At 40.2% G+C, this 62933-nt stretch overlaps 2 protein-coding genes across 2 annotated transcripts; one reads left to right on the forward strand and one right to left on the reverse strand.

Moving 5' to 3' along the window:
* The first annotated feature begins 7892 nt into the window (after positions 1 to 7892).
* LOC102697707 (ectonucleotide pyrophosphatase/phosphodiesterase family member 7) lies at positions 7893 to 17905 on the forward strand. Its single transcript, XM_015360521.2, has 6 exons — positions 7893 to 8165; positions 14744 to 14889; positions 15455 to 16081; positions 16384 to 16636; positions 17381 to 17498; positions 17736 to 17905. Exons 1-6 carry the CDS (start codon positions 7907 to 7909, stop codon positions 17794 to 17796), a joined length of 1464 nt encoding a protein of 487 aa, XP_015216007.1. The 5' UTR covers positions 7893 to 7906; the 3' UTR covers positions 17797 to 17905.
* Positions 17906 to 18854: 949 nt separating this feature from the next.
* LOC102697905 (cytoplasmic phosphatidylinositol transfer protein 1-like) lies at positions 18855 to 53937 on the reverse strand. Its single transcript, XM_006637301.3, has 10 exons — positions 53452 to 53937; positions 50949 to 51133; positions 41220 to 41368; positions 35015 to 35103; positions 34531 to 34538; positions 33298 to 33369; positions 33065 to 33160; positions 30652 to 30807; positions 27679 to 27742; positions 18855 to 21797 (listed from the first exon to the last, which is right to left on the reverse strand). Exons 2-10 carry the CDS (start codon positions 50994 to 50996, stop codon positions 21532 to 21534), a joined length of 948 nt encoding a protein of 315 aa, XP_006637364.1. The 5' UTR covers positions 50997 to 51133; positions 53452 to 53937; the 3' UTR covers positions 18855 to 21531.
* Between the last annotated feature and the right edge of the window lie 8996 nt (positions 53938 to 62933).

The following is a 62933-nucleotide window of genomic DNA, read 5'->3' on the forward strand; positions in this document are numbered from 1 at the left end:
CAACTGGGAGTAAACACGTTTCTTGTCTCTCAGCACCCTCTCCTCACCTACACCCACTATAAACTCTCCTCTTGAAAAACACTCCCCAGAAACTTCCATGCCTGACTCCATGGCAATTATTTGGAGTGTTTGAGAATAATGGATAATAATTGCAGTCAGCACATTTGCTCCATGGGAAGGCTGCTGCATTTATGATTGCTGGGAGGTCAAGTTGAAAATTGTTTTCAGTTGGGGGGGCAGGAGCTTTAACCAATTATTCTGTGAACTGGGACACTATAGTTGATGTGCAAAACGTCATGTTTAAAGAAACAGCATCACATAATATCCCCTTGGTCACCATCTTAATCAATTAGTTCATTTACTTTGGAAGAAGGCAGCTAGGAATCTTGGATCCGCTATGTAGTGTACACTGCTAGGCATAAGGCAACGAATGATTTTTGGTTCCTTGGAAAAACTAAAAATTAAAATTCCCAACTGATTATAAAATTCCCAATTTGGAGATAGTTATATACACAAAATATAATAGCATATACACAAAATGGGAAAATAATTATAGTCTAACTTTTCTTTCTTAAATGCAAGATATAAGTTATAGGCTTCTAATAAATTTCTTCATCAATCCCCACAGTGGGTGCAAACTTTAACTTTCTTTGCCTCTGTGATTCAGACAGCTGTTCCTAATCTATACCAAAACATTAATTTGCTTTTCTAACACACTTACTGTAAGAGGCTCATTCTGTTCTGAATTTCTTATTCAGATCAATCTTGCACATCTGTCATCTCATTGAAGACAATAAAGCCACTAATGTTGCATTAAATACTCCCTATTCAACTTCTTGAAACTATCACTTCAAATATTTTTTACAGTATACCTTTGCTTGCTTATAACATTTAACATTTGAATTTTCCTTTTCAATAAGTTTCATAGTGTTCCTGAATTTCTGCTTTTTCTATATAAACTGTAAGAATTGCAACTGTCTGGAGTTAAACCAATTATAATTCTTCTTCACAAACTATATACGCTTGCACTATTGATAAGATCTTCTTAACACAAATCTTTAACTTTGAGGTAGATCTACTAAACGTATGCTAATATTTTATTCTGGGCAATTATAGACTTCCTTTAAAAGGTAAATAGCCAGAGGATGCAGCTTCTCAAAGTTTCACAAATTAATTTGAGGTTATTTTAATTTTAATGAAATTCAGAATTCTTCTAACCCTGGCAGCCATGTTTAAAGATCCAATTTACAGTCCTAAATTAAATTAATGACATTACAGATTTAAATTTAGGCAGCTTTAATTATTGAAATGATCCTCGTGTTTTCTGATTAAAGACCCAGAGAAGTTCTAAAATGTAAGTGACTTCTTCACCTCTTGAGGTTATGTTCCGCATGCTCTCACTGTATTATTCTGGGAGGAGAAACTGATCCCCTGCTGTGAGGAATCTGCCAATCTTGTGTGCTGCACATACAGTACCTGTAAATGACACAGCAAGTGCTCATACTGCCATGGGGGTGTGAGATTGCTGGATACAGGGATGTATTACAGAAGACATCCATTTCAAAAGCTGTTTGTAAGGTGTTTTTTTTTTTCATGTGTATAGGCACAACAGCTCTGTTTGAACCAGAACCTAAGAAAAAAGATGCATTAAATGAAAAGCAGCCATTGAGAAACCTGAGTGACACACACTTTCTACATGCTGTTTCAGAAGGTGTTGCCTTTGTGTAAACTTGTCTCTCTGGTGCCAGGCTGGGGTAGAGGTGTCGATCAGTATCACACTGATGAACACCGAGCAGGGAGACAGAATGCAGGAAGGATTAGGGATGTGAGGAGGTCACCCAGTCATTTCGTTACTAGAAGCTAATAGATTTGAGGCTCTTATTCAGTGCCAAAACCAGCCCATGGCCACCCCCAAAGAATTCGGAAAAAGCAAGCATAACATTTTCACACAAGCTCACAGAAAACTAAAGAAAAGAATCCCAAAGTGTTTAGTCAAGATCAGTTGATCAGGGACTATGTTCAGGGAAATTACACCCGATAAGCTCGGCCTTATCGCTGCTCAGATGACATATAAAAAATATGAAGAGTAAGCAGTACATTATCTGATGTGTACTGGACTTGTGAACAATAAACTGCGGTAATTGCTTTCTTTCGGAGATAATCACCGTAAGGACAACCCAGTTTGTTTACCACAAGCAACGAGGGGGAATGGCTCTGTGCCCGGAAGAAAAAGAAAAGACAGTCTCCGAAAGAAAAATTGTGTTTTTGAAAACCTATGCATTATAACAATAATAAAAAGAAAATAAATTTAAAAGGCTTCAGTAAGGCTTGCAGAATCCTAGGGACTCTGCGCATTGTGAAATTACAGCCAGGTGCAGAACTGGCATGGTGAAATCCTGGATAGCAGTTATGACATGATAGAAAACATTACAGAGGACAGAGAGAAAAGATTACCCTGTACATCATGTCATTTTAATATTATTAAGTAGTTCAGGTGGGGAGCTGTGTCAGAATGCGGAGGCTGCAAAGGAACAAGTAATAGGTTTATTACATGCTGAAAAGAGAAGAAATTAAATGTGTATTTTACTATTATAATCTTAGAGGACTTTTGATCATTTTTCTCATAAACGACTGTCCAATTACACCTGTTAGGTAATCACATTCAAATTGAGAAATGTTCAATGTATAGAAAAAACTAAAACAGAACCTATGTAAATAATGCTTTGAATTAATAATGGGTGAGTACCACAAGGAGCAGCGTTAAAATCAATACTCCTCCAAACTTACTGTACAGTAATGCATGATTTTGTTGCTATAGCTGCTACATTAAATAATATTTGCAGGTAATACAAAAATGAGAAAGTTAGCCATCACTGTAGACATTGCAAAGTACAGTAAATTAAAAATAAGTAGAATTAAAGACTAAGTAACAATCGGGTAGATGACATTCAATGTAGGGAAGTGCAGAGAAGTAAATCTAAGAAGTAGTAACAAACTAAAGATATCAGATAGGAAACACTTGCTTTAAGGAGCTAATTATAAAATAGGTTTATTCCATGCTGAAAAAAAGAAGAAAGAGAACACAACGTTTCGGCCGGGGAGCCTTCTTCAGGTGTCACACCTGAAGAAGGCTCCACGGCCGAAACGTTGTGTTCTCTTTCTTCTTTTTTTCAGCATGGAATAAACCTATTACTTGTTGCTTTGCAGCCTACGCATGCTGACGCAGCTACCTACCTTAATTATAAAATAGTATTAAATGTCCAATTATTTGCATGTAAACAACACGGGAAGCTGTAAAAACAGGCATACAGTTATGAGATATTAAAATCATACATCATAAATCAAATTATGTTCAAATTAAATGATGCCTTAGACTGCATTTAGCATAGTGTGTTCAATTTTGGACATCGTGTTACAAAAAGACGTCAGCGCTCTGAAATCAGTCCAGAAAAGAGAAACCAGCCATATTCCCAGGCTTATGTGGAATTTTCTACACTGACGGGCTACCAAAAAACTGAATCATTTTTGTTTTGAACAGAAAAGACTCAGAGGGGTCTTCAAAAAACAATCTAATGGGTGCCTTTAGGGTCAACAGTGTAATATGAGGACGATAGGGAATGTTCATTTAAAGTTAAAAACAGGAGGTACTTTTTATTCAAAGGTTTGTCGGAGTTAGGAACAAAGCTAATTTCATTGAAGCCAATACCCTGTCTTCTTTCAGAAAACAGCAGGATGGGATCCTCAGGTCAAACAGATACTAGATACCACAGGGCTAGGTGGGATGAATGGCACTGGTTTGTAAATTGTTTCAGAAGACAAGATCGTGTATTTATACCATCTGCCTTATGCAGTCTGCTGTACAACTGAAAGCACTTTTAGAAGCAAGTTAAATACCACACAGGTTTCTGGAGTAAAAATCATTCAGCATGGTTACTTCACCACCCTTCAATTGTTATTCATGCCTCAGCACGTTGATTAACCCCCACACACACATGCACACCAATTCCTATTTCTCTCACCAGCCCCAATAAAAAAGACATTCTGTCTTCATTATAATGCTGTCCTTGTGTATCAGATAATTGAGCAGCGATAATGAAAGGCGTGTTATATTAAAGTTAATAACAATATAGTTAAGAAGAGAGCACATTAGCCTTGCAAAGGAGTCTTTGCAGAGCAGATTTCCAATGCAGGGCAGAGGAAAGACTGACTAAAAGGAAAGCAAATAAGACGAGGTCTATAAATATTCCACTTTGAAATGCATTAACCACTTTATAGCTTATCACACGCTCGATACCCGTGATAAGGAGTTGGAATATTGCTCTTGAGCCTTTGATTGAGGGTAGCTCAGACATCTGGGCCTAAACCAGATACTTTTTTAAAGGAGGAATGTTTTGTTTTTTATTTTCAAAAGCTGTCTCTCTCAGCCCAATTGTCTGTTAATTAAGTTTTCCACACACAAACATAAAAAACACAGCAGGGGCAGTGTCCATGTGCTCTGTAAACAGGCCTATGACTGAATGGCCATGTCAAGAGGAAAAGAGAAGCCTCGTGTATAGAATTTACATGTGGTTATTACTGCAGGAAGCTTCAGCAAACTGGTCTTCAAAGAAGCTGTGATTAGATCACAGCTTGGATTACTCATATCCTTTATCTTATCGGTAAAACATTAATCTGAGGAGAAACAGGTTGCAAAGTGCCATCCAATGTCATCTGTTCTGGTTTCACACTACAGACTGAGTGGACAAGTTTGGTCCAACACTTGGAAACAGAGACTGAGTCATCAGTCAGTTTTCTTTTTTCTTTCGTATGAATATTCCCTAGTTGGGTCTGGAGGAAAACAACATATAACAGATAACTTGCTACAGACAGGGCCTATGCATTTCTTTAAAAAAAGTAATATGTTGGGGGTATTTCCGTTAGGTCCATTGAAAATAGAACATTTACTCAAAACTGCTTATTTGCACAAGAAAATTCAAGGACAGAACTTCTGGAACTGAATGTATAGTTAGTGATGAGTGAACAGAAGCAAATAAAGAAGTAAATGAACAAGTAATAGGTTTATTCCATGCTGAAAAAAAGAAGAAGAAAGAGAACACAACGTTTCGCCCGTGGAGCCTTCTTCAGGTGATAATCAGTAATAAGCCTTCTTCAGTAAATAATCAGCACAATTTGTGCATGTCTTTTATTTTACAAAGATTATCTGGCATGTTTTAAAAGGAATATTGCGTACCCCTGGACTGAATGATATGTAAGCAGATGTTTTATCTGCTAATGTGAATTGCTCCTTGGTGTCACAGTGTGCTGTGAAACATGTAAATGAATTTGGAGGGAATGTTAACAGTGTGACTGGATTGTTTACATGGTCAAGGCATACAAATGACATCCTTCAAGGCCTGCTGGCAAACTTTCTACATTTGACTTGTAAGGCCCAAGTCAACAGCCCCTGGGCAATTAACTTCCAGATTCACTGACTGCAAAACAAAACGTTTTTAAACCCTTCCCAAGAAGAATACTGCTTTTCTGTGTAAGGTCATGTGAGAAGCACAACTGAACAGGCATGCTGTACTCTACGGTAGATGTAAGATAGAATCCTTGGTACTGTATGTCAATGCCAAACACCCTTCCAGACACATCACCTTCTACCCAGGCCTTGTGAAAAAGGAAAAAGATGGTTGAAGTACAGTAATGCAACGAAATTGCTTAATGATTGCTCAGTTGGTGGCTTAAAAAGGAGGCTTCATCAGCAGTTTGGAGCCTAAGGACTAAAATACAGGTTGCTCTCAATAAAGTCCTCTCAAATACTGGTTCCTAGCTAGAGGACGTGCTATAGGCGGACTCCTTTTCCAAGCTGAAAGCATGAAATGATTTCAAGAGACCTAGGGATCCACTTGGACGGGGTGCTGAAGGTAGTGAGGTGAAGAGTACTGTAGTTTAGTAACCCAGATACCCTGACTCTCAGGACAGTAAATGCAGATGTTCTCAACAGGACCTATACACTATTGCTAACTTTTGCTGCCTCTCTGCTTAGTTATGACCCACGTTTCCAAATCTTGACAATGAATCTCTGAAAAACATCTAAAAAAAACACAACTTGGTTCTCTCCTTCTCTCAGCATATATCCCAGATATACAGTATATGGGGCTGTGACCTTCTGATTCATAATTTATTCCTAAAGAATGAATGCAGCGTGGTGTAAAACAGTCCTGCTGTCACAAAACATCTTATTTGTTCTGCAGCTGCTGTCATGACTGATAGGAAGGTTTTGTTCATTAGATTTGTCATCTCATTTATTTTTTATACTGCAGTGTGGCAGCATTCCTAATTCACTGTCTTTCTTCTTGGCGATAAGAAATCTTCCAAAACGATCATTTGGAAAATGAACGTGAAGGGAATAGCCAATGATCTAAACATAACATCCCTTCCCATCAATACCCCTTTCTTTTCCTCCACCCCATCATGGATAACGTGCGTATTACCTTAAACACATGCGGTAAATTGACACAATACAGTGCAAAGTCCATCTTATTGACAAAATTTCCACCTGTGGTTATATTTTGGTGAACTAGGACAGAAGTAAATATTGTAATCCTGAACTTTCTGCTGTAACTGCTCAGCATGTATATTTCATGAAATATTTAGGCCAATATAACTTACAGACAAACGTTTTCATACAAGCCAATAAGTTATCTCTGTAATGGAGCCATATAAAATGTCTTATGTCCATAACAGTCTGAGTATCATAGTGGCTCAAGATGTTAAGGACACAAATGCTGCTAGAACTTCTGGCTGGTCCAAATTTCTTTATTTAACTTGAATTGCTCTGGATATGAGCTTTGAAGAAAGTTTGTTTTGAAACCATCCTAGTCATGCTGAGATATACTACAAATGAATCAAAATAAAAATGAATTAAAAACCAAGTCAGAATTCATGTCCATGTTCAGCCTGTTTTTACAAATGTACTGTACAGTTACTTTTGCCATTCCAAGTGTCAATAAAAGAAGATATTCATTTGTCATCCTTAGGTAATGAGTGTGCTGTCCAGGTCCCTCAGCTCCTGCCTGTTGGATCAAATCCATCTTGAATCTATCCAACCATGAATTCTTCAATGTTTCAATTACAGAGGGCCCATTCTCTGGGCATCAGTTTCATAAGTCATATAGATAGGGTTCTTATAAAGCCTTTTGCAAGGATTTTATTTTCTGCTTTTGTAGATGTAGTTTTGAAAGTTTCTGTGGTAGATTTTGAACAACCCTGTGGTTTGTGTCATGACAAATTCGCTTTCAAGTCTGCAGTTTCAGAATACTGCATCACTAGCGGCCCTGGAATTACACTCTTCACAGCTTTGCAAGGTCATTTGATCAGGTGTTTCATAAAAGGAGTTCTTGTAAATGGAACACTCTCAGTGCGGATGAAGATGAAAAAATTACACCGGTCATTCAGTCAGTACTGGATATCACCATAAATAACCTGATCTGATTGTTTTATACCAAAATTTAAGGAAAAGCCAAAATGGACTTTAAATTTTAAGCATATTTATATGTTCCATTATGGTATTCTGAGAGCCCATGACTTTCAGTCATTTTTAAATAAAGCAGATAGGATATGTTTACTGGGTACTAATACACCCAGTTCTAATAAACGTATACTAAAACTTACAATAAGATTCATTAAAGAAGAAAAGCGCTGCATATTTATCCTTGTAAGAAAACCTTCTCATCTGAAGAATATTATTCATGCAGAAATGAGCTCAAAGGTCATCCCCAGACCTCACAGCGGTCTGTTTTAGCACTTCGGGGAGTTAAGACTCTGACACATAACCTTATCTTCCTGCCCTCTCCCTGCTATAAAAAGGCATGAGGCAGACAGACAAGGTCTCTCTGAGCCTTCGCATCTCACACTCACACCCATGGCTACGATTTCAAGGTGGTTTTTCCTCTCACTTGTCCTTCTTGGACAGGAAGCGAAAGGCAGGCCAGTACCAGGCACAAGACGGAAGACCTTCAACAAGCTGCTGGTGATTTCCTTCGATGGCTTTAGATGGGACTACGACCAGGATGTTGAAACGCCAAACCTGGACTACTTGGTGCACGAGGGAGTAAAGGCAAAATATATCACCCCTCCAATGATCACCATGACATCACCATCTCACTTCACCACCATCACAGGTAAGGCTTTCTGGGCACACTGATTTGTCAGAACAGAGCAACTCACCTTGGAGGCCTTCCAGCCCACACACTGCAATATCTTTATAGAACCACCTGCTTAACTGTTTTATTGACTTGCTGATTCTCACTTGCATGCATGTAATGAGTTTGCCAAAGCTAATGTAATGTACTGCTGTCAAGTAAGGAACATTGACTCAGCGTGCCTGATCTCAGAACACATATATTCAAACACACTCTCTGTGATGGACTCCAGTCTGCCCTGTTCGTGTTACACCTTTTTCAAAATGTGTGAACTCTAGTGAAGTATAGAATATTTTTCAGGCTGCTGCTTGAGATTATTTTACATTTGGGATATTGTAACAGCACAGCAAAACCTAAGTATTAGGACACAAAAAGGTCCCTACTTTGTGAACCTTTCAGTTTAAATCAGAGTTATAGATTAAAATATGCCATTAACATACAGTACAATGGGGTACGAATATAAAAAATAGAGGACAACTTGTGGCCAGCCAAGTAGGTTTGTTGAGGACTCAGAGCACATAAACACTTCTCCCCTGCAAAGTTTGTGCCACCAGTTTACAGAAAGACGAGTCTATGTTGTCCTGAGGAAAAACTGAACATTACGAAGTAAAAGATGCAGGAGATTCCCAATATACAGTACATTATACAGTATACAGTAATATACAGTATCAACACAGCAGATAACCTGTTACTATGAGAATTTTCTGCTAGTTCTCTGAAAGCATCAGCACTTCTGAGAAAGAAAAGTGTGAAGGGACTACACTGTGGTCTCAGGAGTAATACGACCTCCTGCAGTATACTCTGCATAGCACTATATAAACTGTTGATTATATACAGATAAGATAATATATAATATATATTTATAAGATAAATATACTATATTCACTCTGTTTCTTGTGAAATGTACTGTACTAATGCACAGTGATCATGCTTACCATACCATGTGGTTGTTCCACAGTGAGGGAAGACAGTAGTGGAGGGATACTGCTTTAGACTTGGTTCAATAGCACTACATTAGCTACGGTGTTTGAGGTGATGATCCTCTATAAAATGTAATATATAGTACACGACATTACTAAAAATGTTACAAGCACAATAACAGAGTAAATGCTAACCAATATCAGAGCTTTTCCCACAGATTCAAATAAAGAAGGCCAATAGAAAACAACCAAGAGCTCGTTATAAACAAATTATCCTGACATTTAAAAAATGGACGCATTTATAATAAATTTAGTTTCTGTCTATAAACAGACAACTACAGAGCATCGTAGCCCAGAAATCCCTCCACACTGGGCTTTTAAATCAAAAGGAAAGGCTTTTAAAAAATTTTGCTGCTACTTTTGAGACATTGCCAATTGGTGGTTCATTTCCCTTCCTGCTTTCTAACAGTATCTGTCCTGTCTTTTTCTTGTGAAGCATGCAGTGGGAAGCTTTATGCTTTATGAACGAAAGAATGGAATATGATAAGCTGATCAAAAAATTGGGTCTGGTCAATAATCATAACACAGTGTAACCTGCTACAGCAAATAACATCGTGTGGACCTGCAGAACTGCAAAGTAAAAGTAACAGGAGCAGCATAGAAAATCCTATTTCCAGTGATTCTCTGAGTGAATTCAAGATTTTTCTGAATGTGCCCTTGGAGCAGTAAAAAGCTTTGGTTTACTGCCAGCACATCTCTAGTTATTTTATCATTTTCTTTTGGGTAGTTTGAAGTGTCTATGAAGAAAAGAAAAAAAACAGACTTACTCAGCCAAAGCAGCACAGTTGTGTCTGTGTGTATTTTTACTGTCAGCCAAAGTATCACATATGGTTCAAAAACCCAAGCAGACTTATCTAGAACAGGACAACTCAGATGAGGCGCTGGCACCTCAGCTGGTGCCCTGGTTTTGTCAAACGCAAAAGCAGAGGTCAACCACCCTCTGTCCGGGCATTTCCAGGAACATACTGCACATCCATGACATGGATTTCCACACACCTCTCTCTCAGGGTTCAGCTGGAAAAGAATTCCTCTTCTCTCATGGTCAGTGCCTCAGAGTCCTTAATTTCCCATTGCACTTCGTAACACGCAGATGGACACTCAATTCTTGCTTTTAATTGAGATCATGTTATGGGCAGTTAAGCTAGAAAGTTTAATTGAGATCATGTTTTGGGCAATTAAGCTAGAAAGTCAAATAAAACTTTATGTCTACTGTATTTTCATAACTCTAAAGCAAAATAGAGTTGTATTTGAAATGCATTTAAAAAAAATTAAAGGCTGTAAGCGCTATTCTTTTCACATATTTACATTTGACAGGTGACACTGTTTAGCTACAGTATAGCTGAGTGTCCCCTGATGTGCTGGAGCTTGTGTATGGTGGTTTTAAACTTCAGTGCAATGTGATCGCTCATATCTTCTGACACCTTATATAAACTATCATTTTTCATCATCGGGCAGGTTACACCTGCACATGCTTCACTGCTCAGTTTTTGTCACGAAACTCTGGCTTGAAAACAGAATCCTGTAGGGAGCTTTTCTTTTCCTGGAAGGAAACTCCATTTGGCAACAAGCGAGAGCTTAGCCTTCACCGATGATCTTTGACCAGCCAGCTATCATCTCAAGGTCTTCGGATCCAAGATCACAAATTATCAGCTAATAATGCTTACTGAAGCACTGCTACCTGAAGCATTAAACAGATTGAGCAGCACACACTGCTAGAGAGGCAGTTTGCAGAGTGAAGAGAACCAACAGGATTACATCAGCATTAAACTGGTCCGTTTCATGAACTGAATTCTAAACGCCCTTGTGGTATAGATGAACAGCTAACATTAAATACACAAATGGCGGGTAGAGTACTGAAGCATAATGGATCTTTTAAAGATATTTATCTACCTCTGAAAAAAAGCCCTGCTTTGAACCAAAAAAATATATTGTTTTTAACGTCTCTTTCTTCACATTATAAGTGTAATATGTGTATTTGAAGGCAGCCAATTAGCACTTCTTAAATCCTTTGGGAAGACTATATAATACAATCAATCTCAAATCTGGTTTGTTCACCAGTGACACAACATCAGTAAGGGGGATTCATACTGTACTAAAAAAATGAATGGAAAGCGTTTTAGTGTGTATTGGGAGTGTGTGTGCGTGACTGTATCTGGAAAAGCAAGATCTTTTTTAAAAAAATTGATGTCCAATTAGTTTAATGCTACCTTAACTTGGGAGAGAGAGATTAGACTATACAGGTGCAGAAATCAATGGAAGACAAGAAATGGGACAAAACACGGGAGACTGTTCACACGCAGACCAGGCTGGTGCAGAAGCCATAAAGCAGCTTAGAGGAAATGCTTAGATCAGCTGGAAACTCTGTATTCCCCCGTTATTTTGCCAAGAAAAATGTTGCACATCCTGGAGACGCTGCTGCTGGGATCCTAATTGCAAAAGCCTTTATCCTGCATTGGCTGGTAGGAAGAAAAGATAAAAGCAGGCCAGCAGAAAGACAGAGCTCTGTGGTTAACACATTTACATGTGCACAGCCCTGCACACAGAGTCTCACCCATCTAATTGCAAGCTCCCTTTCCCAGAGCATCTATTCGGCTTCACATGTGTGAGAAAGATAAAGAAGAATCAGAAAATGAACAGGCAGGTGCTGAGTAGGGCTTAATTGCAAATGCTGGGTAAGCACAGGGCACCCCTACAATGTGCTGAGGCAACCAGTATGTACTAGTTAATTTATCTGTGTGGAGCTCCTTGAATAAAAGAGGGGATTAGTTCATGTTTATTAGTAGAGTAAAAGAGGAAATAAGATAGATTGTGGGGCAGCATAACTGAAAGGATCATTTAATGCACTGGAAGTTTTCTAATATGCTTGAGATAAACCATCTGAATAGCACCATTGCTGCAATTTTTGCATACATAGAATCTCCTGTCTGAATCTATGAATTCATGACCAAGAATCACCCACTTTAGCCTAAAGATCTGGAATTGTAGTTTAGTAGAGTGCTGTTTCTGAAGCCATAAGATATTAAATCTGCATACCTTATTCTACAGATGAGTGGATTTAGAACTCATGCCTGATTTTCAATAGGTACTTTCAAGTCAGGGGTGTCACAATTTGGTCTTCCATTTGGCAGTGACCACAGCCTTGATTCAGCACAAACATGTTCACTTAAATAGATACCAAAGAACCTTGGTGTTCGATTCTTAATATGAAAACAAACTGACAACTGGTAGAAAAATCACTCTTAAAGATACCGTACCAGTACACAAGGAAATGGTACCCAGACAGATGCTATTACCTTGGGCCAACTTTTTTCTGGACTTTTTCTTGAAGGTAACATGTATAGGCTTAGTTAAAATTCAGCCTTGAGTTTTATTAACAAAATGGATTTACAGTATGTAGCTGAAGAGTTCAGCTGTGCTTTCGATTGCTGTAAGTTTTCTTACAGCCAAGAGAAAGTCTCAATAAGTCAGATTTCTCTTCTCCTGAATTGGCCAGAAGAAACAGGACAATACTTCCGCATACACAGTACTTTCATGCAGGAAAGGTAAGGAGAAAACGTGCAAACTACACATTTGACCTTTTGCACTACATTGTATATGTGCTGCATGGGGGCGGGTCATTAAGAAGACAGCCTTACACATCACGCATTCTAAAGCAGTTTTCCAGATTGATACCCTTATTTTGTGCACAGCAGAGTGAATATTTTAGCCGAGTCATCTATAAATTCTAACCTGGAGCTCACATTGACTTTTGAAACAATCCACCTGGGTACTTTGCACACTGACTGATTTGCATAATATAGATCATGTAGTATGTATATATTATATATCATGTGCTCTTTTTTATCTTTTATTTCTTGCAGATGCAAGGTGATGTTTTTTTTTCTGACTGTTAGCAGCATGAAGACTTTGTTATGTGGGAAGTTAGTAGCTCAGACGTCTTGGTCTGTCATTATGATGAACAAAATGTGGAGCATGCATGGGAAGCTCCTCTGCTTCAGTAGAGCTCTAGATGTACTGTAATAAGCCAGGCGATTCTGGATCAGAACCGAAACACTACATACTTTGCAAAAGTAGCTCCCAAATCAGTTTGCAAAATACACAACCACTTCGAGCATCCTAGGTATTAATTTCATTTACATTTTACTGAATTGTAGATTGTTCCTTCATCTTAATTAAGGGACATCTTGAGTGCTGTGAGTATAAAGCTGCTATTTTATCCTGTAGAACTATGGACTTTTAAATTTAAGATTAGCTCTCTGTATGATGGCTACTTAATGCTGCAATGAAAATGTATCCGACATCTTTTGTTAAGCTTTGGAGAAAAAATAAAACGCAGAACAATAAGAGATCCCACTAGACACTAAATTAGTCAATTGCAAAAATGAAATGCAAGTTAAAATAGGATCAGGGACGAACAATTAACGTCATGTGTCAGCTCTGCATTTGAATTAAGGAGGAGGTAGAAGAAAATCCGACGCTCAATCAGGATAATGAAGATAATAACAAACAACCTTATATAGTAGTTAACAGCTTTTTCTGAATTTAATTAAGAAACCAAATTGAACCCAAGGAAGGTTTTCATGGGATGTTTCACAATAAGAAAAAAAGAACACCTGAAAAACCAAAAGCAAAATCATTTTAAAACTGGGGGAAATTGTTTAATACTTTAATCCAGTATCAATACCAGAAATGGTCATCTAGCCCTTCATATTAAATATACTGTTCTATGGTATTCACAAAATACTGTAATATTTCAGGGCTATAGAAGTTAAAGTGTACAATGATGTCTCCTAATGTTCAATAACACTCAAGATATCATACATATTCTCACATTTTACATTTATCAAGAGAATCAGGCTTACACACCTAGCATATGAATAAATGAATTCCAAAAATAAAATAAGATACTTCCTATTTTTCCCATATATAATGATGTATACTTACAGTTTTATAAGATAAGCCCAAAATGTTCAATTTAGTAATTCATGACGTGCAACACTGTTTTTAGTTTGACTTCAGTTGCTCCACCTAGCGACAGAAAACATCATGGATTTCTTGACCTTTTCTGCCACCTTGTGGCAGCTAAATCTTGGTAACTACAACAAAACCTACAGCAAAATACTTCTTAGTGCTGCACGTACAGTATTCTTGTGTAAAGACCATGATACAAGCAGGCCTGTCCACTGTTCCTGGAGGCTTAGTGTCTCTGCAGATTTGCATGCCATCTTAACTCTTAATGAGCTCATTTGCATGGTTACTGGTTTAATTGGACCAATTTAACTGCAAGATTTTCAGGAGCTGCTGCTTTCAAGAGACCTAGAAAACGTGCAGACGCACGGTCCCTACAGGTCCAGGACTGGACTAATTTGTAGAATTATGAAAGAAACTGTTAAAACTGAAATTATTTTGGGGGTACTGGTTGCAACTTAACAACAAAAACTGAAATACCCTGCCCTGTGAAGAAACAGCCCTGTGGCAAGAAAATGAAGTGGGACCCATTCTTCTGAAGTGGTGCAAGTGACTCTCTGAGCCGGTCTTAATGTTGCACTTGCTCTTTTCAAAATGTCTTGATTTTAGGCAGGTGGATTGAAGATCATGGTGTTGTTCACAACATGATGTTTAACCCTAAGACTCTTCTGAAGCTATCCCACAAGGCCACTCAGAACAGGTCAGAGTGGTGGGACAATGGAGTCATGCCTTTGTGGATCACTGCACAGAATCAGGTGGGTCCTGAAGTCTTCTTCCCTGTCACATTTCAATGAACATGGCAAAGGGATAGGGGCTACACATGTGTTTGTTTGTGAATACATGTGCATGTTGTGGATGAATTCCTGAAGATAATTCAGGCTGATGCCTGACACTTGTATCCGGTTATTTGCAAGGTAAAGAGCATACATGTGCTTTGAGCGATATTTTGTCCAAGAGTGACTGACAACAATTTACTTTGTCTTCCAGTATTTTTATATTCCTCCTATTTCTGTTCAAGAACCAAAACAAAGCTGAATTTAGAACACTAAAGAGCCTTGCAGCAACTGTTGTGCACTATGATTATCTTATCTATTGCTGAAGCAGTCTTCATGACTGCATGAAATATTAATTTAACCTTTTCATCTTCTATTACTAATCCCCTATTGCCTCCTCAACGACTTACAGTATTTTTACAGTTCTTTTACTGTTGTAGAACTGAAGAAAATGTTTAGACTCTATGCAATATTCCTTTCCATCACTCCTGATGATTCTAAATATTTGTTTTTGGTTATATATGCCCTTGTTGTTGCTCATTCCCAGGGACTAAAGACCGCATCATTCCACTATCCTGGAGGAGGAGCCAATTATAGTGGCCAGTCTGTCTACCGCTCCCTGGTGGAGTCGTACAATCACCCCGACTCTAACGAGACAGAGTGGCGAGAGAACATTGAGACAGTCATGGACTGGTTCTCCAAAGAGGACTTTGACTTTGTCACGCTGTACTACGGAGAGCCGGACAAGGTGGGGCACCAAAAAGGTCCTGAGACAGAGGAACGTCGTGCAATCATCCGACAGATCGACAAGACTATTGGCTTTCTGCTGGAGGCCATAGAGAGACACAACCTGAAGGACCGCCTCAATGTCATCATAACCTCTGACCACGGTATGACCACCATCAAGAAGGCCCCAGTGGTGGAGGAAATCAAGCTATCCAACTATATGAGCTTCATTAAACTGGTCCACTTTGACTTACTGGACTATGGAGGATTTGGGATGATCACACCCAAGGCAGGCAAAGAAGAAGAAGTCTATCTGTCCCTAAAGAATGTTCACCCGCACTTGAGAGTCTACAAGAAAGCTGAGCTTCCTGAGAGCTTCCATTTGGCTAAGCATGACAGAATACAACCAATTATTGTTGTTGGAGATCTGGGGTACAATATGAACTCTGTAAGTTGTAATCATTTTTATTTTGCTTAAAGTACGTCATTAAAAATAGTCTTTGGCAGGTTAAACCACATTCTGCATAAAAGATAATCTCTAACTTAGTTTTGTTTTTGTTTTTTTCCCCGAATCCAGTGACACCTTAGATTCATGCCTCAATAAACAAGGCACAAGAAAAAATGTTCCTGTAAGGGTCCTATTGTACTGCCAACTCTATAATCTTGATGTAACAAATACTCAAGCTCAGTGTGTTCATTTTCAAAAGAGCACTGTGCTCTTTAATAAGATCTCTGTTCCACTGTCCACAGAGAGTAATATTTTACGTCAACAAAGGAGACCATGGCTTTAGCAACGAAGAAATGGACATGAAAATGATTTTCCGAGCCTTTGGCCCAGACTTTAAAAAGAATTACCTGGCAGAGGCCTTTGACAGCATCAACATCTACCCACTGATGTGCAAACTGCTCGGCGTGACCCCTGCTCCCAACAACGGTTCCCTGGCCTTCACGGAGGGCATGCTGGTGGAGAGGTTTGACTTGGACCCCAGCCCTGTAAAACCTGGTAGGGGGAGCTTTATAAAGAAAGACAGCCCAACTGCAGCTCTGTAGCATACAGCACCACAGAGGATAGTTTTAAGTTCATTATGACCTCGTTCCAAACCCCCCTGAACAACCCCAGTCACGACACCGTAGATGAATCTTAACAAATTCATTTGAGATAAATTGGAATTGTACCACATCCTCACGAAGGCTGACTAACGTGTACTCAAAGGGGTACCCATTTCATTGTTTAAATTCTCAGCACACTAAATCATAAATAAATGTTGTGCGCCATAAGACAAATGAAGCCAACTCTGCGATAAAAAGCACACGTAAAACAACAAACTGCCTCACAAGTTACCGAGTTATTGTGAACACACAGTTTACACTTGAGAACCCATCCCAGACAGGGTGACCATCAGGCATTTTGAAGTGACTGAGCATGAAAATATTCACTGTGCCTGTGGTACATTAATTAAATGTAAATTAGGGCTATTATAATTCAGCAGTGATAACAGGAAACTTTAAAAATAGCAATTAAGAGTAAATAACTTAAAGATGGTTTGGTTTCTGACTTTTGTAAAACCGACAATATTCGGAAAAAAATCCTAGCCCTCAGACTCTTCTGACTGAAGGCGTGCCGCTTTCCTGGAACCAACATTTCCGAATCCCAGAAAAACCCTGCAGGAAACGCTTGCTTCAGAGGACTAAACAAATCTGATTCACAGAGGAACTTCGAGCTGACAGTTGTGTTTCTCTGTTGCAGAAGGAAGCCCCTTGTCGGCGAGCTTTGTGGCACTCATCATGTTGTGTTCACTCCTTGGTGTGCTGTCTTTGTTATTTATCTCCTATGCGGGGCACGCTGTTTACAAAAGAAATAAAGGGTGAGTATACTGTGCAGGAATAGAAAAAACACCACAGATGCTCAAATATAAGAAATGGTGCACTTTTTTATTCAGAAGAGGTCCATGCTTGGTTGAAATAACACCTCTTCTGAATAAAAAAAAATTATGAAGCAATCCCCTTTAAGGCAATTCATACAAATACAAGTGTGCAACACTTTTAAAGGTAAAAGATGATTCAAATTTGAAAAGCTGACTATATTTGCTCCTATTCATCAGGTCAGAGCCCCAAAAAGAAGAAAAGCCCAGGAATGAAGAAAAGAAGACCACCTCGTTTTGATTTTGGAACCTGGCAAGGCTTTGGGATCAACGACCTGTCTTCCAGATAATCCTCTTGGACATGAAAAAAGAAAACCAGGACATATATAATCAAGTAATAGGTTTATTCCACGCTGAAAAGAGAAGAAAGAAAACACAACGTTTCGCCCGTGGGGCCTTGTTCAGGTGTGAAGACTCCTGAAGGCTCCACGGCCGAAACGTTGCGTTTTCTTTCTTCTCTTTTCAGCATAGGAAAAACCTATTACCTGTTCCTCTGCAGCCGACGCATGCTGATGCAGCTCCCCTCCTGAACTTCATATATAATCAAGCCGCAAATCCTAAGACGCCATCAGTGCTGCCACCAATCCAGAGTGCTTTTTCCTCTGCATATCAGAATAAAGGCACCAGCATCAAAGTAAAATACTTTGTTATTGTAGCTGGAGTGTCCTCCCTTTCAAAGTTTTAGCAATACTATCAGCATCTTCTGAAGCTTTGCAAACATTAAGAAACCAATAATCTTATTCCAAATGACGTTGAAGAAAAAAAACACGGGCAAAACCTGAAAATGCCAGTGTTCCAAAGTTAATCCTGTGTTACATGTATTGCAAGAACTCATGTATTTCAACACACCAGTCTTTCATGCGGTCTGTGAGGTTTGTTTAGTTAAAATAATTACCTAACATGGTCATTTCCATATTTCAGAAATCAAGAGAAAGTACAAACTCCCCACCATTTATTTGCTACAAACCACTTCTGAAGGACTACTCATTTTGTGCACATCAGCAGAAGATGTTCTGTGCAAAAATATCCACTTGAAAATTAACAAAATATTCTGTAGTAAAATACGGGAGTATACCACTGTATACTGGTGTAAACATTCTGAGCCTAAAAATTCCTAACATAAAAGCCATATTAGATGCTGGAGTTTAAACTGGTGATTCAGGATCACAGAGATGCATAAGGTAGAATTGCAAAATCCTATAGATTTTAAGGTTCTCTTAAGTGATATTCAGCACAATAAATATTGTATAGTTAATGCTACTTATTAAAACAAACTGTGAATAAACACAACGAGAGAGCTTTTGTACAGCATGGAAAAAATTTAATAAAAAACATTCCAGTTTGTTTTTATAGCCTCCTGCTACCAAAGAGCCTCCTACAATGCCACAGATGGAGAATTAACACCTATATACAGATATTCATAGAGGCCACACATGCAGCTGCCACTGGATTTGAATTTGAAGGTAACAGAAGTGGAATTAATAATGGGGCAGCCATAGAAAGCAGATTGTTTATTAATCACGCAGTGAACACTGACAGGAGTTACTCGCTGCACTCAATCGAAAGGAGTGGTCACATCTGCACAGAAAACAAAACCGAACAGAGTGCTCCAGCAAAAAGGCTCTTGAAGCAAGGGTGTTGCATGTAAACAGCATTGGGAATAAATACTCAGAACTCTTCTGACATAAAGCAAATAAAAGAAACAAAAATCCCCAAATCCTGTGGCACATTTTCAATGGACTCAGATATCTGTAATATCTGGCCATTTCAGCACAATATACAGAAATGAGGTACAGAATGTATTTGACTCCTTCGCAGAACAAATACTGGGTTTTAGGCAATTCTTTTCTAAAGGGAGGTTAGAGCCTTCAGAGGGTAGCGCTCCCAGCTCTGGGGGGGCAGTGACAGGCACGGCACACTCACTCCCCGAGAGCTGCAGCTGCTTCCAATCCATCCTGTTATCCTCCGTGATCTGAGCATTTGACTGACTGGATAAATGTAGCGCTTCTTCTAGGCTTCTGAATTTTTTTCGTTAGCTGCTGCATCTTCAATCTGCTGTAAAAGACCTTGGAAAGTGTAACAAATATCCAGTTATCCGATAGATAGAGCAATTCATAGTTTAGGATGATAAAAAGAGGACACTGTTGTCCTGCGGGACTGGACTATGACACCCCTGCTCTTGTGTGTGCAAGAAACAATAAGAGGGCAGTTCTTCTAACCCAGCAAGATATAACTAACTTTAACTGTATTAAACTACTACAAAGGAGTAAATCCCAAGGGCTATGTAAAGGGTTGCCCTGCTGTAAAGGAAAAGCAGAGATGAAATCCAATTATACAGGAGCTGACATTGTTCCTTTCTCAGTTCTTCTGAGTGGTCTTCAAGTGCCAGTAACTTAAAAGCCAATAAATGTAACCTTCAGCCTATGAGGGTCATATTACAAGGTGCATATCTTGTCTCTTCCATTTCTCCCATTGTAGCGCATGGATTCAACAGGCACTACATTCATTTAGTTGGTCAATAATGACTTAATTGACCAATTAACTTAACTGACAATGCTAGAGTTTTTTTTTTAATAATCAAAGATCACTTGAAAAGATGCTTGCAACAGAATGAGAACTTCAAGTTTTTCCTATACCTGATCTATTGTCAATATAAGAAATAGCATAATAGCAGAATAACTACACATGCCTCTGCCACTGTACAAGCACTTCCTGATAACTAAAAACAGATTCTTAACATGCAGGGGACGAAAAAAGTCCAGTTCTCTTGCAATGCAGGCTGTGAAGCAGTGAACCAAGGGCACTGAAGAAGTGCCTGTACATTGTACCTTTCAGGAGCCTCTAAAACCATTCATGAAGGAAAAACATTACAACTTGTAAGCATAAATTTTAAAGATCAGAAATCACCATACTTGGTAAGAAATCAATGGTTTAACAAAGTCAAGAAGCATACAGAGAGTACAAAAAAAAAGTTTCCAAAGACTTGCAATTAAGATTAACACGACTAGCATCCACAACATGTGGAGAGACCAGCATTTCTTTGTTTCATACTGTGGACAGAATGCATTTCAGTGTAGCATCTTACTCAGTCTTTTCAAAAGACAACTATGATATTTAGTTTGAAACTAGACCCTAAATATCAGAATTCCTTTCCAGAAAAAAGCATGCATCACCTACTTTTCACAATAACAAAGGAGCTTTTGTTTAAGGCCTTTAAAAACATATTGCAGCTCTTTCCCTTGAACTTCCTACTGTCTTTGGATTAGTATCCTAAGGGAGGGAACTGTATTTTGAAGTCCCAAACAGTCTAATTCCAGAATATGCTACAAAGTCATTAGGAGAAGTAATATCAAAACCATCTCCCTTCTGTGTCATGATAGTGGAAGGACATCCGCTCGCTCTTCCAATCACTTCCCAGCATTCAGATCTGAAAGCCCTGCTCATGCTTGTAAAATAATCATGTGTGATTAACTCAAAAAATAAATTAACGTCTGCTACCCAGCAAGTACTGCACTCTAAATGAACTAAAGCTCATTTCATTTCCAGATCTCCAGTTAGAATTTAAGTGTATCTGCATTCTGCAGCTCTGCCAAGATGCCTGCTCAGGGGCCTGTGCAAAACGGCAGTACAAACACAACTGGCACAAGTGCCTGCTTCTTCACGAACTTTATGTTCTGTTCTGGTGAAAAGGAAGTTCTCACAGAAAAATCCCTTCTCACAGAAAAGCAAAACAGAAGGCACCCGTGTCATTTCCAGGTGTGAGCCACACTGTCTCTCCGCTACCAAACAAACATGTAAACCCGAATCTGGACAAAACGGATGATTAAAATCTTTCAACATAAACAAAAAAAGCTGTGAAAATCAACCTTTAAACCCATTTATTGTTTTACCCCCATCAATATAGAGAGATTAAATTCCTTTTTCTTAAAAACGGCAAAGAGAACATTTTCTCGGTAAGTCCAGACCCGCGGGAATGCTATTTGGGAAGGGCGCGTTCTCGAAGCTCTGGCAGGGTGAGAGTCTCGGGGGCGGACTTCTTGCGGGGCCGGTCCTTGGGGACGTTCAGGAAGTCCGGGGGGTCTCCGTTGACGGGGGTGGACGGCGCACTGGCAGGGGCGCTGCGGGTGGCCGGCGGCTTGGACACCTCGTGAATGGAGATGGTGGGCGTCACCAGGCCGATCTTCTCGTTGGTGGCCTCCTGCGTCTCTCTCTCGTACTCCCGCACCTCCTCCATCGTCATGTCTGCCCGGGAGGAGAAACGCCAGGTGAGCTCCCGTTCTCGGTCACTCTCTGTTACAGAAGGGCAAACTTTCTTCGTGGGGGGGGGGACACACCGTGCCACTGAAAATGCTTGAAAACTGGAGACCATGGTTGAAATTTACATCAGGGCTGAAAATGCTTCAGTACGAAAAAAAAATCTGCCTTGCTGCCAATAATTGCATGACATTTTCTTTTAATGGGCAAATCTGTCAGTAGATGAGAATTTTTCCCATCATTTACAAATTCATTTAAGAGTAAAAATTAAAGATACAGTAATTAAGTAGCACATGCTTGCCTATATATAATTGAGGCTGTACAACAACATTTCAAAACACAATTTGAAATTGCTTTAGACAAATAGTCAAGCATTCATCAGACACGGCATCATTACCACATTGTTGACAGAGCTGTGAAATTAAGCCAGGCTGGGCCGGGTCAGTAGTAGGTCAGTCAGTAGTGAGATGGCAGACTTCCAGGGAAAAGAAGGCTACCACTGTGAGAGGTGTTGGTGAAGTACGTCCTGTGACTCACTTCCCTGGGGATCAAAATATCCAAAGCCAAGATCCCCTGGCCCTGCTCATAACAGCAGGGGTGTTAGCCGCGAGGTCCCGGCTAAATAACACTCCTCATTCTTAGCTTGCACTCTCTCTCCTCCCAAACGCCCCCCTTATTTCAACTGGTGAAGCACGTTCTCACTTCTGCACTTGAGCTGCTGGGCAGTGGGGGCTGCAGGTGCAAAATGGTTGCTGTGTGTCACCTGGGGGGTGCTGCACTGCGGTGGTGGGGGGAAGTGATTCCCCTACCATATGAAAAGTGTTATTTAAATGCAAAGAATTACTACATAACACACAATCATGGGTGAGAGATACTTTTGGGGAGGCCTACCATAAAAGACAAACAGATGGTGGGTTAAGTTTGTTAAAACTAATCACTTCAGATTTTAGTAAATGAGTCTTGAAACTAGACCATGAGGTGCCATATTACAATGATAATGATGATGAATCAGCTGGCTTCTTAAGAGAACGAGACAATCAAGGTACCATGGCTGTAGATTGTCTTCTTGCCACCCCCTTAATTCAGTCTGGTGAGACCCACAAATTTAAAGCACAACTTTAAAATAAAATGTAAAAATTAAAAGGAAAGAAAACATACATCAGCCGGGTGTCAGCTATGTCTCCTGGCATCCCAGTTTCTCATTTGTGGCCATATGCATCAGATTCTCGAATTTACGCACGTCCTCCAGAGACATTGCTGTGAAGATTGTCACATTATCTGCTTATCCATTTCACATTAAAGGGTGTAAGAAAGTCACAGTCAAGCCTTTATTTTACTTTTGTGTACCCTTTGAAATTCAAAAACAGGGCACGCCTTTGTACTATTAACACTGCACTTTTAAAGGCTGGGATACAAATCCATTCCACTAGAGGGCAGTGCAGAACCGAGCTACAAGGAGCTCGACCAGTTTGCGAGTGCTGGTTAAAAAGGAGGGATGCTTTTTAAAGTCACTCCATTACACTTTCCATTTTTTAAAATGGCTTGCAGATAAGTCTTGGGTTGCCCCGGAATTTGATTTGACTTTGAAAGAAAAACTACGAACAGCAACAGGAATTTGTCAAATTGACTATAAAGCAGTGCTGAAGTTTTTGGCATGCAAGGACTCATTCACTGTTTCTGAAATTACACAGCAAACCTCTAAATCCACTCTACACGTTTATGTATTTAATATATTAAGAGTCAAAAGAAACATCACATCACTTATAACGTCATGATGATATAGTTGTGCAAGTCTTGCAAACTAAAAATAACTGCAGCAGGAGCACTGACATTTTATTGCACAGACACGAGACAAGTAAAACCATTAGGCTGATTTACACTGTGCAGAGAAGGGCAGTCAGATGCATTCCCCAGGCTCAAAGGAATATCCTACACTGACAGGCTAAAAACTTTTCAGTCTCAAACAAGAGAAGACTAAGGTAGTCCTTACTCAGATATTCAAGATCCCCAAAACAACAGACAAAGCCAACATTAGCATAAGATGTTAAACTGTGGGATCGTGTGCCATTTGTCTTGTAGAGCCTGGACAAGCATGGGCCAGGTCACTGGTCTCTGAACCCTAGATGCAACGTCATCCTACTGTAGCTCATCCCACAGATGTCCAATGGGGCTCAAATCTGGTGAGCAAGACATCCATGGCTTAACTGTCTCATTCTTATCTCACAGGACAGCAGTTGTTTCATGGGCCGCATGAGGATGAGGTTCTGCTGGAATTTCCAGGTTGCCATCAATCATCACAAGCGTTCTGTGTCAACTAGACACTCCTGCCCAGACCATCGCAGCTGGACTTCCACGACTGTTCCCGACAGCCAGCGCACTGCATCATGCTCACCGGCATCCATCAGGTGGTCGGCACAAAACCTTGGTTCACTGCCAAGGAAGTCACTTGGTTCCACTACTGGCGAGTCCAGCCAAGCTGCTGCTCACCCACACATACTGTGTTGTGTCTGGGCCCCTGTGTGGCCATCAGTCTTGTTAATGAATGTTCAGCTATGCTGTCACATGCTACACTGCTGACTGAAGTAGTGTGCCCTCACAGCATAGCGATCGCTTGAAGGTCTTGCTCTACTGACTACTGGGACATATTGGTCCAGCTCTGCATTTTTCTCTCTTGATTTTCACCAGGCTTGGTGAGCCTGCAAGCTTAAAATGAGTGATAGTTTCTTTTGATCCTCAGTACGTACGTTTTACTTTTTGTGAGATTAAACGGAAGCATGTCTAATCAATTTAACAGCATAAGGCTCCGTTTTCTAACCGGTTTTACATTAAAATGGCCCCGACAGCGGAGAGGAACACAACCTTTTTTAATTGAGCACTGCCTGACTTCTACATCAGGTTCTAGGTCTTAAAAGCATCAGGCTGAATGACGGGGAAATGTGAAAAGTCAAAAACATGGTCTTTAGCTAACAGAACTGTTTTCATTTGTTTGCCAATTGAAAGTTATAACTTTGTCACACTACTGTTTTTTTTATCAATGACATAAAGGCTTGACTTGTGCATGTTAAAATAAAACAAAGAGGAGAGTGAAAAGCTTCAGTGTTGTGGTGAAGAAAAGAAAGCCAAGGTTAACCGCCACAGCAGCTGTTGTGGGGCCTGTCCCCACTACTATCACTGAGGCTATTTTTTACCAGGTTTGACCTACATCTGCCTGCCAGACCACTACATATCCAGCCTGAGTCCAAGTGGTTGTATCACTTTACTCTCAAAATACCTGTCGACAAACTGAAAGCAAACATCTTGCCATGGGCACTTTCCCAGGAGATATGATCAGCTACTTCCCAATGACACGCGCTAGGCTTCTCTTCACAGTAGACAAACACTTCAGTGGCGTTTAAACTGCACCGATTAAAGAGCCACGCGCCGGTACGACACGCGCCATTCCGATGCGTTCTGGGAAAAAAAAGCCTATTGTAAATCATTCACTCGCTTCTGCTGTAAACGTAATTAGATAATCTAAAAGGAGCTGCACACTCTAATACAAAGCGCGATCTATCACTGTCTCCTAGGCCTTCGCCCTTCAATACTTCTCTCCCAAGCAACTTCCTTGTCTGATTTAACCTTCTACGGATGAACTAGATATTTAAGCCCTTAGACGGAAAAAAACATTTCCGTTAAAATGAACAGAGTAAAGAGTAAATTAAATTAAACTTTACTCTTGCTGTTCAAGCTAGCAGAATCTAAGGAGGCGTGACTAGCAAGGCAGAATTTAAAGAGCAGCTGAAGTGCTGTGGGAGACTAATCTAAATTTTGAGACCTCCAAGCCACATGACAAAAAAAAAAAGTGGCTTCTTGCAGTGATTTCCACACATGAAACACCACTCCTCTGTTCAGGTCTGTGGAGCTGGGAATGTGCTCCATATTCAGCTGCTGTGCCACTGGTCATGGCAGAAGAGCATGACCACAACTCCTTCTCTCTCCTTCTGCAGCATCTGCAACTAATGCCACACGGGCTGCCAGTGGCTCTGTGGCTAAGGATCTGGGCCTGTGGCTGGAAGGGTGCTGATTCAAAGCCCGCTGAGCAAGGCCCTTAACCCCAACTGCTCCAGGGGCGCTGTATAGATGGCTGACCCTGCGCTCTGACTCCCAGCTTCTCTCCCTGTCTGTGTGGCTCATGGAGAGCAAGTTGGGGTATGCGAAAAGATATTCCTAAGGCATGAAATCCAATATGGCCAATAAAGTGATCTGATCTTAGCTAAAGAGCAGAGTACACCACTGGCATTTCCACATACAATTAAAGAAAAATCCACTATAGTGTCTCTTAACTCACAAAAATCTTGTCTAGATCTGCAAGCGGCAAATTCCACACAAGTTAGTCTTTACATTGACCCTTTTCCTTGTAATCAGCAGTCACCTCTGATACAACCAGTTTCATTCAAGTCTGAACACTTTTGATCATTAAGAGCAGAGAATGCACTGTGAGTAAAGCAATTAGCAGTTACTGTTAGCAGGTGCAGAAAAAATGCAGTTAAGTTAAATAAGTGTATATGCCCAATCTGTGAGCAGTGCAGAAAGAGAGTCTTGTCATTGATATTAAATGATGTACAGGGAAGAAAAACATATACACACCCCAGTGCTCTTGTTAGTTAGAAAAAACTGCAACCTTTTAACCCTTTCCAAAACAATCCATTAGAAAGACTACTCAGAAAGCAACAGAACACAGCACACTGTCATTACTTACACCTAGACTGTCAGTATTCCCCTGAAGAGAAAAAAAACATTCTTAATGACTGGCAAACAAAAATGTGAGATACTACACTATAATAGCGCATCTCCCTTAGAATCCCTTAGTTTGTAAGGGACTGTAATTAGCAGAATTGTAGTAACTGCACAAGAACTGCAGTTGACACTATGCCTGTAGGAGCCAGTGCTGTCCTGTGATTATTTATTTTTATTTTTTTGACACCTGCAGTTACAGTATACTGTGGGAAGAGCATTCGGGTAAAGGCCAAAATCACCCACTATAACGACATCTGCCGAGCCACTGCTCAAACCATGCACTCGAACTGCATGACCTGCCGGCATGGATATTCCTAAAGGTGAACCTGAAAAAAAGGTTTTGATAAATAAATGATAAACGGAAAGGGCTAAAACTAGTATGGTTAGCACAGCCCTTACAGTACACTGTGACTAGAGCATGCAATTAAAACAAAGCACCAACTGCCTATGTGATGCCTCAGTAGAGTTAGTAGTAAAGCAAAGAGAAAGTCTTGCCAAAGGCATACAGACTGAGTTTAACAGTGGCTGGGACTAACTTTTAAATAAGAGGCATTTCCCCCAGAGGACTGCAAAAGCAGGTAAGAGATGATTAAATAGTGATGAACAATGTATACTTCATTCAGATTTCTTATTTAGATGCTATCTTATTTTGGGTGCCATCTAGTTTTTTTGGTTTAGAATTACTGCAAACCCAGAACAAATGAAGCATAATAACTTTTCTATCCTCCTCCAACAAGCTCAGCAGGTGGTTCTGCTCACAGCACCACACACGTACTTCAGTACCGAGATGAAAACCTGCTCCGACAGTCCGTTGCTGGGACTTCTTTTTAAGATCACAAGCCATTGTGTGCTGACCTTGCATCACAGACTGTTAACCAATAGGGGTCCAAAGTTAAAGAGAACGAACGAAGAGAAAATCTATTCCTATTTCACTTGCAAACTCAGGGGGACTGAGTTCTAAGGACGCTCAAGATCCAAGGCAAGAAGAATGGAGGTTTACCCTGGTGCATGACCTTGCCTCTACTTTGGAAAAAAATCAATCCCAGCCAAAGTTTAGAAAGTGGCTAGAAAGTAGAAGAGCTACAGTACTTACTGTACCACTCATCCACCCAAGCAAAAGCCTGCCGGTGTCCCACCAACAAAATGTCCCTGATGACCTGGAGGAGGAAACATTTACCACATTAATTAGTGACACCCTGCTAATCAGCTCTGTCTTTGGTGCAATTATGTTAAACAGCAGCGCCTCTTAATGTGCAATGATCTAATGTGCACAGAAACTCTGCTGCAGTGCAGAGTGTGAAGAGCTCACACGGGGCTCTGCGGTGCTTAGCTCAGACACAGCAGTGGGGAAGGTTGGCCAGGTTACAGGAGATGGGCAGGAGAGCTATAAATAGACCCTCAATTTGCACCTCCTTGCAGAACGGTGGTCGGGGCTCATTGTGACACAAACTGCAGCGCTAAAAGGTTTCTATTTCCAGAAACAGTGCACTGGGAGGCGCTCGCCTTTCCTGTATTTATGTCATCAATTTCCTGCCCTTGTTTTGGGTCGCCCACATGGATGATTGAGCTGGGGGAAGCTGTGACCCCTGGAGGGAGGCAGGGCCCTGTGATCTTGACTCCCCGTGAGGCAGAGGCGGACAAAAGCGCTCGAAAACAAGAGAGGAAGACGAGCCAAGGGCTTTGCTGAAGCGAAACCTGAACAAACACAAGCACGCCGAGAGGGAATTGACTGCTCCCAGTCTCTCATTCCCTACAACTCGAGCACAGGCAAAAGATGTTTAGTTCAGACTTGCAACACCGTATAAGCGCTCACCTGTTAAAGACAGGTTATTAAAACAGCATTTAAATGCTAAAACACCTTCAACAGGCGAGGCTGTACAAATCGGTGAGTATTTGTGCAATGTCTTCTATAAGACTGACCAATATGATCAGAAAGTGTTCTTTGGGGGTTAGTGTTGTACATAACAAAAATTCACAAATATGCCACTGCATAAATGAGAAAAGAAAATAAAAAAACAAAGCAAATTAATTGGTCCTGAACACCTAACAAGGACCTTGTGTGACACAAGGTTTTAATCTTCTAAAAGCTCTGTCACACATCTGGCTCCGAGCAGTTTTGTGTGTCACCCACAAGCCAGAGTAAATGACGCAGGGCTGCAAAGCTGAACACCTTGACAGCACCCTCATTATTTCACACTGCAATCCAATTGTCCTAATGCAGTCTTGGTACAAACCGGATTAACATCCATCCATCGTTATCTTGGAAAAGGCCAGGCGGTGACTCACACTTTTTCTGGGTGCAATCATATGTCTTTTCTCACCTTACAAAACGGATCTCATTATTCTAAGTTTATTTGGGTTTGTAGGCCTTCATTACCAAAAAGGTACTGCACATGCATTCTTTGTTTTTTAAAGGTTATAAGAAGAGGGCAAACTTTTAACATGTTTCTAATTTCTCAAGTGTGTGCGACAACAGTTAAAAGCGCATAAAAACAGTGATTTCGTAACATTTTGTTAGCTAAGGCAGTAGCCGTGGTTAGTGCCGTTTGGGCTGTTACACCTGAACTCTCCATTTACCCCAGTGCTGGGTCTTGCGATCATCCTCAGTTCTGTCTGGTGGAGACAGCACAAGCTCTTTAAACCACATTTGGCCTGTTGCTCTCCTTGTACCTAGTGTGAAGCAGTGCTTAGAATTGCTCCTCGGATAAATACAGAGCTTCCTAGAGTCGGGAGATTCACTAGCCTTAAAATAACTGGTTACTGATCTAAGTGGCCTGAATACACCTCCAGTTTTTTATACTTATTGTTGCAATATGTACTAATTTCCACCTGGAGACTTGTCACATTTGGACTATAAACCACAAACTGCCTGTCACAGTAATATAAAATTATGTGACTCATAAATGTTTGCCTCCTAAAATTGATTAAGAGGATATTGGAAATTGTGTAAACTTCATCACGACTAAAGTTCACTTCAGGAGCAGCTTGGCTCCTTGTTGGAGGATGCTAAACATTTGCTTCACTGTCAGCCTGTGATGTGTAGTGCGACTAAAATAGAAACACTAAAAGGCATTCAAATGATCTATTTGTATATTAAACCCCCAGATAATACATCGGATTTTTAAAGGAATGTTATGAGTCTACCTATGATGGTTATGTGACTGCCATTTATTTTTCCAATTATTTTTCATTTTAAAGAGCAAAGCCTCTTTGCATTTCAAATGTGAAAATATGAAATGTGCCTTTAATAAGACAAGCCATTGTAGCCATGGAAACCTTAGAAGTTTATCAGGCTGTAGCTGGAAGAGTTAATTCTCCACCGTGCAAAAGACTCTCTATTGCTCTTCTTTATAAAGATCACTCAAGTCCTTAAAGATTGTCTCCATTGTTTTAAAAAGAATAAATCAGTTTATAATTATGTCTGTCTCTATTCACAACTGAAGACTTGCAGCACCTGGAAGTTCTCATGAAAAAACAGAAACGTGTATACAAACCATCTTTCTCCTTCTACATATTACTGAGGAATCTAAGCCCTCACTCATATCATGTAAAAAGATTTTAACTGCACAACTTGGAAGATCCATGGGCTCATCCTTGGCACAATTAAATAAAGTCAAATTAGAAGCTGGGAAAAGTAAAAAAAAATACTGACCCAGAGATCACAACCACAGCAGTCTCATTTTAGCCTATGAAACGTTGATGAAACGCAGAAGACCCTGATAATCCAGGCAAACTGATATTGTTGGATCAATGCATCAGAGAAAGCACCATTCCTATTCAGAGAAACATTCATGTATCACTTCAAAACTATTAATCACAGGGTACTGGTAAAATGTTGAAAGCATGTCTGTGTGTATTCAGATTGTTAGGGCACACAGGTCTCAGTATGAAACAACAAATACTGGTTCTGTTGTGAAACCATCAAGTCTAGACAGGAGAAGGCAACTTTGCCACATCAATCCAGATGAAACATGTCTAGACCTCCCAGGGGGAAAAAAAATAGATACACAGTCAAGAATTTACGATGCAGTGCAAATATTCAAAATAACAAGAAAAGGTACAGTACCTTATGTACAAACTGCTCCACTCTCGTCTGCAGACCCCACACCTCAAATTTGACTCCCACCAGTTTGTAAGAGCACATCACCGGCTTGAAGCTCTCCCTCCAGCCTTCCTTCAAAGGACCCCGTCCCGTTTTTACAGAGGAGAAACACCTGAGGTCCTGGAAGACATGGATTTTTTCAGTGATCATTTAAAAAAAAAACAAGCCTTTAAGCCCTCATATTTGTTTTTAGATTACTCTTTGGCTTAAATCACTTCTAAACCACTGATAGAATCTTCTGTGCCCCAGGTATCACTCTTTTGGAGAGAGGAGATCAATCGTTCTCTGCGGGCAGGATCATGCACAGTGAAGACAATCTGAAGCTGTTGCGGTTTCTGTAAGAACACAAAACTCATTGAACCACCGATGAACTACGGATCTGATATTTATAGATAATGGGATCTCTTTAGTAGAATACTAAACCAGATTGGGTTTTAGATTGGTTCTATAGGGTGACACTTCTTCTAAAGAGTAGGGGTGCTACCCCAGTGCCCTGGCCAAATTTCCCATTCCCATCTGGCCAAACACTGGTGGTGTTGAAGGGGAGTCCCCATTACCTGTAAAGTACTTTGAGTGGAGTGTCCAGAAAAGCACTATGTAAGTGTAACAAATTATTATAAATTATAGAACATAATTTTAATTCCTACTCCCCATCTCAGAACTATTACCCAGCATACCGCATTTAAGCATGGAAGCAAAAGCCTTACAGGCAATATAGCTGATATTTTGTTACTTCAAATAAAGCAATACGTAAAAAGCGAGTGATAAAAAAGGCAGCCACATAGAGGCAAAAAATCCATTCTCTCGTCCTTCAGCTGTGATATGATGTTATTCTGAAAGCTGTTTTGTGCAAAAACATTTGAAGAAATCTTAAAATCACTGCACATCCAAAGATGTTTTGGCCATCTTCAAGAGTACTTTTCATTAAAGCTACAAAGCAGCTTTTACGGGTCTCTTCTGTGTGCTTATTATGTGGTTAGAGACATGATGCTCTTTGATAGAGGACTGGACTTATCCTGTAAGAGCTATTTTAGGTACTACTTACTAATTCAAGCAACAGGCAGACTGGGCTGCGAGATGCTTATTACCACTAGTCATCTCCAATGGAAATGCTGTGTGTTAAATTGCCTCAAAAACAAACCTCTCTGGATCTCCTGCTCAAAAGGCAAGGTAATTGTATTCTCAGGGTGAATGTTCTCCTCGTTTTACGACGCACAATACATTAGGCTGATTATACCTTGATATATTTTAAATTGATAGACTGAGTAGTACGCAAAGTACAATGCTGTCTCACACTGGACAAATCCCTGCAATATTTTTCTCTCAGCAGTTTTTGTTCAAACTTACTTAGTAGTTTGATCAAGAAAAAAGCTGTGAAGATTAATTTTATGAAGCCCATTCAAAGACCCTGAGACAGGAAAACTGCAGATGATTTTTTTTTTTAAATCCAACTGTCACTCATGTTGCAGGTAGTTTTCATTTTATAGTCTAATTAAATGTGAAGAGCAACAGTCATTGTTCATTAGTTCATTGCCTGTTACACCCAGTTTATAAATCTGCAAATAGTCCCTTGAATACAAAACCTGCAGAATTTCTCTCTCTGCTCTATGCTCCTGTTTGTGCTGCTCATTTAAAAAATGCTCCATCACAACAGATTAGTCAGGCAAAGGTTTCAGAGTCTGAGGCTCCTGCTTCATCCTGAAAAGGCAGAGCATGGGAATTCTCATCCTGCAAATTCAGCACCACTGTTACAGTACGTGTCTTTGAAACTCCTCTTCCAGATTTTTGTGCTATTTTAGCTCGAGTGGAATTTGCAACAAAAGTGATAGGATGACAGTAGCCAAGATCGATCGGCCCGATGTCATTTGCTCAAGTTAACAAAAACTGAACTGTATGTAACTCCTCTTCTCCTCTGCATTTGACTCCTCCCTCCTCCAACCCATCTCCACCTGCGCAGCTGTCCCTTGGACACTCTTCAAACTGGATGGGGCCCAGCTTCCTCATCCTGCGGCCAGGCTTAAACTGGTTAAGCCAGATTTCCCATGATTAAAACACCGATACATTTTTCAACACACTTCATTCTTAATTCCTAGAGCATAACAGTCAAGCAGATTGTTTCAGCCGTATCGGTGCCAGTCATCATCATACAGGTTCTCTGGTAAACCCAACCAGTTCTGAGAGGAGTAGTGGCACCCGTCTTTAGCGGTTAGATTCTGAAGGGTTGGTGAACAGAGGTGCACACTGGGGTGAAACCATCACTTCTCACGGGTGCTATGAGAGCAAGGCACTGTCATACCAAACAAAGAGAAATCGGCACTCCACTGCTTCCCTCTGCCTGGTTATAGAGTTTCCCCAAAGAATTCAACTCCCTCCTTACCTCTGAGCTTTTGTAATGTCGTTCTGGGATGTCGTCATATGCGATATCCAGAAAGCACACCTCTGTGTCTGAGCTGTTCTTATCCATGTTGAAAATCTGAATGCAAAAAAAAAAGTTCAGTGTACTTTTTCACCTAGGATGTGCTGTACATGCTTTACTTCACTATACATATGCAAAGAATGAATTAATATTCCCGTGTTTCAGGAAAATGCCAAAGATCCATATTAACTTACGTTGTCATTATTCCCACAGTTGTCCTCATACTTTGTTTCTACGTGGATTGAGAATTTTGGCAAAAAAGAGCACTGAAAGGAGAAAGCAAAGAACGAGGTAAGATAATTGTACTATTAAAGTAGTGTTGTAGGAGCCGCTGCAGGAAACCCAATTAAGCTGCTCGTTGCCGGGCCCCTAATTAAAAATCCTGCTGGTACTGACATTGCCACAAAATTTAGCTATGCTTGGTCAAACAATTTTTCCACACCACCCCAGAAAAGGGCATGTGGCCTCTCTCTTAAGAGATTTTACACTTTAAAACAGAAGAGGGTCACAGGGCTCTTTTATTAAACTGCGAACTAAAGGGGGAGACGAACGAAAGACAAAAATGGGGTGTTCAAAAAGCACTTTGACTTCTTCCCGGATCCAGTTCACGGAACAAACAAATCACGCATACTGGGGCTTGTTCAGCAGAGGCGATGCAATTCAACAAGACGAAAAGAAAGCTACACGCTTACTGCATCACTTTATTGCCTCTCTCGCCTCTCCATTCAAGCTATGATCTTAATTTGTGCTGAAAGTCTCAGGGGTAAAATGAAAGACAGCCGAACGTATCACAAACGCAGCCCTGACACTCCTGCAATCTCGCTCCAGTGCATAGCTCCATTACAGCCATCTAGCCATGAGTTTGCACTGGTCCCTCATTACTGGATTCCACATAGTTTCACATTAACACATGAGCAGAGCAATGGGAAAGAGATCTGACGAGGGCACTGAAAGCAAAAAAGGAGCACAGCGCCTAAACTTCTCTTTTCATTTATTTTGTAATTGAATCGTTTTACGATGCAGGCTTATTTAAGCATTAGACCAGACAGTGCCTTAGAGAAATGGCTCAGCTTGATATTCCACACTGTTTCCGATTCATTACTATGTGATGAAATAAGGTATGTATTTTTTTCCCCATTTAACACAACAGAACAATGCATGCTTTGAAGTTACTCCCGCCGGCTGCAAGATTCAGATGTGCAGCAAGCTAAAGCAAAAAGGTTGTGTTGGAAGTTTTTCCAGAAACCTTTTTTTATTTTGAAGAGGCAAGGACTATAAAAGCATTCTGAGGATTGTCTACGAGCAGGCATTTCTTGCTCAGGATCACACCAATCAACAAAGCAGTGTGTATTAACATGAGACCGGGTGAATGAAAGGATTTTAGGAGCTGCAGGTTCATTCTTAATGCTATGAATATAAAAACTTACCGTGTATTCTATATTCAAAATGTGTTCCAAAGAATGCATGAAAAGAAGGGGAAAAACAAGTTTAGTACAAACAAAAACCAATGGCAGAATACAAAATGTGAATTTTTTTCCTTAAATATCTCCTCCCCCTTGGGTCCTTTCTTATAGCCATTAGGAGAGCAGAATCCAATATGGGAACCATTACAGTGATTAGAACCTTCCAATGTCTTTGATCCTTGTGTCCTAATTAAATCAGGTGCTGCAGGACACTTTGATAATTAAAGATTTACTGGCGCAACATCTTGCAACGGTCTGGAATCCAGGTGCCAAGATCAACTACCCCAAAACCCCGAGGGAGACACCAGTCCAACAGAAAGGGAATGAATAATAACTTGAACTACGTCCAGATCTTTCTAACTTTGTAACTTAATGACTCTCCAATGCCATAAGCGCTAGGGACACAAGTACACAGGGCCAAGCTGATGCAGTGCAGTAGCTATCTTACCTGTAATTGTGTAAGGGTAGTAGTTCCAGGCCTTTTCTGTGATGTAAAATATACGAGGCACCACTGCACGAGCCCAGCTTGGAAGCTTACTGAAAAATAGGCAGGTTTCAGACTAAGATTACAAAATTGCACATTTCTTTTCTTTAACCTGGTCAGATCTCAAGTATCAATCAGTAGTGTAGATTGTTAGGGACAAGATTGTCATCCAAGATTATTTGTTTTTATCAAGTCCACTGATTATGTCCAAAATATTTGAAACCCTTTCTTCCTTACTCAGAAAATGCATGGTATCCTGTACATACCATTAAAGGTGCAAGCAAAAGCGAACCATGTCGGAAATTGATTTAAAAAGGATGATATTTTGAGCTTTTCAAAAGGAAGATGGTGATAAGTGGAGTCATTTACAGGCAGAGTACTCCTCTGATTACAAAAGAAGGAGAAAATCCAATCACGCTTTCTTCTGATTTTACATCAACCCCCCCTGCCTCAACTCCCCCAAGGGAGGGTGAGGTGGAATAACAATGTTTCCCAGAATAGAATCCTTTCAGTGCGCGGGGCTATAAATAGACTTGGCGGTCAATCCTGGTTTACTATTTTCAACAGCTAGATGAGTCTGTGCCTCTGGAGAGTGAGGTACTGTATGTGTCACCAATTAGAAGTGATTAAAAGCCACACCATTACTGGCAGGCTGAGACTGGATTGGTTATTAACCTAGAGTACTGGCACTCTGATTAAAAGTCCAGGAGCAGCATTTTGAGAACTGCATCTAAAAAACAAGGCATGGCTGTGCTGTCTGTCAGGTGAAATATTTGCAGCGTTCAGATCACCTTCCGTTTCATGTGTGTTAAGGACAATGAAAAAACAGAGCAATAAACCTTGACAAGGTACTGATGACTTAACCAGCAGCATCCTGTTAAGAGGCTTAGATTTTCTTCATTTCTTGTGGTATTTCAAGATCAAATATTCCTGGTGTTCTAGCTGCATTATAAATCGGTCACACTACGCCAAAGGTATTTGACGCCACACCAGAAATACAAAAGTTGTGCACTAATGAAAGCTTGTTTATTCCATCAATGATCCTAACCTTACTCAAATCTAGTTTATTGGGCAGGTTGTCAAATATAATTTATGAAACGGCACTTTCTGAAACGGACCAAACCATTTTTCTGAAAAGGATAATATTCCAGCCGTCATTCAGTAATTCACTAGCCAGGGGAGAGCTGTGGGGTATACACAGAGGGGCATATGGTGGGATTTAACCAGACAAGTTTTTAAAATAAAACAAACGTCTGTATAAGGAAATTGGTCAAATGACCATTTTAAAATTCTGACTGAAACGTGCAGAATTACTTTATAATCGGTGTCTGGAAAAACAAAAAGGAAATAAGGTGTAAAATTTTTTTCATGCATTACCTGACAAGTAAGCCTTTAAAAAGTAGCCTTTAAACCTGTCATTAATAACTTCTCTTTCTAAGCAGGTCTATTCTCTCTAAAGCGTGAAAAGGTCTCCATCACTGCACCAATACTCTATATGAATAAACTGCTCTGTGAGTACCTGAAATCATGAGCAAGGAAAACAAGAGAGGACCTGAAAATATTACTGTTTTTAATGAAAACGGAGAAAACACATTAATTCTCTTAGTAGAATACAAAAGACAATTCAATTATCGACTGAGGTGTAGAAAATATTTTGGGAACTTCGACCAAGGTCAAAGCATGAGAATTCTGTTAAGTTGGGACCATTAAAAATATATGCATTCACAAAACCAAATAAAATCATTCTTTTTAAGGCTATAAAGGATGACAATAACCATACACTACTGTTCATACAGCCATGTTCAAATATATTTTAAAGATGAGAAAGTCTTGACAATGATGGAAGACGTCTACTACTCTAGCACATATTGTACCTGGACTGCGTCTCATTACCACCTTTTAACACCAAATGGCAAACACCAGTCATTTTATTTGATCAACAGACTATCCTGAGACTCCAGCGGGTATACAACTACTCTGGACTCTAAATGAATAAAAGCACCAGTTAGATTTAATTATGCTCAGGGTATGTAACCTTTCTGATGTATGGAATGCTATATTATCTAAAAAGTGTGATAAAGAATGAAAGACGAGAACGGGAATTTAAATATATATGAAACTGGGGCTCAAGTTATGGAATCCAAATTCCCTGTGTAGAAAAGCCTCATTCCCTGTAAGCGTCTACTGCCCTCCTGCAACCTGCAGGTCTGTGGCTCAGCCTGTGCCCGGGGAGCTGGAGTGTGCAGAGCTGCCTACAGTGCAGCATGAGTGGTTAATTCGGGGTGTGGGATAATCAGTTCCCACGCTGCGAGAGGAACGAGTTCTGCTCGGCTCAGTGGCTGCTGCTCCGGCTCACGCTGGGTAGTCTTTAGCTTCCCAGATGCTCCCAACATCAAACAGGCACCACAGGAGGAGAGAGGGAGCAAAACTCGAATAGAATATCTATCCCACTGTGACGTCTGGTAAAGCAGTCATTGCGGGGAATCGGGCTCAGAAAGGAGGTGCCCAAGTTCGTTCTGTGTCAGTCCTATGTTAGTTCAGATGGGAAAGATCAGCTGGGGGTTTTTCCGCCATTTATGGTTAAAAATGCAACACTTTGGCATTACACTCCAAATTAAAATCACTTTCTATCGGGATATTGGTGCCCACCAAAATTTTTAAGAGAAAAGCAAAGCATGCCTGCATTAGCGCATAGCAGTAATTCCTTTATAAAAAAAGGCAGGGACTTTTTGCAGCACGACACTTGGGAAATCTGAAGTATTCGGCTAATGATTTCTCGTTTTTTCAAGGGCATCATGCTCACATTTTTCTCTCTCTCCTTCCTTTTTTTTTTTTGTTTCGACCCTCATCCACCGTGCAGGAATTTTCAAACGCGCCATTTTTTTCTGGAGGGCCCTTTTCACCAAACTCATCAGCGTGACTAGTCTGCACAAGAACGCTCACCCTGAGAACCCCCTTCAAGACTTCAGCAACATGAGATCTGATAGAGAGAGAAAGACCACAGTATAAAGAACTGCAAGTGAGAAATTTGAAATTGTGCAGCAACACAGTACTATATACTTTGCTCATTAGTCTGTATAGTAAATAAAACTGCTCTAAACTCTTCTTACATGCATGAAAAGCTCTGTAACAATATGGCAGCAGTGTTGTTCCCTTATGGAGGGGCAATGAAACATTCAGGAATTCAATCAAGCCCTCTCTCCAGAAACGTGGTTGTCAACAACAGCTAGCTTATTAAAAATGCACTTCATTACAAAGGCGTGTGGGGAAAGGGTAGTAAAAATAGCTCCAGTTCGGAGATTTGGCCCTTTTGCTTTAACATCTCGAGAACAAACTGAAACATGAGTTCATGCCACACAGGGTTGCCTGGCAACAGGAGCTGCACAATACAAAAATTCTATACCAGGAGAAAGATGTGGTTACATCAAGCAAGCAGCTTAAAGAGAGTGAACAGGTGGGATGAAAAAGCCAGAGGTAATATCCTGGCTGGAAATGAATGGACTCAGGGCTAAAAAAGTATGTTGCAACTGGCTGACTTCGTAAGAATTAGCCAAGTGAGTCTCGCAGCTTGTTTTGCAGGACGAGACAGACACAGATAATCAGAATTAAAAATGGATCGCTTGCATTTGCATTGCTCTTTTTCATCCAAGGATCCCAAACTCCACGCACAAGAGAGGACCCACTTCTCTTACTCCTCAAGGATAGATCTTCCTATAGCGCAGCATGGCTCGTTACCATACAAGGGAATTGGTTTGGAAATCTTGGATTCTGGGAAAGACCGAGATCTACCCAGTTTTGCTCGCAGGTCTCATATTCCAATACTGACCAGACCCAGCCTTGTTTGACATCTGAGAACAGACGGCCACTCTGCTGCTATTAGATCAGTCATGCAAATTTGATAGCATCTTTGACACTCTACTGTACATGTACCCCGACTTCCAAAACACCTACTGTGATGTGCTTTTCATAAAAGAATAAATTTATCAGAATAAAGGAGTTACCTGGTCAATCAGGATTACACACACCAACAGGTTATTAATTTCAATTAGGCCTGCAGTTGTATAGTAGTTTTTTAGTGGCCGATAGTCGATAGCTACATTGCTGATAACTGATACTGTAACGACAATGTTTTTCTTAGGCATATTCATTTTCAAGAGTATTTAGACTTACATAGCACTGGTTTAAATAAAGAAAAACAAGAAAAGGCAGACAGAAATCTGTATAAATGGATGGATACTTCTTAACCGGGGCGAATATATTCTTATTACTGCACTTGTCATGGCTCAAATCCTCTCATGTCACATCGTACAGCGGGTGCTGTAGGTGTAGGTGTAGCTGAAGACTGGAGAGGGGATTAGTGCTAAGTCGTGCCGGCTCACTGTGGGAGAGCTGCTCTGAGAGATGGATAAGCACTAGATACATGAAAAGTTAATGAGATCATCATTTTTAAGTGTGTGCCGCTTTGTTTTGATACTTTTGCTTCACATAACGCAGGTACCCAGCAGCCAACGACAATGATCTCCAAAATGCAATATCCATGTTGAATGAGTCAATCTGAAAATTGCATGTCCTAAGAATACTGAGCACAATCATAATTATAGTCCTTTGGAACCACAATAAAACTAGTAAAATATTAATTGTGCGCATATTTCAATTATACAGTACATGCAAAACACAGATACAGTACTGGGCAATCAGCAGCTCGGAGAGCCTCTTCGGGACGTCCCGATCTTCTTGCAGGACGAAGTTAGGTGGTGAGCCAGGCTGAGCCACCTGTTGTAAAGAACCGAGACCTGGGGATGGTCCTGACCAGCCAAGACTATAGAATTCAGTCTCATGCTCCTCAAGAGCAGTACATCATTAGGGGTTATTGTTACTTTGGCTAGATGTACATGTGTTATTACTCCTTTTCACCAGGTAGGTACCCATGATAGCATGCATAGGCTACAAAAGCAACAAGTAAAGGTTTATTCCAAGCTGAAAGGAGAAGAGACAATGCTTCAGCCATTTCACAGCAGAGATGTTGTATCTCTTCAGCACGGAATAAATCTATACATGTTCCCTCATTTTCATCAGGTCAGTTTTCTTTTCAATTTCAAAGATGGAATTCTATCCACTTTAAGAAGAGCCAGTTTTCGCACACACGCGCACACGCACTTTATAGGGCTCCACATTAAGGGGATGTCAAACTCAACTACCTTTGAGTAGCTATCACACTGCAAGAGAGCCACAGGAGCTCATTTTGTTAAAACCAACTTTCATTTATAATGTAGCAGGGATGTGAATAAATCTGGAGATGGATGTATGAAAAGGTTCAAGCTCATCTATTCAAATTGCAAAAATGGTAAATGAATACGAGAGAAATCGGTGCCAGAGGGAAGAATGATTTTCCCAGATTTATACTGTTCTAGAACATTTTACTGATTGTTCTTCATCCAGCATTTTGAAAACAATGTATATAGACACACACACACGCACATGTACAAACAAGGCATGATAAAATAGAGATAAAATTAGAATATGGACAAATCTCCATTACATTCCCTGGAGGCAAAGGGAAAGCCAGCCTCACAGTAATAATGCACAAACAAGCTCCTACAACACACAGATATTATGAGAGGCTGATATGCTTCCCTTTTATGACCATTGCTACAGCTCAAAGAACACAGAGTTCCAGAAACTGGTTACCGTTATCGGTGAAAGACAGTGAACCCATTAAAATGTAATAAAACAGAATGCTGTAATCACCACAAATGTGCTTTGTTCATTATGTGGTGCGTGATGAGAACTTGTCTCCTAATAGCTTATGCATCCAAAACTCACAGTACAGTTTATTGTTTCACATGTTCAACAAAATATCATATTTTGCACTATTCCCTTCCCATGACTTATGAAACAGCACACGGGACACTAGTTTTATGCAATAAAGCATATTTAAAACTGGAGAGAGGATTTAAGGATCGCTTAAACCAGCATGCTGAATTCAGAACCTCTGAATCTAAAACTCCACTCAGTGAATTTCAGAACAGTCCGATGCCGTTAATCGAAAGAAACGAGAGTCATCGCTGCTTCTGAATCAAACCACTGGGGTTGCTTCAATACCGTCTCCTTACATCAGTCCTACTGTAAATGCATCATCATCTAGTACCACAGCATTTGTTGGCTTTACCTGGACAGATGGACTCTCTTCTCCGTGAACTGTCCTTCTCCATGCACAGGGTCAGTGTGCGGCTCATTCCGCACCACTTCCACCCCTTCTCCCTTGTCACTCTCCTCATGGCTGTGCTTGCTGATGGTGTACAGCTGTCCTATCCTGTACTGGAGGGAGAGACAGTCCGTTAATGACGGGAGCTTGGAATCAGGTTTGATGAGCACAGGAAAGCTTAGGACAAATGAGGAACGGGCGTCGACACCCTAGTGAATTCATATATTGAGAGCACCAACTCTTCAAAGCAAATCAAACAAACTTGGGGTGATAGAAGCTCAAAAAGCAATTATTTGATAATATAGGGGGAACTTGAAAACCAGGCAACAAGTGTACGGACCTACAAGCATATTATCCAAAAAGAGGATCACTCCATACCAAAAATCTTGAGTTCCCATATGCATGTTTGAAATTGCAGTAGTACAGTATGACAGGAGAGGAAACGTATTCATTAGAATGGAGAGGAGAGGTGGCGCTCCTTTTAATCACTCGTTATGAGTGAACACACATTGGAAATTATAAAAAAAACTAACTATATCAGCTCTGCTGATTAAGACACTGATATGACACGTGCATTTAATAACCCTCAAACTGCCTGCCACCTTTATAGTCATCAAGCTGATCAACTGAATTGCTCTTGATAGAAACTTGCATGCAGATAAATCCTTATTCCAAATCTTTCACACTCTCCTCAATCCAAGACAGCAACACAAGAACTGAAATCCAGCCCATATGTAGTCCGAAGCTGCCATGCCTGTCAGACCAGAATCCGTTTTATAAATTCTCAGCAGCTATTAGCGCATACAGACTGTCTACAGTCTATTAATTAGTCCGCAGCGCAAAGCACCATCTGGTGTACTTGTAGACCTTGGCAAATAACAGGGCACTGGAATAAAGGATTTTCTATTACCACCTATAATTAAAAAGAGGTGCTATAGACAGAAGGTGAGGTTTTAATGAATCTAAAATAAATGTTCTGTTTCTTTTCCCTTCCCACTGGCTTCTGAATCACAAGACATTTGCTAAGCAGGCTGCCCTTTCTTTGTTCGGAAAGCGCCAAATACAAGGTGGTTTTAACAGGCAATATGAAGACTGCAGGTCCAAACCAGATATCCCCAGAAGGTCTCGAAAACAACTGGTGACTAGATCTGCCAACAGGGTTGAACACTGTACATGTCCACGGACTTGATCATCTCCATTTCCACCACTCTCCCGAGCAAGCAGGCCTGAACAAAAAGTGAACGATATAGGTTCTTACTAATGATCAGCCATTGTGAAAAGTTTGCATAAAAGACGCTGTAAGACATTGACAGCATTAACACAAACTGTCCTTTATTATATTAAGCCATTATAGCATGTTATACTGGAATATTTTTTTCTTCTCCTCTGTTTTTAACGCTTTTGCGTTTCCATAGGAACCAACACTTCCTCCCACAAGTGGCACCACAGAGGTGCATGAAAGGAAGAGTCATTCCTCCACAAGTGATCGAGAGGCTTCAGTTCAGCACAGCAAGGGTTACGGACCGAATCTCAGTGTACCCCCACCCTACTCCCCACTTCGAACCCCCACCAACCCTAGGAGCCAATACATCACCGTCTCATACTTAGGTCCTGACGTCAGATTGATGTCAAGGACAGGCTAAAAATAGCAGCAGTACAGCAGCCGTTAATGATCCATCGTCACTTGGGAGCTACGGAGTGGGGTGGGTCTGCCGCCATTGATTAAGATCACATTAATCAGGTAGCCCTCATATCATAAAACCTGCTTCACAGAGCTGCCACAGTGCTTTTCAGCCTTATTTCTCCTGATAAATACGCTACTACACACAATGACATACTTGGTTATGCAGAAAGCTACATATGAACACACCTCCCTTTGGAAAAATTCTCCAAAAGACGTTTTACTGGTCTTACCACAAAAATAAACAGGGCTGACATCCATGCTCCAATAAAATGAAGAAAACACTTGTTCTGGATAAGAGGCAGCATCTGTGTTTGAAAGAGAGGGGGCCATCCATCACAGTATTTAAAACAAAACAATTTCTCGGAATTTATCACAAACACTGTGGAGTATTTCAGAAGATAAAAAATCTTTCTATACAACTATTCACAGGGTATAAACAGCTGAATCATTTCAAAGGAAAAAAGTAACTGAAGGACAGATTTTTTAAAGAGTCACAAAAGTTTCTAAGACCCTTTTCCTCAAAATGGCAGGAATATAACGGAAGCTCTCAATATTTAGAAACCTTCAAGTGTTTAATATGAAAACAAGCATGATTCAGACGACAAACCACGAGAGCACTAGTGGACAGTGTAGTATCCGTCTACTGAGCTAGGAAGTGATGCTTTACATTCTTATTTCTCTCAAAACTAAATGTGAAGCATCACAAGCAACCTTTTCAAATTGCTGTCCTCCAAACTCAAAATGTACGCTAAAAAACAAGAGACTGACACAAAAGATCAAATGAACAGCAACCAGTCAGATTCTGGCAGCTGGGAGGAAACGTCCTTACAGAACTGGCAGTAATAAATTTGCCGATTTGTCAAGTGCCGATAACATGACATTTCACAAGGCAGATAAAACCAATTGCATTGAAGTTGCCCTTAGCACATACAATCTTACAGTCCAAAACTCCCGGTCCGCTGTACACAACATGTTTCTTCTATTGTGCCGAGTTAAGTCCTCCGCAGGGTGGGTGAGAAGAGGTAGTGAAGTCAAACAAATTGCCCCTGGATCTTGGGCAGATGAAAGACCAGATGAAATATGCAGCAATGTATTCAGGATGCCCTTGGTGCTAGAGCTCAGCATACAGTACTTACAGATCAGCTCCTGCTGACCTCACAGTGGCTGATCCAGTGAAAAGGAGCCCAGAGGCATCACAGGGTCCTTACTGAGAAGCAGCTGACTGAGCTGGGAGAGCACCACAACAGTGAAATGACAGCTTTACACGTCTATCACAGGCAGGCAAAATAAGACACACCAGAAGAAGGCTCCACAGCCACAACGTGCTGTCTCTTTTTTCTTTTCAGCATGGAAGAAACCTGTTCCTTTGCAGCCTACACATGCTGATGCAGCTACCTCCTTTAACAGAATAATACTTTCTTTTTGTGAGAACTGAATAACAGTCACTTAAAACCATTATCCGTACCTTAAATAAATACACTTTTTATCACTTACTGAGTGAGGATCCCTTTAAATAAAGTGCATTTGTGACTAAAAAAAGATTTTATCATCAAGATGTTTTCATGACATCTTATTAGCCAATCAAAATGCACTTTGCTACCCAATCTTCCTAACCCTAAGCTCTGAGAAACAGCCAAGTCCGGCTTTATTTATGAGTGAAACAGAAGCGCAATTTATTTTGACATTTAAAAATTCATCCTTTCTCCTACACAGGGAAATGCCCTGCGAAACCAGAAATACTTTTTAATAAAAAGCCAACCCAATGTATTCCTTGGTTCCCTTATAATATTGTTGAATCAGTAAAGTCTAGTTTAAGATAATATAATTTTTTACTAAAGGTCGTTACCATGTAAACCCTGCAGGGAAATAGGAAGATTTCAGCACTGGCTGAAAGTTGTTTCACTGCCAACAGATGATACAAGTAAATGCTTTAACTTGTGCTGTGAGATATCAAGTTTTATTTGCGTTCTGCTCTTACGTTGCACTGCTGGAAGGTGGTTCTGAGTCATCCAACTCGTTTGGTGGCTAATTATTTGATCCAAGGACCTCATTCAGTCCTCTCTATCAAACGCAGAAAGCTTCTCTGACAGTGCCAGCACCATGCATAATTTATCTCTGTGCAAATGTCTTGTGGTTTACTGTACTAAATACCCACATGAAAATTGTAAACTTTAGGGTGAAACAGAACATGTACCACAAATTGATTCAATAGAACTTGGGAAACTGCTGTTAATGATTCGTTGGCAAGACAAAGTCCAGCCAATCAAGTACCGAGTTTATCATTTAAGGGTTGGTTTAAGGTTTGCTTTAATTGAGGTCAAGCGTTATTACGCAGACTGTCAAAAACAGTCTGCTCTTAAACTGTGCTCCAAATTGTAATAGCCAGTGAAATTTTAGTTAACTCATCAACTCTGGTGAATGTGCTTCTGAAGCCACCAAAGAATAAATGTGGCAAAATCTTTAATAAAACAGCTTTCGCCTGCGTTCAATAAAAGGGCCTATAATTTAATGATCTACAATGTTATGAAGGGAAACCTGTTTGGAATACAATGCTGTCATGTATTTCCCAACACCTGTTGTAAAATCTAAATTCTATTGACATTTGGGTCCCTGCCTTTTTGGTGGAGTTTGTTTAGTTGGTTTTACCTGCAGACTAACAACAGAGCAAAACACATTTAGTGTATTTTTCTTCAGCAAACAGCACAGACAAACATCTGTACAGGATCTTCATTTAATGTTTTAAAAACATGTGCAAGGCTAAGATCTGAGGCTAAGGCCTTGTTAAAGAAATACAAAAATAACATTTATTTTAGTTATCCTCCTCAATTTTAAAGCTTTATCATTCCAATAAAACTATGAAAGCAGCCTCCAAAAGTGGTTCAGATGGTTTTACATTCATTTCAATCATTTAAAAATAAGTAACATGGCAGGCATGGTTTCTTTTTAGTGAAAACCATTTGAATGCAAGATAAATTGTTCTGGTACTTGATTCAATTTTAGAGGGAAATATGTTTTTATCATCTTAAATTGTGTGCAGGGAGGGGACTTCTCCCACCTGAAATGGATCTAGATGTCAAAGATGAACACATGATATCAAGGACTGGAAAGTTAAGAGATTTAATTTCTCCAGAAACGCATGCTGTAAGCTTTTAACCAACAAGAACATTTCAAGGCAACTGTGAAAGATGACACATGCCCTTTTAAAGGAAACCTTGTAGAGCAGAGTTGATAGACAGGGATAATATACACATACCTCCTCAGGTTCAAGAGTAAGTAAATCCTGTTTTAAACAATCAGACAGTTCAGCCTGCCAGAATCAAGATGGACTGAACTTTCCATGATGACAAACATCGCTATGGTAACATACTGTACCTTGTTAATACATACAGGAAATCGGGTATTTCACGTTTCCGACAACACAGGCCCCGACCACATTAAGAACAAGCTTATTCTGAGAATCAGTTGAACTTTACTGTTATAGGGCTTTCCACTGTATAAGAAATACATGCTTCTTGTGCCAAGCATAAAAAGAAAAAACCCTCTCACTACTGTTGTGATGCTACCTCTTTTCCCTGAGAGGGCATCTGCCGTAAATTTACACTTTATACAGTTGAACACAAAGGTAAGTGTGTCTATTTTTCTTCTTATTCATAACAAAAGAATGTCCCATTAATTGTTCACAAAACAAATTACCTGGATGAATACAGCAAAGATGAAAACAAGGTGCATCCCTTACTCAGTATTCTTTTATTTAGCGCTGCAGATGACAGAGCCTGCCGTGTTAGAAAGAGACAACTGTATGGTGTATAGTCACTAAGTTTCCATGGTGATCACTGTAGTGGCTTACCTACAATTTTAGTATGAAATTCAAGGTCCATGTCAAGTATGCACTCGAATCAATTATGTGGGAATTGTGTCAGAAAGATTTTTTACATTAAAATGGGCGATATCAAATGACCCGATCCCGTTATTGGAAACCTAATTTCACGGGAAAAGCAGATTTCATATTCAAGTTTTATTGCAAAGATAAAAAGTGCATCAAATCCAGCAAAAATGCTCTGTTATGCATACTGATTTTGTTTTAGAAATGTGATGTGAAAACAGTAAAACTACAATAACACGGGCTTACAGAAAGCAAACTAAAATTCAGAGTTTTAATTAAAACGCAATACATTTGAACTAAGTCCACTTCCTCATACAGTCCACAGAGACTGTGACTTGCTTTCCTTCCAGAAGCCACTAATTCCAGAATGAGAAAGCCCTTCTGTATCTAGCGTGGTCTGGGGTGCCCAACAGTGCAACAGGAGCTCAAGTAAAAACAGATGGGTCCAAAAGTTCCATGTAGAGCCCTGGACCATATTCAGGGTCTCAGGCTACTGTTGCACAGCAACCTGAGCCGTTTCCACTCCCACCAGCTGCAGGTCTCTGTGTATAGGAGCCAACAGGAACTTGTGGATATTAATCTGGCAAGCATCAGCTTTCCACAGACGGACAATGGAGTTTAAAACAAGTCGGAGCCCAAAAACCGGTTGGGCAGTCTTGTTCTCCAGGAGCAGAGCTGCGACGTTGCACGTTAAATATGGAAATAAATCAATCAATCAGCGTGCACATCCTAAATGTGGTCTGTAACAGTGTCTAGTGAAGACACTGCTCCATTAACAGGACTGCGCGTGGAATGGAGAAACCAATAGGAAATTTTCATTGGAAAAAAGTGAGATAGCTCAGTCCGACTACATCTTGACATGCGAGGCAGGATATTCGGAAACGTTACTGCACACCTACGCGCAAACTTGTATTCTGTGAAGTGCCTCTTGCTGCTGAATAAGTATGATTTGCTGTTGACAGGAATACAAATGCGAGTTGCCTACTTTTGTGCCTCTTTTATAGAGAATTATACAATCCTGACTTTAGAAGTAGCTTCACATGGCTCGCTCTGCTCTGAAACCATTTCGTTCAGAGAAATTGTCGTGCCCACAGATGCCTTGCTAAGCATAGCAAACAACAATGAGAAACACAAGACCCTCTTCCTTTTAATCAAAAGATTTTAAATGTCTACATCTGCGTTTTAGACATAAAGCCAACTGTGACTTCGACAAAGATTTAAAATCTCATAGCACACATGACTCATTTATTCCAAGATCACTAATGTTAGTTGCAAATGCACATACAGTACTGCATAATGCTATACTACTGAAATATTTCAGCTTTAAAAACTTGCCCTGTTAGACTAAAAAGTAGGCTTTTGAAAGCAAATTATGAAATAAAATCTAACCCAAATAAAATAAAAACATAACTGCATAACATATCTCTGGTGAACCTTCACCCTCCTCTCAGTTCTATTGTCATAATATCCTTAGACATGTTTTTAATTTCACAGAGAGGAAAAAATTTGCACATCTGACGTCAAACACCCACCAGCCATGCGGACAACAGACAACTTTCAGACTGAGTTCAAATTCCTGGGAATTTCAGCCTCCGTCTCAAGAATCCGGTAGAGCTTGTCAGCTGTGGATTATTTCTATTGCTTTTCATGGTTTTCTTCTTAAATGAGAATAATAACCCATGTAATAAATCGATTTTATTTGCACTATTCACTCTTGGAACATCTCAAAGTGATTTATATAGAGAAAAGAAAAATGAAATAAGAGTAACACTAGAGTATTACATTATGCTGTTTAATAAGAATCTTGGAATCACATTAGAAAAACCTACTGAAAACACCTTAGAAGCACTGAATTTCAATTCCTGCACCGTTTATGGTCACTCAAATGGCAAACAGGAGAACTGATGCCAAGAGCTTTATTAAAAACAGACACTGCTGACCTCTACTTAAGTAAAATCCCATTCTTTCCATAGTAAACCGGTCCATTCAATATAGTGTGAAAAACAGTTTAGTACTAATAAGGCCAAAATAGATTTTGATCATGTACTGTATATAGAGATGTAAAATGACTCTAATAGTACTGTACAAACTACAATAAAAATGCCATAGTTGATCTTTCTGTGCTAAAACAATTTCTCACCAGTCTTAACAACTGTTTTTATTTCCATCTGATAAATTCCTCATTAACTTGTAAAACAGGACAGATCAATCCCTGGACTAAATGACACCCCCACCCACATGAGTTCACTAAGTAATGATCCCTCATTCATTGTTTCACTGGCAGAAAAGCAATCTCAGTTTATCAGACCTTACAGGCTTCTTTTTCAGTTAAAAGAGCAGTAAAAATCTTTACAGAGTACATTAAACACAATGTCATTAAAAAAAAAACTTTTTCACTTTCCAGGAGAGACTTTCTACAGGCAGAAGACAGAAAGCATTCTTTTTCGAACCACTTTATCCAGTACAGGGTCACAGGGAACACCAGAGCCTAACCTGGCAAGAAATGGGCACAGGGCAGAGTACACCCTGGAAAACATACAAACCTCTACACAGGACGCCAATTTGAGAACAAGAAATGTAGCGTAATAACCAACACTGTTTACCTAAACTAGAGATCCCTAAATATGAATAGGTTTCATATCATAACATACATGTAAAATCATTTTCATGTATGTTTATTTATAATCGCCAGAACCAGAAATCTCTTGCTGTTCATAGGTTAGCTACACCACAAGACCAGTTCATAAAGTGAAATAAACATTACTGGACCAATTAGGAATAGCAGCAGCAGCACTAGTAGTAATAATATCCATTATCATGGTCATAATAAAAGTATCAACCAAAAGCCCAAAACACGTCCAACAGCACGAAGCAGAGAGAGGGGAAAAAAACATCTGCACCCCACCACACCATGCACGGAGCCCACTGTCTCCATTGCCAAGACGCAGAGAAATGGGAGCTTCCCACAGCCTGCTTGGGAGGCTCTGTATTTAACACCATGCCCCCGGGTGTTCTGACAGGACAGGCAGTCTCACTCCAGAGCAGCAATTTCTGACATAGCGCGAACACGGGACTGCCAGGAGGAAAGGCTCCAGAGGAAGTGACTCAGCGAGGAATCATCCTGCGTTCAAACCGCAAAGTGCCTGCCTGCCTGCCTGCCTGCCTTCCAAGCTGGCTAACAGCCTGCAAGGGTCCTTCCCTTTGCTACAGAAGAAGGAGGAAGGAATGGACAGCAGCAAGCAGCAGGGGCTACCATTTCCATGTCAGTCCCTGCCCTGGGCTCTTATTTTCACATCTCGAAGTGGGACGGGCACTGCAAGTGACCACAAATAATATCCAGCAATCCTGGACACAGGCCTGCTCTCCCACCTTAACCGATACTCCAAGCTACAATGCCGTAGCAAGGGAAGCTGCTTTTAACTTGAAAAGAACAAAAAACAAAAGCCAACTTTTTAATCACAGGGTAATGATCCTGGGCTCATGCAGAATGTATGGACGTTTGAAAGAATTTCCATCACAAATGCGCGTGTAACATGAAAGGTAAGACCAGTTCTGGATTTCTGAAAACAACGCAGTGAGTTTTTTTAAACCTTTCTCTTGAGGTTTTTAGACCTTTTTCTTGAGAGTTCTAGAAATACTTGCCATGACAGTTCTTTAATACACAGAAACACAGAAGAATACAATGAAAGCAACTGTTAAACCTGAAGCTTCAGGCGTGTAATGGAGCAATCCCAATGTTCCTTAAGGGCCGCTTGTGTGCCACAACACCAACTGATGCCATACACAGAATTTTGCATACACTTTCCTTTGTAAATATCTGGTCCGTAGGGCTTCATTCCCGCTTTTAGCAATTATGCACAGATCAAACAGATTTACTGCTTTGGCTAATACAGTTGTCAGTGTGCACCCAAATATGTTTTACTGCGCATCAGGCCTTTGCGATTAGTGCCCTGATGTGAGAGCAGCATAAAGAGATTTACATTAGCTACACCAGAGCACTATTCAAAATGTCAACTACAACTAAAGCCAGTACTCCTGCGTGCTCGCTCACATATATATTTTAACTAGTGATGGTAATGTCACAGCAGCATACAGAAGAGCAAATCGATCACATTAGATGCCTTACCTCCTCCATCGTAAGTGGCATGCAGATCCGGTATTCTTTCACCAGCATGGCTTTTGAGACAATGTGGCAGCTAGCAGATGAATCGAAGGCACTGAATTGCCTGAGCAGACCACTACTGCAGACTCAAGACCCTGGACTTGAGAGACGCCAGATCAACACGCTGCTGGATGGACTTCCTGAACACTCTGAAAGAGAACATGAGCCTCAGAGTCAAAACCCGCACGCGGCAGCACACGGCTCTTGGGAGGACAGACCTGCTGCTGTTCAGACTCTTCCAGCATCAGGAATCACCGAGAGGTGTGGAAAGGACGTTTAACAGTAAATTAATTGCAAAGACACAAGCCAAACTGATCCATCATTTCATGAGAATACTGCAAGGTTCAGAGAAAGGGCTCTGCAACACACTGAAGCAGTTCTGGTTACATAACCGATTACAGAGCTTCAAAAGACATGATGGTGTCCTGAATTTTTCTTTAAAAAAAAATGTAGCTTTTAAAGCTAAAAAATTTGGCTTTAAGTGTTAATTTCCGTCTTTTCGAAAAGCACCTCATTACTCTAAGCACATAAACACACAGGCTTTGAAGAGAAGGTCAATAAATTATTTTCTGAACTAGATGGCCAGCAGCCTTTTGGGCTAATCTCTCCGGCTGGGTGTACTATGAAAGTTTGTTTCTCTTGAAATCTTCATAGTTTCACCCTAGTACTCTTATCTCTTCCAGGTGACATTAAGCAAACTAGGTCATTAGATTTTAAGAAAGGATTGTATGGCAGACATTTTCCAACCTCACTTCAGGTTACACACATCATTGTGAAATTTGCATAATGAATGTGCAAACAAATCTTTCATGACTAACTAGTTCATCACAGCTGTTAGTGGGCTTCCAAAAGAGGTTTTGCTTTGCTCTTTCAACAGCTGCAGTGTAAACAGATCTTTATCATTATTAATGTTTTGTATTCCCACTAGACAAACGTGAGGGGTTCTGGATTAACAGGGTACAGCCTGAAACAAAGCCAACCCAGAGAAACGCCAGCCAGTTCTGAGAAGTTTGTTGACCTTCTCTCACAAACGAGGAAGTGTATTAAGACCAATTGCTGTTTTACTAGACCCATGTGTATGTTCCATCTACTCAAGGTGTGGTGTTTGCTGTAAAACCACAGGCTTAACACATTTTAGAACATCTAAATAGAAATAAAAGCATGAAACCAAACACTTCCAGGTCAGTAATGTTTGATACTCAGATTAACTTGATCCATTTCTTTTTTGCATCAATATTACAATATGGGCAATACAGATCGGCTTAAGTAAAGGTACACAATGTGAAATTCAAGCCACACAGTCTTCCAATCTTATGACAAGCACAACTGCATTTAATAAGCTAGCTTCAAGACCAGCTATAGGCCACCAGAAGTCCTGGTCTGCTGACATCCGTGCCAGAAGAAAAAACGGTTCATTAAGAACAGGTACAGGAACAGAAAATTGCACAATCTACACAGTAGACAAAACCACACACATACTGTCTGCGGTTCCAAACCAGACCGATGTCACTGCCTAACGTATTCATCCGTTTGCTTATCTGTGGTCTCTATACACCGCACACACCACACTTACAGTGCGTTGACTATATCTTTCTGCTGTTCCTCGCTAAGTGGAGGCGTTCCAGGCTTAGATGTTGCAGCTACCATCACAGCTAGTCACCAGCATCAAACTCTTGCACAAACAGAAGCCAACGTGCTATATTTCCTCAGCTCCGCAGCTGTTGTACAAGTTGTGTGTTTAGCAAACATTAAGAGCTGGAAAATCGATGCAAAGATAAATCCTGTCGCGCCAAAGGAAAAGTCCATTAGGAATATAATATGAAGTGAAGTCGCAGAAAGCAAACAATAACGTCCAATTGACGGGGAGTTTTTTTTTTTTGGGGGGGGGGTTAACATCAGGTATGAAAATAATTTCAGTAACAATTTTACAGGTAGGAAAAAAACTAGATTAGATCAGATGAATTAACAAATATCGCAGAGATATAAAATAAATATTCATTATAAAATTAAAACAAGTAGGCTAAATATCTCAGAACAGATGCTGATACAGCACGTACTGTGCTTAGTAACAAAGCTGAGTAACAGGGACCGGAAGGCTTTCAATGTAACTTATTTCTCGCACAAGACACAATTTAGTATTTTAAAGGGGCATTTTTTTTGCAAGGACCTATTTAGAAAATCAGACTTTCTAAAACAAAAACGATAAACGCGACTCTTTTCAACTTCATTGAAAACAAATGTGAAATTACAGGCAAATTAGATATTATTACACAAGTTATCACTCCATTATAAACCAACAGAACTACGTTCGGATAGAAAAGAAAGATATTGTTTTTCCTTTCTAGTTTTAAAGAATAGCACTAGTCCCCAGCCTATTCGGAGAAAAAGGAAAACAATTTAACGAAAGGACACATTACCGGGCATACAGATTAATTTAACAAGCGACATTCACACTTTGGAAACTTACCAAAAGGCGGCGTGCAGCTCCCATCTCACGAGTCCATCACTCACTAATGTTTCCAAAAAAAAAACGCAAACAAACGACTCGATACAAAAATAACACAAAATAATACCTTAACCCTAAACAAACTTCAGCTAATGGTTATCTGCAGAAAACTCGTGCCCTGCTCCTTCACTTCAGCCAGCGTTGAGAGGTCGTCTCCATAGCGAGCCCCAGAGATCCCACCTCAATCTCTAAAGCCCTGCTGGTTATTCTCCGTTTCTCCCGTAGCCTTAAAACTTAATACTTCATATCAGAACACCATTTCTTCCGAAAATAAAAGAGCATTTTTGACACGCTCCTGGTTTACTGCGTGTGGCTGGGAGAAACAGGAAGATGAAAACCTTACAACTGCTCAAGTCATGTGTAGTTACTGTGACTAGAGACGAATATTCTTTATCAAACCCCCCTCCTCCCTGTATCTCCGTCTTTATGTTAGTCCCAACCCTTCAGGTTTAAATTTTCTCCACACTGACCTCTAGAGGCAAATAAAAATCATTGTTTTAACTCTTCATCGGCAAGAAAGGTGACACGCGGTGATGATGATGATGATCAGTTTGCAGAGGCAGGTAGGTCTGCTTGGCGACATCGTCAATCATTGTACGGGTCTTCCTTGTATAATTTTTTTACAATATTTTTTTTACAATTTGTCTCCGTTCAGACATGAAAAACAAGCTCGACTGTACATAGATTCAGCAGATAAGATATATATACTCGCACCGAAGAATTAATTGTAGAGCAGCTGCGTTTATTCTTCAAAATGACAACCTATTTTCCATGGATCCTTTAATAAATAGCTCAATTAAAACTGTTAGCTGAACTGCATGAAGCACTGTAAAGAGCTATCACGATGGGTGCATTACAACTCCTATGCCCTGGGTTTTATTATATCTTGGGACACCTTCTGAGGGGAGTCTGCATGTTCCCATTAGGTTTGCATGAGTTTCTCTTCTTTTTCCCCCTTTCAAAGACATGCAGACTGGATTGACTGCTGCCCCCGGATTGTCCCTGTACAGTATATTTGTGAGTGTCCTGCAATGTACTGGTATCCCATCCAAAGTGGGGTCCTGTCTTGCACCTCATGCTTCTGCAATAGACTTGATTGCTGTCCCCCTGACTAGGAATGTTCAGCTTTCTGGTAATGAATGGATGGATATTCTATGTTTAGATCATTAACAATTTGTACTGTACAGGCTGTCTTGTTTAGCATCATTTATATGCAGATCCCATTGGCACTGATCAGAAGGTAAATGATGTACTAGTGTACCATTTGACTGCACATAAACCACAAAAAAAGGATAAATGTCAAAATATGACATTGGAATAGAAGTGTTTTTTCTTCTTCCATTTTTAGGTAAGAAACAACATGGTGTTCAGCTTGAAAGGGGAGATGCACATTACAGCTAGTAATGTGCATTAAGGCCTTTTCTCTGGGAGTAAGACATCCTAATACTGCAGATCCAGCTGTGACACCATCGCAGGCACTGTGTTAATTGTGGCAGAAACTGGTTTTCTGGCAACCAATAATGACTGAGGAGTGTGACTTAAAGAGCTTCATCTGGTTCCCTTCATGCTTTTGCTACAAGTAATCTGTTACGATGAAAAACATTTGGGTGGGTGGCCATTCCAGTTTCAACAAATAAAATAATACAATAATATTGGTGGGAGCTTTCTGGACAACAGGGAATTGAGGCTCCAACTTATGCATGTGATCCTCTTCTTTCAGGCAAGGTGCTCACATGGCATTTGAGAGTTAAATTATAAGTGTGCATTCCAGGTGCATCTATATAGTGTGGTCCTTGCAGAATTATGTGCGATGATAATTTTAGCCCACATTTAGTACAGAACAAAGTCACAATACCCCTAAGATAGATGAATACCGTGATCTGCCAGAGGACAGCAATACTCAGGGTTGTTTAAGAAACTGAAGGTCATTGACTACACAGTCGCAGTGGAGAATATTCATCAAGGCCCCCCAGTGCAGTTCAGAAATGGAAATTCAGCAGTGAGGAACAATGGATTCAGATGATCTTCCTCCTAACGCGTTGTGTCCACAATGCAGCTCTCGTCTTTTTGTGCACTTGACCTTTTGCTGATCATGTGGTTCTGGACAGCCTCAGGAACATCCTGATTCGGCCTCTAAAAAAAGTACTAATGACATCATCTCCCACAGCACCACCTACCCTGCTGTGCATCTCCATCCAAGTGGAGCTACTGTACCAAATCCATAGGCCAACTGAAGAGGAGGTTGATGCAGAGTCTGATACATACACCCGCTGCTCAGCAGGGACCAGAAACCAGAAACCAACCAAAACAGAAGAAGGATTCGTCTTTTCAGATTATTTAGAGACTTTAAAACATTTCTTTAAGATACATACAAAAATCCATGCATAAAAAAGTCTAGCCAGTACAAGGACGGTAATAGAGTTTGTCTGTGGCTTAAAGACTTTTCCAGAAAAGCCTGTGCTTCTTACTGCTCTGATCCTAAGATTATGAATTATCCAGATTTTGCACTCTGAATCTAGAAAGGGCAGCTATAACAGTAAAAATTACATTTTAGTATAAAACTTTCAAAATTAAATAGAGTTTATTAATCACCACGCATGCAAAATCAGTCTGTGAAAAAAGGGGAGATTGAAATAAACTAACTTTAAAACTCACTTTAAAGATATGGGGAATAAGCAAAAATAACCTCTTTGGATGTCTAATTTGAAGTGGAAACTAACACTTACCCAAACTGGGACTGAGAAGATACTCACTCCAGGTTAGGCTTTATAGAAGGTTTGGGGTTACCAACAGCATGTCTGTTTGACTTTCTAGAAGGTTGAGACTGTGTTTCAAATTTCTAAATAAGCAATTACATCTGGTTTTGTCTTTAAGGTAATGACTTGTTGAGGCATCATCTGGGAAATAGTTTTCAACAGTTTCAGCTCAGAGTTGCCTTTGAGTTCACATTGATATAAGTACAGAAAAAAATATATTTTAATCCTCCCAGGAGAGAAAGACCTCACTGTGACCTTTCACTCCAGACCACTGCATAAAGCAGTCTGCTTTGTGAGACTACCGGAGGAAAGAGCTTTCTTGTTATTCTTCTTTAAGAAAGGCTGAGTGAAATATTACTGAATCGTTTTAAATTAATGCAGCAAGTAAATCAATAAAGTGACACTTCCAGCCTCCTGAGAGAAAACACTGGCACAGCAATCAATACCACTGCAGTAAAGGGAAAAACTGAAAAAAAATTACAACATTTGGGGAAATAATAAGAAAAATTAAAAACCGGGGCACCGCGAGGTCCTGGCACTGCTTCAAGACTCAGCAGTGCCAATGTGCAATAAGCACTCCTACCTTATCTGTTGGTCATGAGAGCGAGGGGACCCTGATTGGGCATTGGCACTCAGAATCAGGAGCTGTGTTTACTGCAGGCTGCAGTCCCTCCATTCACCAGCACATGAGGGATAAACAGCAGCTCACACCCTGGCCAGCTTCTATCTATCAGCAAGCACTTGCACAGATACTCCACAACATGCAAGCAGCTCTTAAAGATGGCAATAGAACATACGGTTCACAATATATACCTTGAAATACAAATTAACCAGGATCAACATGCAAATTTCAAACCTGCTTTTATCAAACATAACACAGCCTAGTTTGCATCAGTCGGGGATTACAAATCTCTGCAAAAGCTTAGTCTGGATGAGGAGCACTCAGACTTTGTCTATCAATGCAGAATGTCTAAAATTGCAATGTCTAAAATCGCTCTCCCCCCTCTTCTTTGTCCTTGTGAAAGATGTATTTTTCAGACCTTCGCGTTTGGTTTTGTAGCTGCTGTTGTGTTTCTCTCAATAACCGTTTACAAAGAGGGATGCACCTCTTCTGATTATTTTGTCGGGCTGGGCAGCAAGACACTGACTGGGAAGAACGATTGCATCTAGAGATGTAAAAATAAAAGGGCGACTTGGGAAGAAAGTGAAAACAGACAGACATGTACCGCCAGGACCAGTGTGGGTGGGAGTTTTTTTAGACGTTTTAGTTACAAGCAGTCTGGAATATGACTTCATCCTTCCTGCAAAGCAAGATTTTAATTCGCATTGTGGAATTAACATGGGGTTTAAAACTACATTTGGCCCATTTGGCTAAGCAGCGCCTACTGTTTTTGTGACAGGCAAAAAGATTAGCAGTTTGGTGTTAATGTGATCATGGCATCCGGCTCGGTCGCTGCTGGGTTCTGAGGTGTTTATTAAAACACAGCCCTGGAGTCAACTCTACGCCTGAGGGTTTCAGAATTGGTACTCGGTCTGTTCGTTTTTTTTTTCTCTTGTTTACCTTAACTTAAGATACCAATTGCTTGCCCATTTCTGTCCTCCTGGCATTTACTTCAATGTGTACTTTTAGTAATGTTACAGACAGGTGCACAAATGTAGTTTGCATCATCTGTTTTATACTGATCTTGTGGGTTTGTCAGTGGAAAATGCTTTTAAGTCCTAAGGTCACAGCTGGAGGAGATGAACGTTGAGAACTCGGGAAAATGTAACTAAGAGAGTGAAGTTCTGCTTTTAGGCAGCTTTCAGATAACTCTAAAGGGTCTGTTAGCACACACAACATCCACCGAAGAACCCTCAGGTCACTTGTTGGCACGTGTTTGAAGTTCAAAAGCAGTGGAAATGGAGCTGAAAAAATAACAATTCCTCTCAAAAACATCAGTTACCAACTTGCTATTAATATTGTGTCTTTTAAAAATGGAGATGAAATGAATTGTCGGTTTTTCCTTTTTTTCACCGGTGTCACGAAACAATCATTTCAAAATGGGGAACCTTCTTCTCTCTTATTAATGATCGGATTTTTTTTTCCCAAAGAGAACTCTAGAGACTGGAGCCGGGAATATTAATGAGTGCCAGGCCTTTTCCAGGCAGAACTGGTGCACTTCTCCTGTACTGACGTCAGTGTGCAGCTACTGAACACCCATTTGGGGAGTCAGGGATCAGAGCTTGAGAGGGGAGGGGGACAAAGTTCTTATATTCATACAAAGGATTCAGACCTTCTCCTTGCTTATATGTATATTTATATAAGTATAGGTTTATTTATACTTGAATTTATATTTTCTTTTCAAGCACAAGTATTTTATTTTGTAAATTTATTGCATCAAAAAATATCCTTGTTATAAAACGTTTCTGATTATTTTTCTAATAACTTAAGAGCAACAGACTCAGGTTAGAGTCAGAGGACTATGAAATGCAATGCAGGTGTCCTGGTGAATCTGCCTCTGGCTGTTGATAAATAAAACATCTTTCGCTCAGATTGGAGGGCTTTAATGAATAGGTGAGTCTGATAAAGTCGCCCTCACAGCTCATCCTAATTAACACACTGACACCCCTGCCCTCATGCACAGCACCAAACTCACACCAGTGGAGACGACATCTAGCATGGCTTGGACTTTGAGATAAAGCTAATAAGATGCCATTCATTGTCCTTTAATTTGTGCACTACATTTTCAATCACTTTTCTTTTGGATTACCATTGATTGATATGTCCTTGCATTTTTCATCCCAAAGGATCCCCAATTGCTTCGCTGCACAGGAGGTAAAGAGGTCCCATTTGAATTGAGGGGGAGTATCCCAGAGTGCTACTATAGCCAGGGCAATGGGGTTAAAGTTCCTACACTTTATAACCAAGTAATAGTCACCCCTACACCCTCACTTTTATTAACAGTGCCGTAGGAGCTTTAAATCTTTAAATGACCAGGGCCTCATTCTCATCCAAAGAATGGTTCTCCTACAGTTTCCCCAGGTGCTGATTTGGAAATTCTGGACTAGAAAGAATAATGCTACCTACTGGTCCACAAGAATCACTTACAGCAGCAGGCTGGATTTCCTTAGAAGTCTCACCATCCCAGTATGGACTGGGCCCAGCCTTGCTGAGCTTCCATGCTCTGGCTACAAGGTGGCAATTCTACTGCCTACAAAATAATCTTGAACTACTAAACACAATCTCTAAAGTACATAAATGTGATTTTTATCATTGTCAGATACATTCTGTGGTTGGCTCCTTCAATTAGCTGCTTCTTTATCCACAACACAGGCCTCTTGCTCTCTGTGAGCTTCTCTGCTCCTTCAGTCTCCCAGATAAGGTCCTCATGGAGAACATCTGCTTCACACTACGACAGCGACAATACTCACACAAACTGGTGCCCGTGCCCTGTTCACGTCTACAGGACAACAGGGAGAAGAACAGAGGAGACACACGAAGAAGTAAGATAACTCTCCCCCTTCATTTCAGTTCCATGTTGAGCCCTCTCCTTCTCAGTCTCGGAGCATCCACAATAATATAAATCAAGCAAGTTACTCCTCTCACTCCAAAAGGCCCTTTTACTCCTTGGTATTGGACATAGTTTGAAAAATTGTCTCCCTGCTGGCGTGACATATATTTTAATCAAATTGCGTTAGCCAGTAACACCTTTTTTAATATGTTACTCTCCCCCTCCCCCGTCTCTTCCATCTCTGACAAAGTGTTGTCAGCTCCACAGCTCTGTTGCTCTCCGCCTTAATTATTGAACACTAAATTAAGATTGCACCCCAGCTAGCTAAAATATTCGGAAAAAATGACGCAGCCCAACTGGCTATGAATTTCCTGTCAGATTTTTTTTTTCCTTTCCAGGATGCAGATCCCTGATAATAATGTAATCTAAAAATAAACAAATCATAAAACCTCATTAATAAGCGGTTTAGTACAGAAGGGAATTGAGGTGAAATCATGTTACCATATACTGTACGTCAACTACCGATACAAACACAACTCAAGCACACTCCCTCTCAGCAGTCACTGAATTTAGGAAGTGTTAATTGGTGCTACAAGCCTAGGTGTAAAAATAGTAACACTGTATCATAAGGCCTTGAAATGGAAAGGAGTTTTGTTGCTTTTGACTTTTTGGTTGAATCGTAATTTTGCAGAAATGGTGTGGCTATGTTTCAAGCATGCCCTATACAGTAAATAAGAGTAACTGGAGAAATAAAGTAATTTCCCGCCTCTTCCACCCTTGTGAATCTTTTGTTCTGAAAACGTTTCACATTATTTAGAGATTTATTTTAAGGGTTTTTAGACAGACTTTGTCGGCAGAAATAGACATAATTAGTCTAAATTATGTTCTGGGTTTTTTTTGATTGGTTGTCCGTTTGTGATCAAAACGTCTTGATTTCTTGTTCCACTGAAACTCCTTGGCAATAATAGAATTTAGGGACGTGCATTAAGGTAACAAATGAATGGCATTTGATACAAGTGAGTTGGCTCATCTAGCCCCTTTGGTAGTTAGTTGTTAATTAATCCAAGGATCTCATTCAGCCTCTTCTTGAAATAAACCACGGTATCCAGCTTCATAGCTTTTGGTTCAAACCACCAAATGGAGATGGGCGTGCCGACAAGCGGACCCTGCTGATGCAGGATAAGCGCTAGGATGAGAGAGAGATCCAGCTTCATAGCTGGATAGCTTGTTCCATACTCCTACTGTCCTTTTGGTAAAGAACTGCATCCCCTTTTCAGTTTTAAATGAGCTTCCACATGTTTCCTAGTCGTGTCATATGATTCATGTTTCACTGTCCATTTGGAAGCAATCCAATGCTTTTGAATAAATGTATCATGTGGAATAAAAAAACGCTGTCATTCCAGATAGTAAACTAATTCTGTGTGAAGCATGCTGGGAAAACAGGGTAGCTTTTTCAATGCATTTAAAAGGAGCTGTGCCTGCTCTCTGAGTCAAGTATCTTTGTCTCTTGATTTACCTAATCTGTGTTCATAACATTGCTCCATTTTGTATTCTTCCACAACAGTAAGATCCCTTTGAAAAATGCCAAGAATGGAATACTGGGCTGCTACATTGCCTCAGTATGTCTTCCTTTGATCTGAATTCATGGTTCTAGAAGCAAAGAGTAGGTGGTGTAGTGAAGTAAAATGCTACACGAAGCATCAAGGGTCTGGTTCTTACTTCTGCCTGGAGATCAATTTGTTGCATATAGAAAGAGACAATAGAAGAGATTTGTCTAGTGAAAATGCTTCCCACATGATATTATAAAAACAATCATTTACCATTACATTTTACACTGCTCAGGTACCTTCAAACTAAATGTGCTTTTCATTATTCGACTGAGGGGCAGGAGGACGTCCAAAAAACAGATAGAACCACAGCTTTGAAATGTGTATTATAAATATTAACTCTGTATGTAGATTTGAGAAAATATATATTGTACTGATGGATTTGTACCTCTGCTGCTGCAGAAAATTAGAGAGGGGGCGCATTGTGATAATAGTGGATACAATAAATCTTGATTGCATGCAACAAAAGAGATTATACAATTTGATTTAAGCAATGCGCAGGTAGGGAGCTGACATAATAAAAAAATCTTTGATAGACAGTTGTCTTGATTTGTCAGCGGTGGATAAGAGCACTGTGACCTAGCGCGCTGTCACCTGGGCAGAGCTGGAGGAAGCCTGGTGTTTTGAACCAGACTGATGAATATAAATAGGCAGCTGGCCTGCAGCCATGACCAGGGGTCCACCGTCTTTAACCCCTTCAGGTGCAGGCTACCTCCACTACAGCCCCTTGGAAAATAACTAAACCTCTTTATACATTGAGCAGCAAAAGTGGAATGTTTAAAGTCTTCATTAAGAAATGCGGTGAGATTTTTTTTCATGGGTGTAAATTTTACTCTTTCCAAACAGGCACAATAGGGTCACAGAAATGTATAACTTCAGAGTATCTGGGACTGATTTGTTTGTCTTGCAGAGTTGTGTCTTTAAAAAAATTGCACCCAGTGAGCTCTGATTCACCTCCAGCGACAACATTAACATATTTAAAGAAAATCTTGGAGTAGGCATACAATATATAAAGATATGGACATTGGACACTTTAAGCCATAAAACCACATACTATAAAGTTAACATATGTTTTCATAATACAAAACAACACAGCAAATTTGTTAAATGTCAGAGGTAAGTACCCATAGGCAGTTTGGTTTTTTTAAAGCCTTTCACAATTTTGCCAAACCTAGGAGCTGCTTTCTCAAGAAAGCCGGAAGGTAATGGTTTTCAAGAACATTGCCCCTGATGTTCGGCACTTTCAATTCAAGGATGTTTATCCAGGACTTGCGCAGTTGGAACATCCAGAGAAGCAAGCAGGCATGGCAACTGCAATAAACCCACCTTTGGCCTTTGCAAACATTGGACAGCACACTGAACACAAAGGCTGTTACCTCAGTGTTTGAATTTCACCAATTGTGCAACATCCTTCTTCCTAATAAAAAAAATGATGCTGATTGGAGTCTCGCAATGATTTAAAGTAATTTAAATTCCACTGTTTAGGAAGCATAGGAGAAGTTTTGTTTCCACATTGGCTATGGGGTATCTTCAGAACCCAAGAGCTGGTCCAGTATTTCACAGGCTTCCCAGCCTCCCTTGCTGCACAC

The sequence above is a fragment of the Lepisosteus oculatus genome, chromosome 19, assembly GCF_040954835.1.
Source record: "Lepisosteus oculatus isolate fLepOcu1 chromosome 19, fLepOcu1.hap2, whole genome shotgun sequence".
Lineage (NCBI taxonomy): Eukaryota > Metazoa > Chordata > Actinopteri > Semionotiformes > Lepisosteidae > Lepisosteus > Lepisosteus oculatus.

What these genes read in the sequence shown, in the direction of transcription:
- LOC102697707 (XM_015360521.2), top strand. Translation starts at nt 7,907, where the DNA reads ATGGCTACGATTTCAAGGTGGTTTTTCCTCTCACTTGTCCTTCTTGGA. An exon ending in TCACTTCACCACCATCACAG is followed by an intron (nt 8,166 to 14,743) that starts GTAAGGCTTTCT and finishes TCTTGATTTTAG; the next exon opens with GCAGGTGGATTGAAGATCAT. An exon ending in TGGGGTACAATATGAACTCT is followed by an intron (nt 16,082 to 16,383) that starts GTAAGTTGTAAT and finishes CACTGTCCACAG; the next exon opens with AGAGTAATATTTTACGTCAA.
- LOC102697905 (XM_006637301.3), bottom strand. Translation starts at nt 50,996, where the DNA reads ATGCTGGTGAAAGAATACCGGATCTGCATGCCACTTACGATGGAGGAG. An exon ending in ACTGTGGGAATAATGACAAC is followed by an intron (nt 33,161 to 33,297) that starts GTAAGTTAATAT and finishes TTTTGCATTCAG; the next exon opens with ATTTTCAACATGGATAAGAA. An exon ending in GACATTACAAAAGCTCAGAG is followed by an intron (nt 30,808 to 33,064) that starts GTAAGGAGGGAG and finishes CATGTCTTCCAG; the next exon opens with GACCTCAGGTGTTTCTCCTC.